The sequence below is a fragment of the Triplophysa rosa genome, linkage group LG13 (assembly GCF_024868665.1).
Source record: "Triplophysa rosa linkage group LG13, Trosa_1v2, whole genome shotgun sequence".
Classification (NCBI taxonomy): Eukaryota; Metazoa; Chordata; class Actinopteri; order Cypriniformes; family Nemacheilidae; genus Triplophysa; species Triplophysa rosa.
The window spans coordinates 5,944,429-6,005,807 of record NC_079902.1 but is presented as its reverse complement, the minus strand read 5'-3'; the positions used below and the strand labels follow the sequence as shown (position 1 = coordinate 6,005,807).

Sequence of the window (61,379 nt, the reverse complement as noted above, 5' to 3'; positions counted from 1 at the left end):
GCAGTTCCATCGAATAATGGAATGCATAGTCGATATAAAAAACTGGATGAGTAACAACTTTTTATTACTGAACTCGGACAAAACGGAAGTGTTACTTATTGGACCGAAAACTGCTATAAGTAACAACCAAGAATACTGTTTAACTATTGACGGATGTTCCATAAAACCCTCGTCGTCAGCAAAGAATCTTGGCGTTCTATTCGATAGTAATCTGTCATTTGAGAGCCACGTCGCCAACACCTGTAAAATTGCGTTTTTCCATCTTAAGAATATATCTAAACTACGTCATATGCTGTCAATCTCAGATGCAGAGAAGTTAATTCATGCATTCATGACATCAAGACTAGATTACTGTAATGCACTGTTAGGTGGTTGCCCTGCAGGCTTATTACAAAAACTCCAATTGGTCCAAAACGCGGCAGCTCGAGTTCTTACACGTACAAAAAAGTATGAACATATTAGCCCGGTTCTGTCAACCTTGCACTGGTTACCTATAAAGCATCGCGTTAACTTTAAAATCTTGCTTATTACCTATAAAGCCCTTACATGGTTTAGCTCCTCAGTACTTGAATGAACTCCTTTTGTATTACAGTCCTTCACGTGCATTACGCTCTCAGGCGTCCTGTCAGTTGGTAATACCTAGAATTTCAAAATCAAGTGCAGGTGGTAGATCCTTTTCCTATCTAGCGCCTAAACTTTGGAATAGTCTTCCCTGCACTGTCCGGGAGGCAGACACACTCTGTCAGTTTAAATCTAGACTAAAGACGCATCTTTTTAATCTTGCATACACTACTCTTCCATAATATAAATCTTCTGAGGGTTTAGGCTGCATTAGTTAGATCAACCGGAACCAAAAACACAACTGATGTACTTGTTGCATCAAAGAGTACAGAACAGTACTCTACTCTCAGCCAGTCTTGTCTCATTGTTCCAAGGTTACCACAGCGAGCAGGATGCAGTTCATGGCCTGACCTGATGGTAGAGTGGAGAATGGGAAGTGGGGACCTGACAAGAGCTGAGATGATAGAGCTGGATAAAGAAGGACGCGGTCTCTTGACATGTCTTCACCACAAAACTTCAAATGCTATTAGATTATTAATGATAATCTTAAACTACAATTTATTTTATTATTAAGTTTATTATTTTATTTAGCCTTGTTGTGCAAGTTCTCTGGAGCTTGTGCAGAGGCAGCAGCTTTTGCCAGAGGGGAACTGGAATCCCCTGGTTGGGCCTGGGTTCTCCTGAGGTTTTTTTTCTCGATTAGAGTTTTGGGTTCCTCGCCACCGTTTGCATACTGTTTTTGCACTATCTGCCTGACCGGGGGGGCTGCTTTAGAATCTTAAAGTTTTACTTAATTAATATTGCATATAGGAATTTATTATCTGTTATATTTGACCTGTGCTTCTCTCTCCTTTATCCTAAATGTGTGCTCTCACTGAGCGTGTGTGTGTGTGCGTACTTGTCTGTGTACGTACGTGTGTGTGTGTGTGTGTGTCTCTGTGTCTGTGTGTGTTGGTGTGTGTGCGTGTTGTGTGTGTGGAGTGTTTTGTGTGTGGGTGTGTCTGTCTTCTGTGTTTTCAACCTTTTCTTGTTTTTGCAGGTACAACTTTGATTGTTTTGCTTGTAGTCAATGTGTCTCATGTACAGCTGCTTTGTAACAATGAAAATTGTAAAAGCGCTATATAAATAAAGTTAGTTGAGTTGAGTTGAGTATGTCTGACATAACTTTATGTACTTTTACTACTTTTTGCTCCTTTGTTTCATTATTTTTCAGATTGTTATTTATCTTTTCAGAATTGTGTATCTGTTACATGTGTGAAGCAGTTGGAAAAGTGTTTCTGTAAAAGGAAACCTTTATGCTTCTGTTATAGATGCAAATCTGATTGTCACCTTCACATGATGTAAAAAGAATGACTCCAAAGGTAATATACAACTTGTCTGCAGATTTTTATTTGTTGTGTGTTTTCTATATTGGGGTGGCCGATGGGGGGCGCCAATACTGATCTCGCATACCCCTCAGAAAATGTGCAGTTGCGCCCCTGTGTATCCAGAGGTGGACAGTAACGAAGTAAATTTGCCTGAGTACTGTACTTAAGTACACTTTTTGAGTATCTGTACTTTACTTGAGTATTATTTTTTCTGAGTACTTGTACTTTAACTTGACTACATTTGAAAGACAAATATCATACTTTTTACTCCACTACATTTATAAAAAGGTCCAAAAGTAGAAAATGGTTTCTATGCAGCGGGGTTTCCTGTGTGCGACAATTTATCTGGCTTGCGATCTGCCAGGACCTTTTACTGTTGCCAAGTATTTCAGTTTTTCTAAGCTCGCGGTTTTCCGGCAAGCTTTGAATGGCCATTTGGCAGATTTTTTTAACGCAAATCTGGCAACTCTGGGATCTTCCCCGCTAAACTAATGTAAACGTAGCGCTGCTACATCATTGATAGCGCTCTAAATAGGCAAATAGAACATTAAAAGAGGAAAAAGGCACATGTTAAAGTGTGGTGTAATCATATGTGGTTACGATCAGTCAAAGATCGTTGAAACATTGTCATGAAAATGATCGGCATAACGGCTAAACGGTAAATAAGCATCACATACACCTTGAGCTACACGGCGTGTTAACTTCTGATCTGCTGTATATCATTAAAGCGATTTGGAAAATGAATGATGTTTTTACTGAAGTAACTATAGTTGAAGTATTCCTGTTGAAATAAAAACAATAGAACCCTGCCCAAAATACAACATAAAATGTAATGGATTTAATGGTTATAAATGGGAATTGTACTATGGATACTTGTTGTCTACTTGTATGTGATGTATTCTATTGATGGGATGGTAAATCCTATTGGGATAAAACCCAAAACACACTACAAAGAGGAATTTAATTTAAAAATCTCATTCTAATTAAAAAATTCATTGTTTTTTTTCAGCAGGGTGGTATTTGCATTAAAACCACAGTATCCACAAATTTACCATTTTCTAAATATAGGAACCATACTCCAATTAATAATCTTTAGTAAAACCACACGCAACTAAACATACCATAGTTTCATTATATTCATTATTATACTAGCTTATAGTTTATGTTTGTAGTTAAATTATGGTAATAAGTCCAACAAACACATGGCTTCTACACTTTACTATTTACAAGAACCTTACTACTTACTGGTAAATTGCTGCTAAAACTGGTAAAGGGAATATACAAAATAAAAGAACACTGCTCATAAATACATATAGGCCTAGGGGGCTAATGAGGATAATAGGCTAAATGATCATACAGGATTATATCTAAACTAAACATATGTGTGCTAAACATATAAAGCTCTTAAAGGAGTTGCTCACTGCAAAATTTGCCCCCATTGACTTTCCATAGTAGGAATAAAAACTACTATGGGAAGTCAATGGGGGCAAATTTTGAAGTGAACTACTCCTTTAATACCACTGATTCTGTGAGCTACTCGGTGTATTCAGTAGGGTGCTTCAGAGGCACTAAGGTATACGACAATAAAACAATGCACAACTGACATAAAGGAAATTTACTTTTAATACTTGAGTACTTTTAAAAGCACGTACTTCTGTACTTTTAATCAAGTAAGAATCTGTCTTTACAACTTTTACTTGTAGTGGAGTAATATTTGACCAGTAGTATCTGTACTTTCACTCAAGTAAGGAAGTTGTGTACTCTCTGCCTACCATGCTAAGAAATCGAAATGCCAAGTGTAACTGTTCATATGATAATATAATGCTACTAGTATCTAATATTAATACTAGTATCTAATGAATAAGTACTAGTATGCTAATGATTAAGTACTAGTATCTATTGAATAAGTACTAGTATCTAATAAATAAGCACTAGTATCTAATATGTTAGTGAGAAACGTACTAGTATCTAATGAATAAGTACTAGTATCTAATATAGATAGTATCTATTTAGGTACTAATGATAATCTAGTATAGAATAAGTACTAGTATCTAATAAATAAGCACTAGTATCTAATATTTAGGTACTAGTATCTAATGAATAAGTACTAGTATCTAATGGAATAGTTACTAGTAACTAAACAGTAAGCACTAGTAGCCTAAAAATAGATACTAGTAAACGTCAAGGATTAAATGACAAAATCGCTTGCCATAACGGAGAACTTTAATCCATGTATTCATGTTGTTTTTAGTTTGTTAGACCATGGTGTGTTTGAATACTGGGTTCTGATTGGCTGAAAGCAGTGGTGGCGCTAGGGGTGGGCTAAGGGGGCTGAAGCCCCGAATGTTTTATTACCATGCCGTGTACGAATCACTTACGGGCCGTTTACATTTTGCCTGTCTACACATGGGCAAATGTGAGTGGGCCCTTCTTCTTGGAAAAAAACACTGACAGTGTAAAAACAACGCAACTCTCCCAGCAGCTTCAGTGGCGTAGTGATTAAGATGTGTGACAAGCAGTACTGACTCTACATATGAGCCAAGATCAAATCCACCTTTTGCCGAACTACATTCACATCACATATCAGATCATACAGGCATTTATTTTCAACAAAATGAAGAAAATACAGGTGTTTATAATAAAGTGTATGGTGAGGTTAAGGGCAGTAGAGAGGTCTTATTAACTGTCATCTATTTAATCATTTTAATACATACAATCATTTACACTCTTATTATTATTGTATAATGTATATTGTACAACATTACTTGTTTAACTTGCTGTGTCGAAACAGAATGAAGTTTCATTTATATGAGCTCGTCAATATCAATCTAATTGAGGTGGCCAAACAAATGAAAGAAGGCGGGATTTGCTACGGACAGAAGCCGAGGTTAAGGTCGGCTTTAACTGTGATGGAGCTGCAGCGCGATGAGAGTAGCTAAATGTTTAATGTTTGATAACTGTTTTATCATAGAAATGTTAGGGCCATTCACATGTTGCGTGTAAAAACACGTGCAAAACGCTGGCTCGCTTTTTCCCTCTTTCCTTTTTTGTTTAAGTTATATGTTAGGGGCGTTTTGCCTTTATTCGATAGGACAGTAGAGAAAAGACAGGAAAGCTTTGGTTAGAGACAGGGGAGTGGGAATCGAACTCGGATCGGGCCGCATGTGCACAGGCACTATATGTCAGCGCACTAACCACACCGCTAAAGGCAGCGACGCTTTCTCCCTCTTTCCAGTGCTTGGGAGTTTGCGCTCCCTTTGGGTCTGACGTTACATTTAAATAACAAACCTGAATAAACAACCGATATCCAGTTATGCGCAAACAGACGGAGGTACCCAAGTTTTTACATATGGGCTCGGACCTGACTTGCTACGCCACTGTATTCCAACACATATGTGGAAGTCTCTGGGCTAAGCCCCGGATATCCACTCGCCTTAGAACCGCCCCTGGCTGGAAGGAGTGCATTAAAACCGTTTAATGCACGGGTAGTTCCAGTCAGTTTGATCAACGTTTGAAATTCACTGAGGAAAATAAGTGTCATTTTCACCTGACTGATCAAAAATGACACTGTAAACATCAATAACAGCTTTAACTTGGCAAATGGCCATGGTATAAGAGGGATAATCCACGGCTAGCCGTTACATTAAAGATTAAAATCCTTTAGTGTACTGTTAGCCGTGGATTATGCCTTACTTATTGGTGTCATTGCTAATGCATTGAAAAATATATATTCTCACACATTTGGGGAAATAGATGAAAGCCCATAGAATAAGAACAATAGCTTTTTACATGTATTTTTTTCAATCGTCCTCAAGTATGAAATCTGCTTGATATTTCTACTAAGTTCACAGACTGCCATTCTTTTTCTGTGGTGTACTTATTATACTTTGTTTGTTACTTATGAACACTATAATTTTCCTATGGTTACTTCTACTTGTACATTATTGCACCATGATATGCAACTGCAGTCATACCAACCGTCCATTTAACTGTCAAATTGATAGTGAAATGTCTGTTTATGATTTGTTAATCGATTGTCTATTAACTGTCCACTTAACTGTTTAACTGATTGTGAAATGATTGTCAATGTGTAACCGGTCCCACTTGCACCACTCTGCACGGGCCTCGAACCGGCGACGGTCCGGATGGGAGACGGGCGCTCTAACGAGGAGGCTAAAGACCGCAGTCTCTAGCGTCTGTCGCTAGAGCGTCTCTGTTGGTCGGGGAGTGAGGTTTACACACTGCACAGCTCTTCACTAGCTGGCCTCCGTTACACTCACCCCCCTAAACCTCACTCCCATCCGGGTCACGGCACCAATGTAACCGGTCCCACTCACCCCGCTCTGTACGGGCCTCAAACCGGCGACGGTCCGGATGGGAGACGGGCGCTCTAACGAGGAGGCTAAAGACCGCAGTCTCTAACGTCTGTCGCTAGAGCGTCTCTGTTGGTCGGGGAGTGAGGTTTACACACTGCACAGCTCTTCACTAGCTGGCCTCCGTTACACTCACCCCCCTAAACCTCACTCCCATCCGGGTCACGGCACCAATGTAACCGGTCCCACTCGCACCGCTCTGCGCGGGCCTCGAACCGGCGACGGTCCGGATGGGAGACGGGCGCTCTAACGAGGAGGCTAAAGACCGCAGTCTCTAGCGTCTGTCGCTAGAGCGTCTCTGTTGGTCGGGGAGTGAGGTTTACACACTGCACAGCTCTTCACTAGCTGGCCTCCGTTACACATGTAAAGCGTCCTTGAGCACTATATCAATTAAACGTAGCATATTTCACAAGGAACAGTGTTTTTATTTCCATAACAGATGATTGCATTTCCCAGTATTTGTTACACATTGTATTATGAAGTGAAGATAAACACAGTCTACATCGTTCATTCACCAATTACACTGCCTGTCAAATTATATTCCGGTTCACAAGTGACCTCATGATCACATTGATTCCCAAAGGTTTTTAGAAAGCTTTCTTAACGTTAGCTTTGTTGTGTGATGGTGTGATCTGAACATGTGATGTAATGTGTCGTGTTTTATGCCATTAAAACGCGGTTTCAGATTGACAAAATGTTGCAAGACGTTATGACATTATATACATTTATTTTGAGACATGGAATGATTTCTTTCTTTTTAAAGTTCGTGACAGTGGAGCTTCTACACAGATGAGATGCTCTCCGCTCCATAATTCTCACATAAGAATAAGCACTAAAAATATGAACATGAAACATAGAGCTGTATCAAACAACATTACCAGTGACATTCAAGCATGTTCAGGTTAACACACAGGAGACGAATAGCTTCAGAAGTTTGGTTTGTGTTTCTTCACCTCCACCATCAGATGATGAAGGTTGATGAGCTCCGAGCGAGCTGCCACACTGCGAAACGTCTGCTGGGAGAGGACCTTATGGAAACCATGATAATACTGAATCAGCTGGGTCAGCGCCCCCTAGTGAACACAAGACAAAACTGTTGAACATCATGAATGAAGAATTGAGAGGTTTCGCATGCACACAGGTCGGTTTTACCTGAATGATGCTGGTTCCATTTTTAAAGTTGGTAAAGGAACGCATGACATCCTGACTCATCACCTCCACAGACTGCTTCCATGTGTTTGAAAATCCCCGAACCAACTGAGTGATACGAGCTGACAGACAAGAGACGTTAAAACAACACTGAGGCATCTGCTGAAATAAACTCCATCCAAGTTCCATAAAGACTCAAGATGAAGGAGAGATGAGTGAGAATATTCATTGTGCTGGCTCATCTCACAGCTTCACATATCTCAACAACAACTGGCATTTCTTCTGGCGTGTGCAGTTTTCTCATTTTCTCGAATGTACTGTTTGGCTTCAGAAGACAGTTGTGCTGTTGTATGGTGTGGCATTGAACAGTCTGTGTGCGGCTACTGGACAGCTCCATCAGCCCTACTGGACCTCAGGACGCACAGCGATCTCTGGGTAGACCACTGGAGAGACCTAACTGGACAATGTTCTAGGTAAAAAAGGCCCAACTGTTTCAAGATCTAAACACTAACAGAAGGATTTTGAAATCTACTTGCACAGGCAACCAATGCAAACCAACCAAACAACGGTGTAATGTAGGCCCGGTTTAGAAGACGACGCTAAAAGAAGCAAGATTACACAACTGTAGTTATCTGTTTGACAAATTTCAAACCATCATCAAGTAACTGAGTGCAGCTGTGACACATCAGAGGAGATCTGGCCCTCCTGGCTGAGACGAGGTTTTTTTCTCCATCTTATCATTGGACTTTGGGTTCCTCGCCACAGGGCCGTGTTGGATGGCTTGCTCACCGGGAGACTGCATTTATTAGATATTGTTAGATATTCTTTACTAGAATGATCTTGATTGTTCTATAAACACCATGCACTGTGCTGTGTTTTACATTTTCTTTGTTTTTCTCCTGTAAAGTTGCTTTGGAACAGAAACGTTTGTTTCTGTCTTTTGAATTTTCAAAATATGGCACCTGAGGACTTGAGGACATTTTATAAATCACCAAACCCCCCACTTCTCCATTCTACACAATTCACAAGAATGGCATATTTTAATTTACACGGCAAATTTCCACCACAAAACGACTAGTTTGCAGGTATGAAGTATATAATCTGCAAAAAACGCTCCCTGTCAGTGTTTTAATATTACACAGCCAGGGGAAAAATGAAGTACCATTATAAATTAAAGCAATAAGCCGTGTGAAGCAGTGGGTTAACAGTGCATTTTATAACAGCACTTTTAAGCAATACAATGGTCATATTTTTACATGTATTTAGGAAAAGTTCAAAAAAGATTTTTTATGTGATAACCTGGATGTTTATTAGGGTTGGGCCGATAGCCGATGGCTGACAGACATGACGATGTTGAGGCGGCATCATGATTCCAACAAATGTTTCACTTTCGTCACGTGACTCTCGCTGCTCTGCTGCGTGCAAATGGTGTTGTAAACAAATATGAACAAGGCTAAGGGGCAAACAACCTCACACTATACAGATCAGACTAGCCTGACTTTATAACTGTGGCGCTAGCGCTGTATGAAGAGAACGCGCAGTTTGCGCAGACCCACCTGACTTTATAACTGTAAAAAGAAGACCGGTGTTTGCGCAGCTCGCGTTGTATAAAGACGAGACTCACTTTATAACTTTTTTAAACTAAAAATAAAAAATGTACTGTGCCACGAGGGCAGGGTCACAAGAGGATTTCCAGAAAGCATAAAAGTTAAACAAACCTACTAATTCCAAACCCTCACTGTTAAATGTGCGGTGTGCTGCTTCAGTGAAGTTATCAGTGAGAAATAACGAGGCAGGCGTGTGTGAATGAAAGAGAGAGACCTTTAAACGGCGCTGTCATTTTTTAAAACCATGAGCGCAGAGCGCTGTGAATACATAGCGAAGAGACACTGCCAACACCGACGACCTTTAGTTTCACTCGCCACCTAGCGGCCATTTTCCAGTATTGATACATGCGCAGTGTTGAGATTTAGATCTCATTAGTTTCAGTTTACCAAGCGAACAATCTTTGCCTTGGAGAAAGATATGCCTGTAAGTTTATTTACTATCTGTAAGCGTTCAGATTATGTGTTAACATAATATTGATTCTTGGAAATTAAACTGTTATCGATACAATATGATAATGAAAGAAAGCCCTATCGCATATGGGCAGCCATTTGCAGATGGCAGGGCAGGCGTTATCAATGTGCAGTGAGTAATTTCATATCTTGTTTATTGTACGTCAGTTTGACAAAAAAACGAGAAAGCATCACAGAAGTAAACATTCTGGAAAGGATAAACTGCTTTGTGTGTGTGTGTGTGTGTGTGTGTGTGTGTGTGTGTGTGTGTGTTTGTTTGCTTGTTAGCTAGCTGTCTAACATCTTCGGTGACGCAGTTGCGAGGACAGCATAGTCCCAGTTAGTTTAGTGGCGGAGTGATACAAACACAGTGAAGCGGTTCAACAGTCTGTTCCCGTTGTGATCCTGGTGGAATATCTCACGGCTATCAGCCAATCAGATTCGAGAAACAGAAAGAACAGTTTTATAATTAAGGGATAATCCACGGCTAGCCGTGCATTAAAGGCGATTAAAGGCGAAGAACCACCCAACGCGAAGCAGAGTAAAATCCTTTAATGCACGGCTAGACGTGGATTATCCCGCTTATACCATGGTTATTTGCCAAGTTAAAAGCAAGTTAAAGCTGTTACTGATGTTTACAGTGCAATTTTTTAAGAAATGGGTTAAAACGACGGTTATTTACTTAAGTTACGGCTCGTTAGTTCTAGAACTCTGTCCGCTTTAAATAAGTAGATAAAGTAGAGCCATCGGATTGCATTAATTTGAATAAATTATCACATTTATTTTAATTCATTATTAAAAGAGAGGGACAGAGAACTGATAGAGAAAGAGAGAAAGATCAGAGAGAGAGAGATGCGTGTGCGAGTTACGCATTGTGTGCGTCTCTTCTTTTTACTAGTCCCCTCGTTGCTGAAGCATATAGCATAACTTAATGATTCTTAATGATTTTTTAAATTATTTATGAATGGCAGGCAACGCTGACAGTGACAAGGCAATCTTTATTTGAATTAATCATATCATGTATTTATTCATTTATTAAATGAATTATGGAGAAAGAGATGGTGTGCGTGAAATAAAACAGGCGTCTCTAGCCACAGTTTACTATAAATAGCCTACAGTACAGGCCTACTTAAAAATAAAGACACATTACATTTATTGAAAGGCATTAAATTAAATGAAAAGGAAAAATATGTTCAAACAGTTGGAAATTTCGTTTAGGGATTGTTTTTTACTCATGTTTACTCATCCTTTAAGACTAATTGATGTTAAACTCAACATTTCCATTTATGGTGAAGTTAGACATGGCAAAGGGTAGGGTTATAGGCTTGGGGGTGAAATCATGTTTCTCTTTGCTTGTTGATGTTCTAGATGTCAGTATGTCACTCATGCACTCCTCTCTGACAAAGATGGTGTCCAAAATGACCGCAAACTCGCCTCGCATCGGTGGCCTGTCACTGACATGATCTGGCGACTTTCTAATCCTGCAACAGAGAGTCGTCCAACGGCAGTGCTCCGCAAACTATGGTTTGTGTACATTTGTGAGATACCTTCTACCTGAACAACAAGATTTGGAAAATAATATAAACACAAACAGTTTAAATTCATGGGCCAAAACTAAATATCTATTATCTACCTCTTCACAAATATTTTTTATCATATTGCCGAGGTAGTTGAGCCCCATCGGCTCCCTGGTGAACCACAGTTCGGTGCTCTCGAGTTTGCGCAGAGGGATGTTTCTCGGATGCAAATAGAATGCTCCGGCATTTTCTGGACACATTGACAGATATTTTTCAAGCTGTCCACGGTACAAAGTGGGTCGCCGGGGCTCGCAAACATAAATGTTCTCTATCCGATGCAGTGGGATCCTTGTGACTTTTAGTCTCTGGGTTATGCGCCAGGGTTAGGCACTCTATCCCGTTCTCGTCTTGCCGAAGAACAAAGGACACTTTTGAGAGGTTACGGGTTCCTTCTCTTTCCCTCCATGCAAAACACAGCTGTATGTCAAACCAAACTTTTCTTACAAGTCCGGTGGATGTGAAAGGGGAGAGTGCAGGTGCATTTCTAACTTTCTCCAAGTCAGACTCAGTAATGCGCGGATGATGAGCGCTGGTGTCTTTTCCATTTTTCCTGTAGCGCTTTAAAACTGATTTAAAGACAGCATTGCTTGACTTGAAGTCTTCATCACTTATGATGTTGTATTTTGTAATGTGACGGTTAATACCTGCTCTGAGACACATCAAACTTGCAACACTATATTCGTGTCCAGCGGTACATTGAACAGAGGCATAAAACTCTCGCAATGTCTCAGAGTAGGTCTCGACATCACCATTTTCCTGTCTTTGGCGCAAAAAGTCACTGAAAGTGTTAACTGCCCATTTAGTTGTCTTTTTCGTATTGACTTCATCTTTGGCATCTTCCATCCTTTCTAGCTCTGCCAGTGTGTTAATTCTTTGTGCCGCTTTTTGTCATTCAACGTCTTCTCCAGGTCTTCTATTTTATCTTGTGCCTGGGCCCACTTCTCAAAATTGCCATATTCACCGTACAAATGAAACGATACACAAAAATCATCCATTTAGCCTACCTAAATAAACGTCTTCAAATATGTCTCTCACTCTGTTTGCAAGTGTAACTGTGTTACTATGGTTACCAATGTTTATAGTGGCGGAATAATTTCGATCTGTAATCAAACTGGCTGGAACTACCTGTGCATTTAACGGTTTTAATGCACACCTTCCAGCCAATCAGAATCCAGTATTCAGACAGGCCATGGTATAAGATGTAATAAATGTCTTGTATAAAACTTATTACATTGAGTGAAAAATATTGATTATATGAGACAAAGCAATGGCACTGATAGATTTTAAGATATGTGTAACGGTTTCAGCACCACCGGCCACGCCCCCCATGTCGTCACCGCCAGCTCGCTTCACCCGTTCCCTCTCCCCGGAGTTTTGAACTCAATTTCCCAGCATGCACCACACATCCACCATTTTTGATTAGTCCACACCTGCATCACATCATCAGGACTCTATTTAAGTTTGCACCTTTTTGTTCTTCCCTGTTCAGTCTTGTTGTCTTCAAAGCAATTCTCAACCCCGATAAGTATACCTACCTGTTTTTGAAAGACTTACCTGTTTTTTGGATATACCTATTTTTGATTACTTACCTGTTTTTGGATATTTACCTGTTTTTGGATACTTACCTGTTTTTGGATATTTACCTGTTTTTGGATACTTACCTGTTTTTGAATACTTACCTGTTTTTGAATACTTACCTGTTTTTGAATACTTACCTGTTTTTGAATACTTACCTGTTTTTGGAGATTTACCTGTTTTTGGAGATTTACCTGTTTTTGGATATTTACCTGTTTTTGGATACTTACCTGTTTTTGGATATTTACCTGTTTTTTTAAATAAACTCCTTTTTCTTATCTACCTCCGTGGTGTGCTCTCCGTCTACCAGAACCCTGACAGTATGCCAGCGCAAGTCCTTTTTGATCAAGACACCTCTAACATTTAAACTGCCTTGGCAACATAAGAGACTGAGCTATAATGTCTCTGCACGGATATTCCGTAGCAAGAACCGTTTGTAACCGTGCCGTGTGGAACTGGCTGTGACCGTTCCAGGCCCAGATTAGAACGGTTCGGCGTGATGGTGGAAAAGCGCTCATTATGTGCAGGTATTACAGTACATTGGGTTCTTTCTTCTACCCAACCGATGGGTTAAGCTGATTGGGTGATTTTCCTCAGCGTTGGCTAGTTTTTGTATAACCCAGTTCGCTGGGTCATTTTCACTGACATTTCGCTGATGCGTACCCGATGTGTGAGTTTTAAATTTCAACAACAACAACAAACTGTTGGATTTATCTGGAGAAACAAGGTTTCTTATTTATAATCTTGTGCTGTACATGAAAAGGTCTGCAACATAGGACAGTTGACACGACATTTCTTATTAAATGGAACACAAGCTTCGTCAGCTTTGGTTTGCTTGTCTGTTCAAAATTCAATGCTTTCGTCTGGAATATGTGACTTATGGGAGTCATTTTTGCTATTTATCATTATAACTATATTATTAATAAGTCAATAAAACCTGACAGGAGCACCGCGTCAAAATTAAGACACATTATATAGAACAGCTGCCTGAAGTCGTTGAAAGTAACCGTGATGTCACATACAGTAAGGGTTATCTTGAAACTTGCTTAAAGAGTAAATATTTTGTGTTTTTTAAAGTCCTACTTTGGTTTATGGAGTGTCCAACTACAAGTTTACATACATACAAGGTGTAAAAACACTTTCATTTTCTAATAATAGGCAGTTATTGTTACCTCACTTCTTGACTGACTCTCAAATGATTCGTTCGGCGATTCATCGGTCTAATCCCTCCTTTCTCTGATCTGATTGGTCAGATGGTCTAGTCTGCTGTCATTGGTCTACCGCGTGCAGCGTCACAAATGGAACATAGGTGGGCATTACACGGAGTGACGCAAATCTGACCCGGAACTGAAATGAGAACGACAGACGACTCGTTCGCGTGATTCAGAGTCGACTCATTTTTCCCCAGGCCAATAACTTTGTTATATATTCACCGACTCACCGACTGCTGACATTCACACACAGCAACATTACACACGGCATGAAATGTCCTTTTAAGGACTCTTTAAAGAGTGTTTGATGTGTTTCTTGTGTGTCTCTTGTCCAGACTTGTGTACATGGATGACCCCTTGAGATTAACTGGGGTTATTAAACACATCTTCATGCAAGTCATCAGCTATCATTCCAATACATCTATTGTTTCCATTTTTCAATGAACTTGATTCATAAGCTGTCTTCTTGGTTCCAGCACTGCTTGTATAGTCCATTTTTGTAATTCAACTTTACAAACTCACCTTCATCATTCTTTAATTTGTCCAGTTGCCCTTTCTCCATGAGTGCCTCGCTCTCCTTCACAAATGCAATCATTCCTCCAAACGGAGGCGACAGAATCTCCTCAATAAACTCCTGTCACACACAAACACATGAGGCATGACCTGAACATACATGTCAATACATCACATTCTTTCATGAACATTTGAAACCATTGGTGATTGTGGCAGCGTTATAAAAGCATTGGCTCGAAATCAAACTTCAAGACTCTTTTCAACTAAACAAACAGAATTCACCAGGGGCTGGTTAGTTACGTACATGTCCATTTGAAATTGTGCAGAGATGATAAGATTAGGATTGAGTGAGTAGATGTATATTGTTATCTGTAAATGTTAAATAAAAGTACATGTGATGAAGCCTGAATCCAGGGGTTTTCCTGCTCTGGTGGAATGTTGATCAATCATATGGCGTCTGGTCTGAGCAGCGCTGAATGAAGTCTCTGACCGCTCTCTCTCCCTCGCACATATTCATCAAAAGGAACTGACATGATGACAAAAGGTCGGAAATCCATGTTTCACACGGTGTATTCAGAGAACATTTCACCTGAATTAGCGCTGGATAAACATGTTGCCTTTTCTTCTCTAACGCAAGCAGCGGACATAAATCACTCTTTTAATAAAGGAAAATAAATCCTATCCCGTGATGAAGTGTTTCACGTGTTAACTTCTATCTTTTGCGATGAGCTGTGATGAACACACAAGCGCGTCTGCTAATGTCCGATTCACGTCCTAATGACTCCCTCGATCCGATTCATTTGAATGAACGGTTGAAATAACTGCCATGTCAAACACTGAACTCACAAGACTCACGGAGTTCATGTCAGTCACTCAAAGCACACAGGCACATCTCAAGACAAGTTCTGTTTCTTTTGCAACTGAACTCCAAAAAGCAAGCTTTCTTTTATTCTAGATTCATTCAGCGATTGCGGCAGCCATATGAACCTGTAGCCCAAGACTGGTGGCCTACTGTTTTTCCCAGGAGGTCTCCAGGCTCGGCCCTGCTTAGCTCCTGGATGGGAGACCTCCTGGGAAAGCTAGGTTGCTGCTGGAGGTGTGAGACCAGTAGGGGGGGGGCTCACCCTGTGCTCTGTGTGGGTCCTAGGCATGGGCCGGTTTGATATTTTGCCGGTATAATAACCTTAATCAAAAATACCTCGGTTTCACGCTATTACGGTGTTGCTATTACAACACTAAAATGTGATTTTTTTTTCAAATGTCTGCGTACACAAGAAACAACATTTCAACTGGACACAGTACATTTCATTTTGAACCAACATATAGAATGTGTGTGTCAGGTAAACATAAAGCCTTAAAATTACAATATTCTTTCAAAAAATATATTGTTGTCATACACATTAGACATAAACATCTAACACTGAATTAAACGATTTAATTATTTATTTTTCTGTAAATACAGCTCATACCTTAGAAACGGTATCACAGAAAATATTAGTGGTTTTGAAACCTTAAGGCCCGATTCACATTTTGCGTCTAAAACTGCACAGCGTTCTCCTTTTTTTCCAAAGCGCCTGGACTTTGCGCTCTCCTGGCGTCTGTCATCGCTAAGCAACCATGGGCCACGATAGCCGTTGAGACGAGGAGGTATAAACAAAGGATATGTGGATTATATGCACTGAAAATACCTTGCAATAACTCTGCTACTAGATTTAGTTATGCTGTGATCATCTGTGTCTCCATCTTCATTGAGCTTGTCTATATTGGCTGGTTGGTTCTTGTCACATGACCTGCGGTGCGTTTGCGGATTTCTGAAAAGTTTTTCAGAAGAGTTTTTCATCTCGCCTGAAAAAAAGAGCGCGGCGCATTTCCGCGCGGCTGCTACATTTAAAATAACGAATATGCGTGCGGAAAAGACGCAAAATGTGAATCGGGCCTAACTCTTTTAAACCTCGGTATACCTTGAAACCGGTATTTGGCCCATGCCTAGTGGGTCCTAATGCCCCAGAACAGTGACGGGGACACTATACTGTGAAAAAGCACCGTCCTTCGGATTAGACGTTAAACTGAGGTCCTGACTCTCTGTGGGCATTACAAATCCTTGACAAAATTCGCCCAATCACCTCTGTCCATCATCATGGCCTCCTAATCACCCCCATGTGTACTAATTGGCTTCATCACGCTCTGTCTCCTCTCCACCAATAAGCTGGTGTGTGGTGGGAATTCTGGCGCAATATGGCTGCCGCCGCATCATCGAGGTGGATGCTGCACATTCCCCCCTTCCATGTAAAGCGCTTAGAGTGCCCAGAAAAGCACTGTATAAATTTAATTAATTATTATTATTATTATATTACACACAAAGTGAAATGATTTTAATTTTGTTTTAATTAGTGGCTACGACTTACAGCTCAAAAAAATAAAAATCCACTGTCTGTGATATCAGAAAGTCTGCGATTATGTTTCATGGGTAGTTTGTCCATGAAGCTCACCTGTGTGATCGGTAGGAAATGCTGCTCGATCTGAAAGTAGTGTGAGTTTGAGTCGCTTATAGCGTGCATCCGTCAAACATCATTATAAATATCATGAAAATACCTGAGGCGGCTTGAAGAACAGCGATAGAAAGATGCTCATAGGCATTTCCTAGAACTACGTGTGTGCTATGGACTTGGTCGGCATAGCTGGGAACGCCCACAACATCACCCGTCATATCCGTTAATGCTGTGGAGAAAACAGTCCATTTGTATTGACGCGTGTAGACCTTGCTACGTGCTTGATCTTAGCTTTTTGTAATGATTATGATTTATTTTTGCTTGGTGCAGTGTGGATAAGATGCTATGCAGTGATAGCTGCCCACTGCTCCGGGGGTACGTGTGTTCACTACTCTCTGGATGGGTTAAATGCAGAGGTCATATTTCGTTGCCTTGTACCTTCGTACATGTGCAATGACAATAAATTGAATCTAAAAAAATCTAAAAAAAAATCTAAATCTAAAAAAAAAATGATGTTCTGAATTTCTAATAAGTCAAAAAACCCTGATCTGAAGTTTTATATACAGTGAAAAAACAGACCGGTGTAGTCCCGTCACCCTGCACCGCAACCTATGAGACTTTCTAAGACGTTTAACGTGAAAACCCCTTTTTATTCATTGATTCTGTGATTTGGTAAATTGTACCCTGAGTTTGGGATAGTTTGTGTGACTGATTATTATCTTACACTCTTTCATAGAGTTAGTTTTGTAGTTATATTCATAAGCTAAGTCCCTAAATCGTAAATGACATCCATTATAAGGAAACACGTCCGTGGCTTAATGTACAGAAACAACGGTCCGTATAACTGAACATCTTTACCACTGATATCAAACATCAACATAATAACAGAGATTTTGGTTTTCATAGTTTATCGCTGCATTGAGCCACGTTAGGCTGTTTATAGTGGATGTGGGGGAAGGTCGCGTGCTACAGTCAAAACTGTGCATGAAATGTATTCATTTAACATGTTAAGACATACTAGTCTTTTATATCAGGGCTTTAATGAACATGGGAAACAAATATAGACTGCTGAATGACCCTGGGATACTGATATTACAGGTTTTTCCTAGCTGGAGACTCAGGGTAACAAAAAAAACGACACCTCTGGTCATTCTGTTGGGTCGTTTGTTCAGTCACAGATATTGAGTCTTCGACCCGATACGGCTCAGTTTTTCTTTATATCTTGCTCTGTGAGCAAAGTGACCAAAGTGATTTTGTGTTGGCCATACTGGCTACCTCCATGCATTTCAAATCAGAGGGAAAGGATTGTTTTCCATCACACCGACTCCGCCCCAGGCCACACCCCCAGCTATGACACGACATCGACCAAGCCTATGGTACTTCTGCTGTGTTATTTGTAGTTTCTGCGTGAGAGACTCGAGGACTTGATAAAGCACAGTGGACCAACACCAGCAGATGACATGACGTCCCAAATCATCACAGACTGTGGAAACTTCACACTGGACTTCAAACTACTTGGATTCTGTGCCTCTCCACTCTTCCTCCCGACTCTGGTACCTTGATTTCCAAATGAAAAATGCTAAATTTACTTTCATCTGAAAAGAGAACTTTGGATCACTAAGCAAGTCCAGTCCAGTTTTTTCTCCTTAGCCCAGATGAGACGCTTCTGACATTGTTTCAGTTCACAAGTAAAGCACTTTTAACCATGTGTGGATGACCATTTTCATCAATCACCATCAAACACCATTTCTGACCCATGAAAACCTGAAATCCTACATTACTGTAACTGTCGCCGACCTGGAGAACCGCTGTCCAGCAGACTTTTGCTTCAACCCTAGTCAATCACACGTTCATGTCATTTTCAAGTAATCCTGAAGAATTAGATTTCTGAGGTAACTCTAACACTAACTTTAGTTGGTGTTGCCCAGAGGTCACTCCTGCCTAAAATGTTCTTTTTTAGGAATTACAATATTCTACTTACCCAAGTGTCTAAATGGAAACTTGTAAATAAACAACTTGAGATTTACATTACTGTAATCCTAGTAAACACACACGCACACACAGAGAAGAGTGTGTGGAGTACCTGTGTTCTGGCCAGCAGCAGCTGCTGAAATCCCTCCACTTCTTTACTGTCATCAGCGGCTCTCTCCTACACCACACAAACACACAAACCTTCACATGCCGAACAGACATCACCAGTGTGTTCATGAAGCATGAGCAGATAGGTGGTATTAAACATCACCATGAGGACGCTGAGCATCATGTCATAGTTGTTGATGAGAAAGATCAGCTGGTCTCGTCTGGATGGAAATTCAGCCGCCATCTTTAGCACAAAGTTCTCCACTTCGATCTGAAATCATGAATCATGTCAGATCTCTACTAAAACTTCTCAGTAAATAAACACACGTGGTGATCTGTTCTGCTCACCTGCAGCTGGCCGAGGAGAGTGTTGGTCCTTTCATTAGGAAACGTTTGATTGATGCTGACAATAGCAGAAGAGAACTCAGCGTAGCGCCGCGTGATCTACAACACACAGGTATGAGTTCAGCTCATTACAACATTTCAGCACAAAATCTAAAGAAAAACAACCTGAATCCAGCAGCATCATCCTGAGAAACAAATCACACGTGAATTTAACAATATATTTCAACTTGAAGAGAATCTTCTGTTTCAAGTTTGATGACTCCCCTGTACTGTAAAGCCACATTAATGTGATGGATGCGCTGCTTTATATTTCAGCATGTTTGTCATGTGTGTTCTTACGTAGTGCGGTCTGGTGTCCAGTACTCCCAGTTTCTGAGGATCAGTGTTTCGAATGCTCTGAATGTTCATCTCCAGAATGAGCTCAAACCTCGGCCACAACAATTCCAGCACGGCCTCCCAGTACCTGCAACACACACACACACACACATGTCTGGTTTACTATCTCCGTGGGGACAGTCCATAGGCGTAATGTTTTTTATACTGTACAAACTGTATATTCTATCCCCTATCCCTAACCCAACCCCTAAACCTAAAGATCATAGAACACTTTTTGCATTTTTAGATTTAAAAAAAAAATATTGTTCTGTACAATTTATAAGCTTTTTTTGCCCATGGGGACCTCAATTTTGGTCCCCACGGTGACACGAGTCCCCATGTGTTGGTGTGTATTCAGGTTTAGGTCCCCACCGGGATATACAAACATGAACACACACACACTTACTTATAGGGATGCACTGAATGTTCGGCAACCGAACATATTCGGCTGAATATCTTGAGAACCTGTCCGAGAGGAATTTAAAAACGCCAATGAACTTGACGAATGGCACGCGCACGCCAGTCTCCGCCCCGTGCATACGAGTATAAAAGGAGATGGCGGCACCCATTCATTCATCTTTGTGTTCTTCGGAACCTGCGTGACTGAATGCCAAGCGAATTTTCTCTCCAAGACATCTACACACTGCTGGAATTAAGATACGTGCAGCAGAGCTCCCCCAGTTGTTCGAGCAGATTTCCCCTGGGCGTTTCGGCAGTGAGCTACAGAGCATCTAAAAGAGCAAATTTCTCACAGTTGCGGGCATGTCTCGCAGCTGTGTTTTTGGGTGTGACAGACTCATCTGGAGTCTGATGGGCACGTCACCTGCATTGCATGTTTGGGGTTCAAGCATGCAGAGACAGGGGTTTGTCGATACGACATGTTCCGTATGCGAGAATGTGTTGATTATGGTGTTGCGGTCAACGCTGGCTACGTTCTTTCTGAATGCTGCCGCAACCACGACTGCTTCCCGAGCGAGTTCGACTGCCGATTCGGCGAGGTCAACCACTTTGACGAGCGGCGGGGGTGATTTGGGGGTTCCCATGGATGTTGCTCCGTCAGCTTCAGCTTTGCGGACCACCATGCCCCAGCACGCTCACATGGCTCGTCCCCGATGGGCGGCGGTGACCCGTCCCATAGCGGGCAGACTGAACAGAAGGATGAGGACGAACTTTCTGTCATTGCATCAGACAGCTACCTCCTGGCATCAGATGCAGAAGACCCCTAGGAGCTGCCGCCCCCCGGGCGGTCGAGCCCAAGACGAGGTCGACGCTGAGATGTCGGTCATGCTTACCTGGGCGCTACGGTGCCCTCCCTGAAATGCTCGTGGCTGGATTCGTGCTTCTATTTTTCCCGGAAATGCATGCAGAGCCGTTCTCGGCACATTCCCGTCCGACAGGCTCAGGAGCTGTTACTTCCCTGGACGGTGGGGTAGCTAAGGGATATGTCTAAGTCCCCCAGGTGGAACGTGCAGTCGCGGTGCATCTTTGCCCACAGACAGCTGCCACATGGAATGGTCGACAAAGGTTAAACTCTGTCAGTTTAAATCTAGACTAAAGAGGCATCTTTTTAATCTTGCATACACTACACTTCCATAATATAAATCCTCTGAGGGTTTAGGCTGCATTAGTTAGATCAACCGGAACCAAAAACACAACTGATGTACTTGTTGCATCAGAGAGTGCAGAACAGTACTCTACTCTCAGCCAGTCTTGTCGAATTGTTCCAAGGTTACCACAGCGAGCAGGATGCAGTTCATGCCCAGACCTGATGGTAGAGCAGAGAATGGGAAGTGTAGACCTGACAAGAGCTGAGATGATAGAGCTGGATAAAGAAGGACGCGGTCACCTGACATGTCTTCACCACAAAATTTCAAATGCTATTAGATTATTAATGATAATCTTAAAACTATAATTTACCTTATTAGTAAGTTTATTTATTTTTATTTAGCCTTGTTGTGCAAGCTCTGTGGAGCTTGTGCAGAGGCAGCAGCTTTTGCCAGAGGGGAACTGGAATCCCCTGGTTGGGCCTGGGTTCTCCTAGGTTTTTTTTTCTCCATTAGAGTTTTGGGTTCCTCGCCACCGTTTGCATACTGTTTTTTGCATTATTTGCCTGGCCGGGGGGGCTGCTTCAGAATTTTTCAGAAAGTTCAGAAAGTTTTAGTTTTATTTAATTAATATTGCATATAGGAATTTATAGTCTGTTATATTTAACCTGTGCTTCTCTCTCCTTATCATAAATGTGTGCTCTCACTGTGCGTGTGTGCGCGTGCGTGTCTGTGTGTGTGTGTACGTGTGTGTGTCCTGCAGGCTAGAGCCCTGCCACAAGGCGTTTATGCGCCTTTAAGTGGCGCTTCTTCTCGTCCTGGTGTTCTTCCCAAGGTGAAGACCCATGGAGCTGCCCGATCGGGTCAGTGTTGTCCTTTCTGAGAAAGACTCAAGAGCAACCTCTCCCCGTCCACTCTGAGAGTGTATGTAGCCGCTATTGCTGCTCATCACGATCTCGTGGAGGGTAAGTCTCTGGAGCAACACGACCTGGTCACCAGGTTCCTCAGGGGCACGAGGAGGATGAATCCACCTCGACCGCGCTTCGTACCCTCTTGGGACCTTAATGTGGTCCTACAGGGCCTTTGTATGGCCCCTTTCGAGCCCCTGAGAGATGCCAGTCTTCCTCATTTAACAATGAAGACGGCGCTCTTAGTGGCGCTTGCCTCCATCAAGAGGGTAGGGGAACTCCAGGCATTCTCAGGGTCTTCCCGTATGTTGACTTCCTCACTCTCGGTTCCCCTGTCGGTGAACCTGTGGCCTCCCTCCCGGTGGGTTAACCCACCTGGGTCGTGTGCTCCTTACTCGGGCTTGCGCATCATATCCCATGTAGTTCTCTCCACTGGTGAGACCATGCTGGTGTCTCCACATGTAACCTCCCCCCTTGTGGTAGGATGTGGTCTCCGTAGCACACTCTTTCAGAAGAGAGAGCAGTGCTTCCCAGTGTTCCCTTACGGTACCGGGCGGCTATCTCGCTAAATAGAAAACAACGCCACCGCCCGTGACGGCCGTCGGTACGAGCCTCTCAAAGTGTGCTACTAGTTACCGATCCCCCTGGAAGATTACGTCTCGCGGTAGCGCTCACTTGTGACTCGCTAGTCCAGTCGGTGTCGCTCCGCTTGAGGTCGTGATACGGCTCAGCGCCGTGGCGTGTCGTATAGGACCCCAGTCTGTCTCTCAACACAACGTCGAGAGACCGACTGAAAGGGAACGTCTCAGTTACGACTGTAACCTTTGTTCCCTGATGGAGGGAACGAGACATTGTGTCTTCAGGCCACAACGCTTCGCCGGCCCGCTGCAGCGATCGGGAGATGTCTCTCAGGTTCCTCAGCCCAAAAAGATGAATGAATGGGCGCCGCCATCTCCTTTTATACCCGTATGCACAGGGCGGAGACTGGCGTGCGCGTGGCCATTCGCCTAGTTCATTGACGTTTTTAAATTCCTCTCGGAGATGATAGGTTCTCAAGATCAAACCCCAGTCTGTCTCTCAACACAACTCTGTACTAAACAACTTGTCAAAGTATGGTCTGTGCATCCCGGCCAGTTTTTGTGGGCGGAGTTTGGAGAGACGTGAACTGAAATGGTTGTCAGTAAGAATTGTTTGAATGGATGTTTTTTGTCTTTAAATCATTTTGCAGTGAAGCCTATAATAATCCAACAGTTTTCCTTTATTCATATTTTTAGCTTATAATGTTGAATGACACTTTTTAATGAAGTGTTTTGTTGTAGGGGTACAGAGTACAGTACATTCTTTCAGCAATCAGTTATAGGCCTAATATAGACTTTTCAAGAAGTGAGAGGGCTCAATTTTTTTGTTTTAATTTAGCATACTTGTTTTACATAATTTTATTTTAAGTTATATTGTATTATATTGAAAAGCAAGACAAAATATAAAAAGCATTTCACTGTTCATTTTGTGCAATAGTGAAAAAAATTGTCTAAATAAATAGAAGAAATACGAGAAGCCGTGTTCGGTGTTCAGTATTCTGCCTTCAGCCAAGTGTTTCATTTTTATTCGGCTTTGGCCAAGAATTTTCATTTCCAACTTACTAAGTTCACTTACTGAGCCCTGGCCTGTTTGGAAGAGGTGGGCTCACATACGGTTTGGTTTGGTTTGGAAAGGGGGCAGTATGAGTGCTAACCAACTGAAACTTTATCTTTATCCTCCCTCAGATTCAACTGTCACGTTAAAAATATCTCAAGCGCATAGTGCTGTTACGTGCAGGCGTGTGTCACCGCAGCTAAAACTACGCCAGATACAGTGCATCTGGAAAGTATTCACAGCGCTTCACATTTTGTTATGCTACAGCCTTATTCTAAAATGGATTAAATTCAAATTCCTCAAAATTCTACAAACAATACCCCATAATGACAACGTGAAAGAAATTTGTTTGAAATCTTTGCAAATTTATTAAAAATAAAAAACGAAAAAAGCACATGTACATAAGTATTCACAGCCTTTGCCATGACACTCAAAATTGAGCTCAGCTGCATCCTGTTTCCACTGATCTTCCTTGAGATGTTTTTACAACTTGATTGGAGTCCACCTGTGGTAAATTCAGTTGATTGGACATGATTTGGAAAGGCACACACCTGTCTATATAAGGTCCCACAGTTAACAGTGCATGTCAGAGCACAAACCAAGCCATGAAGTACAAGGAATTGTCAGGATCGTAACGAGGCACAGATCTGGGGAAGGGTACAGAAAAATTTCTGCAGCATTGAAGGTCCCAATGAGCACAGTGGCCTCTATCATCCGTAAATGGAAGAAGTTTGGAACCACCAGGACTCTTCCTAGAGCTGTCCGCCTGGCCAAACTGAGCCATCGATGAAGAAGTCTTGGTTAGAGCAGTGACCAAGAAGCTGATGATTACTCTGGTTGAGCTCCATGATCATACATGGAGATGGGAGAAAATTACAGAAAGACAAACATCACTGCAACACTCCACAAATCTGGGCTTTATGGCCGAGTGGCCAGACTCAAGCCTTTGCTGAGTGAAGACGCATAAAACTTGAAATATGCAAAAACTTACTTAAAGGAATCTTTCAAACTGTCAGAAACAAGATTATCTGGTCTGATGAATCTCAGTTTCATGCATCATGTCTGGAGAACACCAGACACTGCTCAACACCTGTACAATACCATCTCAACAGTAAAGTGTGGTGGAAACAGCATCATGATGAGGGGGTGTTTTTCAGCTGCAAGGAATGGGGCATTTGTCAAAGTAGAAGAAAAGCTCAACGGCACAAAATACAGAGATAATGATTATGAAAACCCAGCCAATTCAGAACCTCGGACAGGGCAGAAGGTTCATCTTCCAACAGGACAATGACCCTAAGCACACAGCCAAGATAACAAAGGAGTGGCTACAGGACAACTCTGTGAATGTCCTTGAGTGGTCCAGCCAGAGGCCAGACTTGAACCCGATTGAACATCTCTGGAGAGATCTGAAAATGGCTGTGCACTGACGCTCCCCATCCAACCTGATCGAGCTTGAGAGGTCCTGCAAAGAAGAATGGGAGAAACGGCCCAAAAATAGGTGTGACAAGCTTGTAGCATCATACTCAAAAAGACTTGAGGCTGTAATTTGGTGCCAAAGGTGCTTCAACAAAGTATTGAGCAAAGGCTGTGAATACGTATGTGCTTTTTTCGTTTTTTATTTTTAATAAATTTGCAAAGATTTCAAACAAACTTCTTTCACGTTGTCATTATGGGGTATTGTTTGTAGAATTTTGAGGAAAATAATGAATTTAATCCATTTTGGAATAAGGCTGTAACATAACAAAATGTGGAAAAAGTGAAGCGCTGTGAATACCTTCCGGATGCACTGTATTAGGTTTGTCAAACATAATGCAACGCTGTGTGTATGACAATAAAGTACGCGAGGGTGATTTAAAAGCATAATGAGCTGTTTGCTCTCATATGGCTCTCGTATGACAATGATATCATAAGCGGATCGGTCTTTGTTTATGTTTACTTCAAAGCAGTCGCATCGTAATGTTGAAAGAGTGTTGGGGTGCGGGTGGTCAAGTGCAGTGTGAGCACAGACCAGCGGGGCAGTGGGGACAATCGCGGTCGGGCACAGTGGAGGGCAACCGGGCTAAATGTGAGTATACCCTAAATCTGTCAAGAACATCCGTAAAGACACAGAGACACTGACTTGTCGAGCGCAGGAACGTTTCTCTTGGCCGTGACGGCTCTGAAGCGCAGGATGATGTGAATGCAGAGAAACACCGCAATGCTGTCATAACAATCCGACAGGTACGTCGCCAGATTCTTCTGCAGACAGAGGAACATACACCTTTCATTCTCATACGCATACATTACAGTCTCCTGCGGTTTGTTAAACTATGACCCTTCTCTCATGACTGTACCAGAAACATGCTGAGCGTTTTCCCCATGATGCTGTTGAACAGATCCAGCGCAGAGTTTCCCGCCACCATAAAGAAGTCTGACAGGAAGAGGAACTCCCGACAGCCGTTGTCCAGTAGAGCGTAATGCTGACTGCGGAAGAGAGTTTCATACGGATACTGAAACACAGAGAGAGAGAGACAGTAAGACCACACAAAACTGACATAGAGTAAAGAGTCCTGATGATGCTCGATCTGAAGCCATGTCTCACCCTGCAGTCTCCTCTCTGAGCGGCGTGCGGGATCAGTATCGGCCCTTCCAGCTCCACAGGACTCAAAACAGCCTCTCACTGACCCAGAGTAAAGATAGTGTTCCTGCTCTTCAAAGATGGCTTGGAGAAGAAACCTTCACTGCTGTTAAAGAAAAGATCAAGCACATCTCACAGAACAACAGAACTAATGATGGCACTGAAGCACACATGTCCATTCAGAGGTCGTCCTGGAGGGTCAGCACAGTTTAGCTCCTCAAAACACACGTCTGTGAGTTTCTACAGAGCAAAGTGAGATGCTAACTGGGGATGGCACAATTCTCAATATAATATTGAACCGTTCGCTACGACCTCCACGGTTCAATACGTGTAAGTGAATTGCAGTTTTCCGGTTCTGCGTTTAAGTTATTTCCGTGCGCTTAATTACACTCTGAACTGGCTCTGTCCATGTTTGTCTGTATGTCTGTGTGCTGAGATAGATAAACGCATCCCCACGAGTAATATCTAATAGCGAGTGGTGGTCGGGCGGTGAAGCGAGACTGCCTGCAACATGAGAAGCAATGTGCTGTTGAGTATGATGTTGACGAACAGACGCGAACTGGCTTTATTGGATGCCCGTTGCACAAAAGTGATAATGTCCAAATTTGGCATATCAAGAATGTATTTTTACATAGCATACGAAAGCAGCACGCTCGTGTTGCTCTCAGCACATGCAGAAAGAGCATCTACAGCACCATGCCAAAGTCTGTTTAATGAAAATCATGCCACTTGGCAGTCATTTAAATCATAGCAAGAGCGCCTCCAGGCAGGTATTTAGCATTGCCATTCTTCTCATTTATTGCAATGGCAGTGGCGCACCTTGTTAATATATTATCTTTGGCCTTTCCCATTGAGCGCATGTTTATTTCGATTACAGCAATCGCAAGTTTTGCATTACGTCATTTTAATTACTCTGATGCACGAAACCTCTTCAAGAAGCTTATTTTACTGGCACGTTGATGAACAGTAAACTAAAAACTGCTGTGAGCTGCCAGTGTAAATCTTTACATTTATTAAATACACCAGGAATTTGTACAAGTTGATTTTTGCTAGTTGATAGTTGATAGGTGCAGTGAACTAGCTGTTTTTATTGTTTTATACTATTGTCTGATGTCTACTTATGACGTTCGCGTGGTTTTTACATTCGAAGACATCAAAATCAATAAGTAATAGGCTATTTTCTACCCTGGTTTTGAGACCGGCTGGAGAAACGCTAGGTTTTTAAGGGCAGACCGCATAGAAGACTTGGAAGTAAACGCCCACTGCTATGATTGGATAGCAGCTTGCGTAGTTGACTTAGTTGGAGCCTTCTGAATTTGGTTAGACACGTAACTTTACGTAACGTGATTTTACTCAAATTTACGGACTTATTTCCCGGATGTGATGGCAAGGCTTTGCGTATAGTTTGTATAGCCTATAGTTGTATGGTGTTTAGTGATATATGACCGTACATGTCAGCATTTAAGACCCGCAAACCGGACAGAAGATCACCGCGATTCGCAGGTCTCAAATGTTATAGTTTTCGTTTTACCCGCGTGAGCTGGAACGTCTTTAAAAATGAACTTCAACCACGCATTCCTACTGTCGGAATCCGAAGGAAGCGACTGTGTTCTTCCACAACCAGGCACTGCACAATATTTTGCGATCTTTAATGGCATGATGCTTACACTCGCTCTATCTGGTTCCGTGCAGCTTGTGTTCAGTACCGTCATGCGTGAACCAGTGGGCAGGGCTCGAGAAGTAGACGTTGATATTCTTCTGTGGAGGCGGTGTTCAACCTATCTATAGATAGATGCATTCCAGGACCTGCCGTTCGCTGAGCCTCGTGTCAATAACAGTTGTTATTTCAGTAACAAGGGCATTTTCAGGTCTGACAGTCTGCTTGAATATGATTCCCTCTTATATAACAAAAGCTTGGGTTAAAATTTTGGTCCTAGTTCACTGCACCTTTAAAGATAATAAAATAAGTCAAGTTAAATAAAGAGAATTTCAGTAAAATAGTTTTTTTTTTCTTCTTAACTTTTTACTGTTCCTGTCACATAAGCATATAACAATGAAAAAACACTTTAATGTGCCAAGACATCAGAACCGAACCGAAAACCGTCGGTGAAAAGACGAGGTTCGTATTGAACCGTGGGTGAGCTGTATTGTTGCATCTCTAATGCTAACGATCTGTTTCACGTGGTTTTGATGAGACTTGAAGTTTAACTCACTCACTGGACACTCACTGACCCTCCAGGAGCAGTCAAGGGTGCTTTAGAAGGATATCTTTTTTGGCTGTGTCCTCCACCCCCATCAGATCATCTTTGTCTGCTACATCTTCATACTGACAGACAGAAAGAAAGAAAAAAGATGTATGAAATGATCAAAACGCTGAAATGTTTACAGTTGAATAGTGTCATAAGGTCAGAAACCTACACTGGAAGACAAGTTAAGGCTTTGTGCAATCTCAACATACACAAGTGTGCGCGCGGTGTTCCATCATTTGGAGAAGAACCCTTGAAAGCTTTCCTCAAAAGCCACAATTTGTTTTCCACAGAGGAAATAAACACACAGACGGCTTGTATGACATGTGGGTGAGTGAATTATCATGACATTTTTATTTTAAAGTGAACTATTCCTTTAACAAAAATAAGTTTACCTCTTAAAAAGAACACAGGAAATGTAAAACATTTACAGGCAGAATACACACAAATTAAAAGAGGAAAAATAGAATTTGATCAATAAAACGAACGTCATACTAGGGCCTATAACCTCTGGTCTTACTGCTTCAGCTGCTGAAGATGGGCTGTTGGTGAAGGGGCTAATGCTAAAGATTAGAAATGTCTTTACTTACATTTTATGTTACAATCTGTACAAATAAAAAAGCATCTATCACCTGTGTTTATTTAACTTTGACAATGTTTAAAAAACGTATAGATATAAATTAATAAATTCATAGACAAAACATTACAATCTAACGTAAAAAGGAAGAAAAATTCCAAATTGTTTTCCCCAGAAAACATTTTCTATGTCAGTCAATCAGTATGTTACTGAAACGTTTCTAGCATCTCCCTACTGCACAGCACAGCTGATTGTTATTCAAAACTATATTCATTAAAGAGTACATAACATGAGATCATGAAAATTACATTTCATGCAGTGTGTAATGTTGCCGTGTTACCGTGAAAGTAAGCAGTCTGCCAAGTTGTAAATCCGAAGGTGAATGAACAACAAAGTTTTTGGCTGGGAAAAAAGGGCCCCTGCCCCTCCGTTTGGCGCGTTCACGTGAAGGGGTGTCTCAATTCTCTTTTGGTTGGAGGGGTAGGGGTAAGGGGAAGGGCCAGATAGTCCTTCAAACTAAGTTTTTTTGGGACCTCACTTCAAACGAAGGGCTAAGAGAAATTTCCAACATGGCCGCTCACTCAAGCAAGCAGACCCATAAATGTAAGTAATTTTTGCCATTAATAAGGATGTTTATGACAAATTTTCATTTTATGCATGTTACATTCAATCTTGTGTTTGCATTTACCATGATGTTCTTTAACGATTGCAAAAAAAATCGCTAAAGTTTGCTAGCGGACAGCACTGACTGCACGATATTATAAAATATATTTTTGTCATATACCCGGTGCATCGGCGCATGTCCTCTGACATAACGAGTTAGCAACGACGTATATGATGACGTATAACAGTATAGTAGTGGTGTCACATTTCTTAGCGGAAAATTTGTAGCCCTTCCCCTTGCCACTTTGTTTCAAGGGGCAAGGTGATGGGGCGAGGGGTAGGCGAAGGGGTAGAAAATAGAATTGGGATTGGGCCATAGTCCCCGCCTATATTTTGCTAGGACTTCACGTAAAAACTTCACTCTTCTCCCCCAAACACTGTAGCCCGTGAGCCTCATTCGCGGTAGACCAATCACAGCAGACTAGACTATATGACCAATCACAGCAGACTAGGCGAGCGTAAAGGAGGGGATTAGACAGATGAATTGCGGAACGAATCATTTGAGTCAAGAAGTAAGGTAAGAATAACTGCCTATTATTACGAAATAACAGTGTTTTTACACCTTCTATGTACATAAACTTGTTGTTGGACACTCCATAAACCAAAGTAGGACCTTAAAAATCCCTATTAATGTACTCTTTAAGATGTGAATTACTTTTATAAAGTATAAGGTTGCTCTTTCTATAAAGAATCATTAATCACTGTTAATTTTCTCACGATAAATCTGTGTCCTAACACTTTTATAGTGGTTCCAAAAAAATGCCATGTCACGTCAACAACACAAGTATGTTTGTGATAAAGCAAGCTTGCTCGCTTGCTTGAGGACGTGGTAAGTGTCCGTGTGATGAAAAATTAAATGATGGCTCACTCCGCAACCGCACTATTGTGCAGGGTGTTCTTTATTTACAGTGCCAACTGACAGTCCACAGGTGAAGTATTTACAGATGCACCCAAAAAAAAATGTTATCCAAAGTACCAACGAAACAACAAAGAGGGAAATAAAAAGGGAAAAATCCAACCAAACAAATATATAACGGTATCCACAGTATACACGTTTAGAGGGTTTGAGACTGCACCACAACTGCATTCTCACGACTGTTAACAAGCCCCGTCTTGTGAGTCTGACCTCCTCTTTTATAGGCCAGACCCCTCCCCTTCAATGGAATCTACCATATAAAGGTAAGTAATATAAAGTAGGTTACTTTAACATTTGCAACACATTTTTAGTCAATAACAATGTTATTACAATAACAAGTTATTTTAGTCAATAACTAACCCTAACCCTAACAAGAAACAAATTTCCTACATTGAAAATATAAATAAACATAGTCATAACAGATATAATACTTCACAATAGAATTTTATTATGTGCAAACACACAGAGGACCCCTATACCCCTATAGAAATAAAGCAAACACACAGAGGACCCCTATACCCCTATAGAAATAAAGAATGGCCTTTGGGTGCGTGACGTCATCAAGACATCATAACCGGGCGTGAAAGTGACCTATTAGTCAGATATGGTGACCCATACCTGAAATGTGACTCTGCATTTAACCCATCCAGAGAGTAGTGAACACACGCACACAGCAAGTGGTGACCACATGTACACCCGGAGCAGTGGGCAGCTATCACTGCAGCGCCCGGGGAGCAAGTAGGGGTAAGGTGCCTTGCTCAAGGGCACCTCAGTCGTTACCCGCCGGCCCTGGGAATCCAACCGGCAACCTTCTGGTCACGAGTCCGACTCTCTATTAGGCCACGACTCCCCACCCATATAATACTTCACACTATAAAAATAAAGAATGGTTTCGGCCAGTGCGGCGCAGCGCGTGACGTCATCAAGACATCATATCCGGGCGCCGCTTGTTACTCGGGTCGGCCGCTACTCTTCCTGATCCCGGAAGGCCGACTAACAACCAAACCAAACAAACAAAGTAAAAAGTGTGCATATATGAAATGTCCAGGGTTATGGAAACCGGAGGAAGAGTGTAAAATGACAACGTGTGCACCCGTCTTCCGACGGCAGAAATAGCAGCTGAATGAGGTAAGTGTAATGTTAGTGACTGTGGGTGCGTGCCATTGTGCTTGCTCAGCGGGGATGTTTAAGCCAGCTTTGTCACAATGTTTTAAATGTGTGTTTAATGTGATTAATTTCCAAAATACAGTAAAATAATTGAATATAATTCAAGTATAAATTAATTTTAACCATGGACATACTTGATCAAATGAATTGTGTAATTTAAATAATAATTATTTTTTTTAAATATGAAATCAGAAACCGGGAGTAGAAATTAATCTGGATAAATTTTAAGAGTTTAAGTGATTACGATGTAGTAAAATAACTTATTACATTTAGTGAATTTCACTCGTAGGGTTTACAGTGTACTTCAGACATGAACTGAAAATGTATGCTATAAACCTAATACATTTTCTTGCAAAGCTGCTTTAAAACTGTTAAAAAGTGCTATCTAAACTTTAAATGCCGCATCAAAGCAGTCCAAAATACAAACCTGTGAACTGCAAAAAAAAACCTCTCCAAGCATGTGGGACTGTTGTAAAACTAAACACCAATCAATGTCTCTCACCTGAACTTTCAGCAGTCTACCGCTGTATGATTTGAAGTAACTGAAGTAGATCTTGCTCATGGTGTCCACATACTCATCCCGAATCTCCTTAGCAACTGTCCTCTCATTAGCCAACAGAAACTGATAGAAGAACCTGCATATGACCACAACACACATCTATACTTTAAAAATGGGGAGATTTTACAGTTGTTGTATTAACACAAACAATATGAATAACATTATAACACTTGTACTGTGAGCTATAGGTATACCTATAGAGAACTATAGGTAACTTTACGTAAGTAAGGTGTTCCGTAACCACACTTAAGAGATGTGTTTCGAACATGCGCTCAAGAGATGCATTATGTGTACCTATAGTCGAGTTGTGTGTTCTGTACCTGTATTGGAGATCTGTTCCTGTACTCGAGTTGTGTGTTCTGTATCTGTAGTCGAGTTATGTGTTCTGTACATGTAATCAAGTTGTGTTCTTTACCTGTAGTCAAGTTGTGTTCTTTACCTTTAGTCAAGTTATGTTCTGTACCTGTAGTCGAGTTATGTATTCTGTACCTATAGTCGAGTTGTGTGTTCTGTACCTGTACTTGAGTTGTGTGTTCTGTACCTGTAGTCGAGTTGTGTTCTAAACCTGTACTCGAGTTGTGCGTTCTGTACCTGTACTCGAGTTGTGCGTTCTGTACCTGTACTGGAGTTCTGTGTTCTGTACCTGTACTGGAGTTCTGTGTTCTGTACCTGTACTCGAGTTCTGTGTTCTGTACCTGTAGTCGAATTGTCTGTTCTGGACCTGTATTGGAGTTGTGTGTTCTGTGCCTGTAGTCGAGTTGTGTGCTCTGCACCTGTAGTCGAGTTATGCGTTCTGTACCTGTACTCGAGTTGTGTGTTCTGTACCTGTAGTCGAATTGTGTGTTCTGTACCTGTAGTCGAGTTGTGTGTTCTGTACCTGTAGTCGGGTTATGCGTTCTGTACCTGTACTTGAGTAAGGTGTTCTGAGGGATCTGATAGTTGGTCATGGGCTTCCTGAATGAGTAGATTTTCTGCAGAATGAACTCACGGATTTTTGAGACAGCCTGTGGGAAGTATCTGTGCATTAATTACCATAAAAAAAACATAATAAATCTATTAACTGTGTTTTGTCGACTAATTAACAGTTTATTATAAGGCTTCACACAATATTAATTACATTTAATTGAAGTATTCTGCTGTGAAACATGTCTATGTAAGACCAATCTTTGTTGCAGTTTCTTTATGCTGGCATGATAGTTTTTTATGTCTTATAATGACTCATTACCTTCCCCCTAACCACAAACATAAAATTATATCAAAATCAAGCCAATATCTTATAAAAACAGACATTATATGAGCAGTTTTGTTTGAATAAGAAGGACAGAAACAACACACTTCACCTTTAAAGACCCAGTGAAATCAAAATGAAAGTTTTTTTTCTTTTATTAAAAATGAGTGAGCCTTAAGGACGTCAATAAACTGATATGTTATTAAGCGCTGACTAAATTCGCATTTAGGAGATACAACCATTCAAAACTGACAGTCTGGCACGTGCACTCAAACAAATCTAGAAATTCCATGACACCACACTACACTTCACCCTCTTGTCAAAGTTCTTTTCCAATCAAATCCGCTTTACAATCCGAAGAGTCCTGCCCCCTTCACAATGAGAGCTGATGAAGCGGCGCCTCAAATCAGACTTATTTGCACATTTATTATGTCCTAAATGGTGAATGACGCATAATACACAAGATGGGAGATAGGGTCATATCTGTCAATCATACGTGCAAATCTGCTGAGAAAACAAAACGTATCTGACCCGTTTCAAGTCTGCACAGAACATTGAGTGTTAAAGGTTTATGGAAGAGATCAGACATCACATCCTTGATGAGTAAAGGAGAAGACAAGCGCCAGTGTCACTCACCAACGTCAATAACAAGCTTCACATGACACATCACTGGTATCACTGATCTTTCTTTTCTCTTCAATAGCCTTATACCACTGTCACTGTGGCTATCACGCTGTTAAATGCAGCTTTGCCAGGCTGACAAAAGGGGGGGCACTCGATATGTCTCGCACTCTCTGCATATTTCAGTTGATATTACGTCAACACATCAAATAATGCTGCGCGTTCCAAGGCGATTCCGTGCGTGCGAAAGTATAATCTACAAAAGATTTTTCTCACTTTGATTTTGAGACGATCTACTATGTCTTGTATGTCTGAGCAGGCGAGAGTCTCTCTGAAGCTGAGCTCTTTAGCAAAGTTGATCTTGTTATTGAGCTCATGAAGTTGCTCCAGAAACTCTTGCTCCGTGACGGGACTGTCCAAAATCACACTGCAACACAACACACACAGCACTTCTCATCCAACAGAATAGTATTCATTTTGCTGTTTACAAACAGAATACAGACACTGGGTCTCATTCACTAAGCATGCGTGTGCACAAATCTGTGCATGAACATACAAATGTTTTCACAAACAAATCACGAGACACTAAAACTTTCGTATTAAAATTTATTCTAAATATAAGAAAAAAGATATGAACAGCTTAAAGCACACGTACGCAAAAATCACCAGTCTCTCTCTCTCTCTGAGACAAAATGAAAAAATGTATGTTTGATAAGTGATGACAGGCAGTAAAGGAAAGATTAGGCGGAAAGCCCTAATATGGAGATGGACTGGGTGTGTTTTATGCAAATGACTAAACTCGTGCACGCGGCCGCTCATTTAGAATACTCTAGATTCACTAACATTAGGACGAAGTTAAGAACAAATTCATGTGCGTACGCACGTGTTGCGAATTAGGCGGAAAGTTTTCGTGAGAAGTTCAAATGTGCGTATAAATATGAAAAATCTACGCAATTATTAGTGAATGAGACCCAGTGTCTGGTAACAATCAACTCATTTCAGTCTTACGATATCATTGTGCTGGGAACGACCAGTTCATCCACCAGCTGGCTGAGCTGACTGCGGACAGCCTGTCTGTTCTTCAGTCTCATGTTCATACTGACGGACTGCTGTTGTAGTGTCTGAATCTCACTGCTGATGGACGACAGGTCGCTCTGAAAACTGCTCAACATGCCCTCCATTCGCTAGAGAGACAGACATAACAAGCTCATACATTAGTACCACAGTCTCACAGGATTACACATACATCAAATACATCTAAAACATCAAAGAAATCTACTCTCATATGCTTGGTAAACTACAATACTACTACTACAGAATGTCCAATTCTCTCTCATTTCTAAGTCGCTTTAGATAAAAAAATAAATGTAAGGGTAAATCTGTCCCAAAGCACACTCTACAAGAGGAATATATTATGCTAGTGTACTCCTCCAACTTGACAAATATATGCAGTAAATATTTAAAAGGGTGTACCCAAGTTTTGTCAAACCCTAAACTCAAGGTAGAAAACAAATCTTTGACATGTCAGACTAAATCAAGTGTCCATGAAGCTTTCTCAAGAGATAAGAGTGTAAACTCACCTCTAGGATTGAGTCACAAGCTGTGATCTGGTTGTGTAAAGAGGCAATGTTCTGACTCTCTTTAATATCTACATCAGCTGATGTCAAGGCTTCTCAATAAACAAGAGAATGTTTCTTAAGTCCTCATTCTTACTCCCGGTGGCACTGAGTTTGACAGTGTGTGTGTAACACAATGTAATAGTAAATAATAGAAGGAAAATACACAGGGTTTAGCTCACTCGATCTATGAAAAGCACTGAAAATGCTTTTCATAATACAGTCCTACCAGCTATAGGAATCAGGTGAATCTCCAGATATATGTCACACAAATCAAGAGAGAAATAAGAAATGATACTACGCTTAAGAAATAATAAATGATAATAAAGCTTCAACTGATCTCAAATGCTCACAAACATATTATTTACATTGTAAGTGATGTCTTTCATTTGTGCTGATAGTAGTTTTAAGTAGCAGCGCTTCATTTAACTGATAAGGAAAATTATTTATCGTTTTTTCTTGAGATTTGGAAGTGAAATGTTTTACAGTGTGGATACAGTCTTTGATCGACGCTTGTTCAATCCGCTGAAGTTCTGTCTCCACCTGTTTCGAGTACTGTCGCAGGTCAACACCCTGTGCCAAAAGAAACGCGTTATACACCAGTGATGACATCACACGCACACACACACGGCATGCTTTACATGCATCTCACCGTCTTCAGAGCCTCCTTCACCAGATCATCCTCAAGATTTGCTTGAATGTGAACTGAGTAAAGAAAAATAAGAGATTGCTTACATCGCTCATTTCATAATTAAATTGTGATTAGAATTAAATCTGGCCCATCTTGCATGTCCTTCTTGTCCAGTTTGTGACCGCCTTTGGACATTGGGACAGAACACAGCTTGCGCTGAACAGATGACAAGCGCCAGGATTTATAACTGCCCAGTTCGCGCGGTATAAAGAAGATGTGTGTCTGCGCAGCTCGTGCCTAGACGTGCGCCTCACTTTATAACCCTAGTTCAAATTATTGCAAGAACCGATCGATTCACTGACTCTATATTAAAATGGCGGCGCGCATAGACGCAGCGGCTCAGAGCTCTCCCTTTCGGTGCTTTTTTTCCAGTTATTTTTGTGTATGGTTACTCGTCTGGATAACATCTTGGTGCGGCAAGCAACGTTTACAGCCGGCAAGATCTGCTACAAATAGGATTTACTCAGCAAGCGGGCTATTACAGCCGAGTTTCTTCGCTCCTATGACATTCCGGCGGATATAGCCAGAAGCCCCGACTCTCCGTGGATTATCATCCCCGCAGGAAGGATGGGTAGGCGAAGTCGGCAGAGGAAGCAGAAGCGAGGCTGTAGGGCTGGTGCGCTAGCCAGGCTAAGGAAGCAGCCACACAAGCCGCCGCTTCCGAGCATTTTTCTTAAGAATGCAAGATCTCTTGCTAATAAAATGGATGAACTGAGACTATTGGTGGCTACGAACAACGTTGTGAAGAACAGCTGTGTTCTGCTCGTCACAGAAACCTGGCTCAATTCATCCATTCCAGACACGGCTATCGAGCTAGAAGGCCGCACTGTATACCGGCACGACAGAACTACAGACTCCGGTAAGAACAAAGGAGGGGTTTATGCATTTACCTAGACAACAAATGGGTTACTAATACCAAGATAGTAAGCAGTCACTGTTCCCAAGATTTGGAGTATGTGACTGTTAAATGCAGGCCCATATACATAGCTAGAGAACATACTGTCGTCATGTTAACAGCTGTGTATATCGCACCAGATGCTAATGCTAGCTCGGCCATTGGATATTTACATGACACCATCAGTAATCAGCAGAGCATGTATCCTGATGCAGTTCACATCATTGCAGGGGATTTTAACCATGTGAATTTGAAGGCAGTGCTCCTTAAATTTCACCGGCACGTTAAGTGTGCTACCAGGGGAGCAAATACACTGGACAAGGTCTATTCTAACATCAGGTTGGGCTTTAGGGCCAAACCACTACCACATCTGGGCCTGTCAGACCATATGTCCGTGCACTTAATTCCAGCATATACCCCCCTCAGGAAAAGAGCTCCTACCATAACCAAAATTGTAAAAACCTGGCCTGAAGGTGCTTCCCAATGCTGCAGGACGGCTTTGAGTCAACAGACTGGAAGGTTTTTGAACACCAGAACCTGGAACAGTACACAGCAGCGGTTCTGGGATACATCAAGCACTGCACAGACACTGTCACTGTGGACAAATACTGTATATCCGGGTCTATCCCAACACAAAGCCCTGGATGACAAAAAAGCTGCTGCGCCTGCTTAGGGAAAGGGACGTAGCCTTCAGGTCTGACGATCGGGCGCTATATAGTGCTGCTAGAGCTGACCTGAAGAGAGGGATCAGGAATGCCAAGGCTGCCCAGAGGAGGAGGATCGAGGACTGCTTCCAGAGTAACAATCCCAGGCAGGTGTGGGGGTCCAGCACATGACCAACTACAGACCCAGCAACCACTCGGCCATCGACGGTGACACCTCACTAGCAGAGGAGCTGAACCACTTCTTCGCCCGTTTCGAGGTGGAGCCAACGGGGACCGCCAAAACACATCCACCAGCCCACAGCAGCCACATCCTCATGGTGGAGAAGCACGATGTGAGGCGCACGATGAGGGCTGTGAACCCGAGGAAAGCTACGGGTCCTGATGGTGTCTCGGGACAGGTGCTGAGGGACTGTGCGGGCCAGCTGGCAGGGGTCTTCACCAAGATCTTTAACCAGTGCCTCTCTCAGGCTGTCGTTCCATCCTGCCTAAAGACCTCCACAATTATCCCAATCCCAAAGAAGAACACCATCAGCTGTCTGAATGACTACCGTCCAGTTGCACTCACACCTATCATTATGAAGTGCTTTGAGAAGCTGGTCCGGACATACATAGTCTCAACCCTCGCACCCAGTTTCGATCCTTACCAGTTCGCCTACAGAGCCAACAGGTCCACGGAGGACGCCATCGCCACAGCTCTCCACTCAGCTCTATGTCACCTGGAGCAGCGGGGAGCTATGCGCGCCTGCTTTTTGTGGACTTTAGCTCGGCATTTAACACCATCCTCCCTGACAGACTGGTGACCAAAATGTTAGACCTGGGAATATCTCACACTATCTGCCTGTGGATTAAGGACTTTCTGTCCGATCGCTCGCAGAAAGTGAAGGTATGCCGCCACTATTCCTCATGCCTTAGCCTCAGCACCGGCTCACCCCAGGGCTGTGTGCTGAGTCCCCTTCTTTACACCCTCTACACCCATGACTGCACCCCCACCCACTCCAGCAACACCATCATCAAGTTTTCTGATGATACCACTGGGTTGGGGCTCATCTCTGGGGGAGACGAGTCTGCATACTGGGACGAGGTGGAGCAGTTGTCAGTGTGGTGTATAGAAAACAACCTGACTCTGAACATTACCAAGACCAAGGAACTGATTACTGACTGCAGGAGAAAGAAAACGGATATTCAGCCCCTGTTCATCAATGGGGACTGTGTGGAGAGGACCTCTAACTTCCGATTCCTGGGCGTTCACCTCGATGATGACCTGACCTGGAGCACCAACACCACTGCTACCATCAAGGCGGCACATCAGAGACTGTACTTTTTGAGAATTCTTGGGAACAATCAACTTGCACAGGAACTGTTGGTGTCCTTCTACCGCTACTCCATAGAGAGCATCCTCACATACTGCGTGTGTGTGGTCTTCCAGCTGCACAGTCGCAGAGAGGAAGGCGCTCCAGAGGGTCGTTAACACGGCCCAAAAGATTATCGGATTTACCCTCCCCTCCCTGGAAGATCGGTATACAGTAGTTCCCACTGTCTCAGGAAGGCAAATACTATTCTCTGAGATCCATCTCACCCCGGACACACTCACTTTGAACTGCTGCCCTCAGGCAGACGTTACAGATTAATGAAAACTCGGACTAATAGACTAAAAAACAGTTTCTATTCCAGAGCCATAACTGCACTGAACACAACAAAGATTTAAATATTTAGTAATTATCTACAGTACACTTACTGTGCAATAAAATGGGAATATGTAATGATCGGCAGAAATATGAATGTAATTGTGAATTATTAGTGTTATTATTATTTATTTATTTTATTTTCCTCACCTTAAGGGTTTTGCTTTTCTTCAATTCCGTTGTACTCGTACAATGACAATAAATATATCCATTCATTCATTCATTCATTCATTCATTCATTCATTCACAGGACCTCAATATGTCACCAGGAGCTGCAGGGATTACGTTTGTGTTGAATATGTGTGCTTTTTCAACACCAGCACAAAAGTTTGTTTTTGCGGCACAAATCAGCTCAAATGAATGGTATAGTATAGGGCTGGGTGATATGTAAAAAAAAAGATTGATAATCGACTTTAAAATCATCGCGATATTCAATCATATCGGGTATGTTTGCCTTCATGCAACGTTGCGCAGACGATCAATCTGAGGATACGGACCGGGAGGGAATTCGTTCTGGACCCGCCAAGTGCCAAACAAACACACACACGCACCGGCTATCCACGCGCACAAGCCATTGTTGCACTGACTTCGTTCATCAGGTAAAGTGCATTGATAAACATTAAAGCTTTTATGCAGTAGAAAAATGTTGCAGGTTTCCTGAAATTTCATCCTACCCGTCAGATTATCCTACCAGGCATGCGCACATCAATGTTACATCATTTTTTTTGCGCTATAAAATCATTCTACCTGTTTATTTTATACTGCTACGGGAATATGATAGTATATTTTTGTTGTTAAACCATTACACATATTATTTAATACCTATAGTACAATTTGATGGGGTGTTGCGCTGTAAATGAATCCTACATGTTTCTTTTATGCTGGTAGGATAATCTGACCGGGTATTTACACTGTAAATTAAATGTATGTGTTTATTTTAAGATGGTAGGACTATCTGACAGGGTATTTTGCATTGTAAAATCATCCTACCTGTTTATTTTGTCAATGTGGTTTAGATTAAGTTTTGCCCTGCGGTAGGAAAATCTGACAGGGTAGGACAATTCGAACACTGGTACAGCCCCGCGAGCGTGAGGTTTTGCTTTGCCGACGCAGCTCGTCTTTCTCTTGGTCTATCTGTGCAGCGACCAGCAGAAAACAGCAGCCTGACCGATCAAAACAGCGTTTCCAAAATTCTGCCACTGTTACTGACTGACTGGGCATATGAACATGAACGTTCACGCTAAAGCCTACATCGCATGATAATGTTATAAAGCGTATTTTCCATTATTATCAATTATCGTCTGCTATCTGCAAGACATCGTCGATATACAATAACATCGTCACATCGCCCAGCCCTAAATAGTATAGTGTAATTTATTTTGGTTAAACGGCTGCCAAAAATGATTTTCAGTAAGGGAACATAGGGAGCATCTATGCTCCCTGATTTTTGCGTTGCATCATGGGAATTTTTAGGGAACGAACGTTTCAGTGCACTGGAAGAATTTTGCGAATGAGACAGCACTTAAAATGGACGACTGAACAGTACCCTGACTACTGAACAGGGGAGCTGATTGAGACACACCCATTGTCACAATTACCCCAGGCACATCGTTTTACAATTTTTGTAGCATTAGCACAATACATTCTTACCATGTTTCTCTGTGGTGCTGAAACCTTAAAGCTACAATTTGTAACTATTTGTGGTTGAAATAAACCGAAATCAATTATTAAGCAAATACATACCAGTGTTCAAAACGATTGCCTTATCTTACCCCGATCGGGGCTGTACAGTGTACAGACATATATGTCGCACATGCTACGAAAAAATTGATCTGCGCTACAAATAAATCTCATAGTGTAGCACGCGTACAATACAGTTTGGCAGGGGCATTAGACAGAGCTGCTTGTTTGTGTGAAGTGCGTTTGTCTTGTGCTTGTTCGTGTGTGAGGCTAAGTAATGGAGCACCACTATCTATTTATGTTTTGCGATTAAAACTTGTTTTCCGGCTGCATCGAGTCTATTGATCTAGAGCCCTTCGATCTGCGCGACATTTGAAAAACATGGAAACAATAGAATGTCCTCTGCTTGTTCTGCGTGTCTGTGAGTGAATGAGCTGCACTTTAACATGTTACAAGCGTGACACTCGTGAATTTGTCAGTATCTTACTATACAAGGACATGAACACATGAACTTCATCCACAGAGTTGTTCTAAGTTTATTTTACGAGCATTTCACTGTTTGTGTGAAGCTACTGTCAAACAAGCACATGAATATAGTACAAAAAAATTTTACTGCAGTTTAATGTAGTTAATACTATAGTATACAGTGTTTTTATGGACAAATGTATTTATAGCATTGAAAATACAAAACTCAGAAAATTTTTAAAGGAAAAACGAATTTGGTTAAAACTAAAAATGATATGGCCCTAATTTATCCATTTGTATAACTTTAAATGTCCTTTTGCAGTTGCCTGTCTATTTATTTGATGACCTGAACTTGTGTTTTTTAAAAGATGATAACAGATGTATACTTGTGCTACAACTGTTTGGCCTGTGCTACAAAACTTTAAAACTGTAGCACTCGTGCTATGTGCAAAAAAAGTGAACATACATCCCTGCCGATTCACAACGGTAAGCTTATATTAATCATTTATAATTTGCATGCCCGGGTCGGGCAGTTCCTGTTTGCGTCATTACATAACATCTGTAAACACAAAAAAGGCTAGTTTATCACGTGTGTGGATGCTGCAGTGCTGCGAGTGGCGGACACTGTTCATTCTGTTCATTCTTATAACAGATATTAATAGTATTTAAATTGTCATGTAGATGGCTGCTTTTAATCTGGAATGTTTTAAAAGTGATCATCTGGGGGAATGTCATGTCATGTAAATCACAGTTTATTAAGTTTAGACAATTAAGTGAATAACAAAGTAACTTCGAGCTCCGGGGGCACTGCAGCCAAAAAAGTGACAGCTCTGTGCTAAAGCAAAAGTTGATATCGACAGGGATTTTGAGAGTTGGCTCCGAAACCTAAAAGGATTGCAGTAATGGCTTAGAAAACAAATATTAATTTACATTATCAATATTTATATAATATAAAATAGCATAAGAGAGATTTATTTTGATTGTTCATTTTATTCTAATACTTAACTGCCACACCATAGGGCACATTTTTATTTGTCGACTACCCGTTTGTACTTGATTTATTTATTTTACCCGCCGGCCCTGGGAATCCAACCGGCAACCTTCTGGTCACGAATCCGACTCTCTAACCATTAGGCCACGACTGCCCCTAGTATAAATGTCTTAAAGGGGAGTCGATGGGGGGCAAAATCTGTCTGGTATAAGCATTCTCCCAAATATCTTTCTCTGTGTTCATCAGAACAAAGACATTTATACAGATTTGGAACAACTCGAAGGTGAGTAAATGACAGAATTTTCATTTTTGGGTGAAGTATCACTTTAAAAACAACTGCGTTACCCTACAATGTCCCTAAGAAAAGGATTTGTGAAGATACTGGAGAACTTACTGTCCACCTCATCCAGAATGAACTCATCTGTTGTGAGATCCAGATCACCCAGATTCAGAGGATCAGCTGATTTCTACCAACACATAAAACACACACACGAGATAAACCTGCTTCGCATTCACATCTGATGACAGCCGTGGGCAACACAACACAACACAACCTCCTGAATGAACACACACACACACAACATCAGTACTGCTGACTGACAAACAAACAAACACACACACACACACACACACACACACACACACACACACACACACACAGTCAGTTATCACTGTACTCCAGAGTTTATCACTTCACACAAATGTATTATTTTCAGGTTTGGTAACACTCAAGAGTGTTTTTTTTTTCAAGCGGAGACAGCTGAAAGGGTTTTTTAACAAAAGTGTGTGCGCGTGTGTTTTCAGTCAGGGGTTGTGTGTGATATTTGTGACGCTTCATTCAAAACACAAACAGCCGGAGTGTCAGCCCCCCGTGTTTATCAAGATTTAAATGTGTAAAAAATGTACAGTTGAACACGTTACTGATGCTGATATAAAATATATGAAAACTCTTTACCCCATTCTGTAAATAAGCCATCGCACCAGACACGGAATCAACAGAAGCAGCACCACCTTCAGTCACTGCTTCCGCCATTGCGTCCGTAGCACATAAAAACTACAAATCCCATCTGCATTTAGTCTTTAAACTACACATCCCGTTCGTATTGACGTCCCATAAATATTTAGTTCCGCGGAAATTCGGACCGCTGTTATGTTCTTTAATTTAACGCTATAAAACACTAAGGCACATATTTTAAAAATGAGTAAATGTTCTGCAATATTTATTAAAGTGTACAAAATAACAATAACTGCATCATATTTATATTTAAACATCATGCTTCAGTTGACTGAATCGCTTCCGGTATAAGTTCTCGAGCTTGGTGGTAAAAATTCTCGCGAGAACGTGAAAACTTCCTCTTTGCGCGGAACCAGCGTCCAAGATGGTGAGTGCCAAACGAAATCCTCAAAAAACTGAACGATATCTTTCAACATCGTCTTGTTTTGGCTTAGAGTGTTTGTACCGATGTAACGCCTGTCACAGTTTAGTCGTGTTTGTTATATGTTGGTTAATATTTGTGTGATGTGAAGTATAGATTGATCATGTGAGCGAATAAAAGTCCGATCTTACAGTCGCGCTGGTGCCGATGAATGTAGCAGCAGCATAGAATGTCCTTTTCTGTTTGTTGATTATCTGTAGATATTGAATGGCTTGTACATTGAAGTAGTTTGTCTAACAACCGTTACGTAAAGTATATATCAACGTGCCTGCTTCTTATGGATAACACGGCAGCCATAATACCGGTTTTTGATTAAACTTGAATTTTATTTTCGTGTCGTGAATGAATGAAGTTTCAGTGATAAGTTCTACTGGGATGTACGTTAAGGCTGAAATACACTACAAGACTTGCTCAGATTTTCAGTCTGGACTTGTTGCAGAAAGTCTGTGTCAGTCTGCAGATTTGATCAGTTGGTGTGTTTCTATCTGAAATTTAAAAAGTCTGGAAGTGTGTGTGATGTGTATTTAAAAAAAATATGTTCAAATTTTAAAAGTCTTGTAGTGTATTCCAGCCATTAGTTGTAGAAACTAGTTAAGCTGAAACTGTATTAATAGAATAGAATAAAGAGAAATGTTTGTCGACGGGCTTTAATTGTATCCAAGAATGGGAACCAAACTTTATAAGTCGTGTATAACGTCTACATGAATATAAATGTCTGTAGTGAATGTAAGTGTACAGCGTTTTGAGCATCATCCAACGGTGACTCTGTTTGTTCTCGCAGTCGCTTGTCATTCCAGAGAAGTTCCAGCACATTCTGCGTGTTCTTAACACGAACATCGACGGAAGACGTAAAATCGCCTTCGCCATCACCGCCATCAAGGTGAGTAAAGTTGCTAAGGGAACACACTGACGTCCGTTCATAACTCTGGAGTGACGTGCCAACGTTTCTCTTGAAGGGTGTTGGACGGCGATATGCTCACGTGGTGTTGAGGAAGGCGGATATTGACCTGAGTAAGAGGGCCGGAGAACTCACTGAAGATGAGGTAGGTGTGTAGCTCCGTGATGAACAGTTGATGGTCAAATCAAATGAGGGTTATTCATGTTTTAATTGATGCAGGTAGAGAGAGTCGTGACCATTATGCAGAACCCTCGCCAGTACAAAATCCCAGACTGGTTCCTCAACAGACAGAAGGACGTTAAAGATGGAAAGTACAGTCAGGTACGGATAGACAAGTGTTTGTTTGCATTTTGCAAAGGTTCTTTTACTTCTAGAGCTCACAACCCTTCACGTGGTTTATGTCACTGTTATTAGTGCTTGTACTTGTTTTGACCTTACCAAGGTTATTTTCCTAAATGAAAACGACTCCTCAAAAAACGTTTACTGATATAAAATAACGTCAAAATAAATGAGAAACAAAACTAACAATGGTTATTGAAAAATGAACTGAAATAAAATAATTATCGAAAATAAAGAATTGTTTTTGTAGCCGTATGAGCTGTGTGGCGGTTGAGGGAAATGTATGTAAATGCGCATCATGCACGTGAGGTTATCTGAGGGAGTCCTGCACGGGTCCTGTATGATAAACCCGCACCCACAGTGCTTAGTGATCCCAAAAATACAAAATTCTGTCATCATTTACTCACACTCTTGTCATATTAAACCTTTCACAGAACACAAAAGAAAAAGGTTAACTGCACCCCCTTCACTTGCATTGGTTTTGTGTCCACAATAGAAGTGAATGGGGTCCAGTGCTGTGCTGTGTGCAAAAAGAGTTAACGTACAGCCTTGTTAGGCATTTTAAGTTGGTGCTTTAAAGAAAAATAGACATGCAGCTCAACAAACAGGAAAACAAACAGGAAAAAAGTGTGCGTCCTTTATGTAAAACATACAAAACATTCACATCTTGTGCACATTCTGCCAGTCTATTTTGAACAAATGTGCAAAACACCAGGTTAAATTAAGTCTCTCTGCTCTGTGCTTTGGAAGTGATGAGTTTATTTAACTAAACATGTAACAATATTATGGATGTCGTGTTATCACAAGAGCAAAATTGTCTCAATATAATCGCGGTCACATGACTGTGAAACAATAGGTCTTCCGGGTCTAACATAGAGAATGTTAGAAAAAGATAATAGCTGTTACCTGTGGCGGGGGCCATCTGGTGCCGCCATTAATGCAATATTGCTGGAGTAGGAGTGTATATTGTGCTCTTATATAGGGTCAGAAGCACGAGTACAGGATGCAGTCACAGCCGCTGATGTAAGAGCACTATATACACGACTACGAGAGCGATATTGCATTTAATACAACAGTTCGACGGCACGCGTGTGTAGATAAATCCGAAACAATATAGGAGTGTCGTTAAAACCAAGTAACTTGAAATGAAATAAGTGCTATGAAAAACATCGGTCTGTGCTAAGAAAAAGAATTTGTGCATTAGACAGAGCTGTGTGTTTTTAGGAATTGTGTTTGTGTGTGACAATAATCAATAGCGTAGCGCATTGAATCCATATAACTAGATGGTCGAATCTAGGGCTGCACGATATTGAGAAAATATGCGATTTTTAAAAGTGAAGTGTGAAAGTCAGATATTAGTCAGATATGGTGACCCATACCCGAAATGTGAAATTCATCTCTCGCTGCTCCGTCTACATGGGGTATGTATGCTAACAGTGATGCTATTAGCGTCATGCTAAACTCTGACACATGCTAAACTCATGTTGAAGTCGTTCACTCTGTGCAAATACATATACATCTTTAGAGTAGAATTCACTCATAAGATTTTTAACTTTTTTATTGAAGTTGCAGCAAAAATCAACCCACTTCTTTTAATCCTACAGACACAAGATAAAGACAATTTATTTTACATTTCAGAAAAAATGAAATAAAGCAATGTTAGTTTCATAAACGGAAACAGACAAGAATAAAGTTGAAGTATTTTATTGTTATCTTAGACTTTTGTAAATTAAGGTAAATTAAGTGACATGTTTAGTTAGGGCCTGAGCACAGAGGAGCAAGCGCAGTGCAGAGCCCTATTGTTTCTGTGTTCTTCTCCCTCTTTAATCACTAATTTGAAGGCCTGAACATACTCAAAAACTCACAATAACTTTCACACGCATCAGACGTGGTGAAAATTTACGTCTGATATGGGTTTCAAAATTAGGCGTGGCAAAATGGCTCGCTAGCGCCACCTAGAACTGCCCAGACCGCTTCGCAAAACGTACATGCACCAAATTTGGTGGGCTCATAGAACACCCCGAATCGTTAAGAAAAGCCTCTTGGAGCATATCTCTAAACCCAAGAGGAAGTCTGTTATTTTTAATTTCCTGTGCAATTTTGTAATTTGTTTCAATTTCCAGTCGTCGTACTTTAACGAACTCCTCCTAGAGTTTTAATCCGATCAACATCATCATGTCATTCTCATCTTAAGGCCTTTGCGAAGCTAAATTGCGGAGATCTTGACTTTTCGTGGGGGAACGTGACCCTGGCGGCCTGCCAAAGTTTGGCGTTTCGCCATGAACAGGAAGTTGTTGTAACTCAGGCATACAATGTCCAACAGGCCCCAGACTTCACACATTTGATAAAAGTCCTGGCCTGAAGACATCTACATGGTAATATTCAGATACAGTTATAGCGCCACCTGCAGGACACAGGAAGTGACATGTTTTAAACTGTGATTAACTCCTCATAGAGATTTGAACAGATCAGCATCATATTTGAAGAGTACAGCCAGTATGATCTTCACACCTTTGTGAAGATGCATTGAAAGATCCTAAATTTTCGCTGAGGGGCATGTCCGTGGCGGCCTGACAAAGTTTGATGTTTTGCCATGAAACAGGAACCTATAGTAACTCAGGTACACAATGTCTGACCAGCCCCAAACTTCACATGTTTGATAAGAGTCCTGGCCTGAAGACATCTACATGGTAATATTCAGATACAGTTATAGCGCCACCTGCAGGACCAACATTATGGAGATGCAGATTTCATTTTCCAACAGGACTTGGCACCTGCACACAGTGCCAAAGCTACCAGTACCTGGTTTAAGGACCATGGTATCCCTGTTCTTAATTGGTCAGCAAACTCGCCTGACCTTAACCCCATAGAAAATCTATGGGGTATTGTGAAGAGGAAGATGCGATATGCCAGACCCAACAATGCAGAAGAGCTGAAGGCCACTATCAGAGCAACCTGGCCTCTCATAACACCTGAGCAGTGCCACAGACTGATCCACTCCATGCCACGCCGCATTGCTGCAGTAATTCAGGCAAAAGGAGCCCCAACTAAGTATTGAGTGCTGTACATGCTCATACTTTTCATCTTCATACTTTTCAGTTGGCCAAGATTTCTAAAAATCCTTTCTTTATATTGGTATTAAGTAATATTCTAATTTTCTGAGATACTGAATTTGGGATTTTCATTAGTTGTCAGTTATAATCATCAAATTAAAAGAAATAAACATTATAAATATCAGTCTGTGTGTAATGAATGAATATAATATACAAGTTTCACTTTTTGAATGGAATTAGTGAAATAAATCAACTTTTTGATGATATTCAAATTATATGACCAGCACCTGTATACTGTCAATTATAGTTTGTGGATAGAAAATCGGAATCAGCAAGAATCGGCAGGTTTTACTTGTAATAAAATCGGAATCGGCAAAGAAAATTGCAATCGGTACATCTCTAAGTGTAATACATTATAGACATCACTAATAACACATTTACATATGCTAAAAACAGACACATTTAATCAAATCTAACTTGCCTTCCAATCAGGTCACGATCCAAGCCACTCCAATGCAAGATGGCGAAAAGAATGTTACTTTTTTGCCGTTGAACTATCATAGACTTGTGTGCAGTATCGCCACCTACCATCTGGAGTATGGATTGGCTTTATTTCCGCTTAAATTTTATGCAAAAAACTCATACAGTTTAACTAATTGGATCTGGCTTGTTGTGCAGCTAGTAATATTTAAACCATATACATATTATTTATTTGAATAAATCTAACAGAAAATGCCACATAACAAAACGTATGTGTGTGTTCCTTAGCATACCACTTACGGCACTTAGCATGTGCATAGGAGCACATCATATGTAATTCTACATATTTACTTTACATCACTATGGTTATTTGGCTGGTAGACCGTATTTCTTTTTTCCTTTCTGGTTTTATTATACTAATAGTACTTAAATTTATGTAGACCTAAAGTAATATTTTTTTAATTATATGTAGTATTTTTTATAATTTTACTAGCACATTCACTTCAATTTACTAAAGTAAGTAAATATACTCCGTGGCCGAATTATTAAAAACAATGTTATAACTTGTTCTCAAATAAAGGACTTTTATTTTGACGGGTTGCCGCAAAGGGGTGTTTGACGGAAGCTTCATTGTTGTGAAACGCGGACGCTGAAAGCTCCACAAGCGCAACCATGCCACTCTTTCACTCATAAACACGCAAAACAAGCAGATTACAAATACATCGCGGAAATCATATGGCCCTAGACATCACACATACGTCGAGCAAACTTCGGCCATTCGGACATCATTCAGGGATTGAAAATGACAGGCAGCAGCAGCCTCTAATTCGCAATTTAACACCCGAATACACAGAGATAAAACAACGCAAGTATCGATAACAGTATTGTTTGTCATGAAGCTTAACGATACTCTGGTATCGACCCAATTATGTACCGGTCCAAAAAAGTACCGGTTCTCGGTACCCATCCCTAAATCTGAATACATACATTTTGAAAAGGTTATTATTTAAATAAAATCAAAAGGATACAAATACTTAAAAAAAATTGAATCATGGCAGAGTTTGTAATTGAGTGTATAGTAAGGCTCAAAGGCACTGTAGTTAGGGCTGGGTATCTATTCTGATGTTCCTGAAGCATTTGATTCGAGTTAATGATTATAGATTTAATACAAATCCTATAGATTTTCCTAAAAAAAGATCTGTTAATATCAGATTACAATGGTGAAGTCAAAAATAAGATGAAGATTCACAAATCTGTATATTTAACTTTAAACACACTTAAGTATATTGAAACGGAACTAACCCTAATCAAACAGGATCAGGTTATTTTACTTTTAAGATGCAGTAAAACAAACAAAATTTCACACAATTAACTGTAAAGAGAGGCTGCAATCATATGTGAAGGTGATGTTAAATTCAACGACATACCTGCATCTGCCATGTTAATTAAGCAGTGAATGAAGGCTACTCCCTGTTGTCACATCCACCCGCTGTAAAAAGAAAAGTGATATCTAGTGGATAGTAGTAGCAATAACATTCACATTAATGAATGTTCAGTGATTGCGGAAATATGAAAGAAAAAACATTTATTCGCTGCTTTTGAGAATCTATTGAATCGACCGCATTAAAATAAAACTATTAATTAAGCCCTAACTGTAGTATTTAGGAATTTCTCTGCACTTTACTATAGTAAATAACACAATAGTATACTACAGACATTTATGTGGACAGATAGACCTCTATTGTATAGTAATAAAAATGAAACGCACAGAACTTAAACAAATTTAGGTAAAGTGAAAATATGGCCCTAATTTATCCATCTGTCTGTAACATTAATGTCATTTGTCAGTTATCTGCGGACACTAGGTAAAACACTTAAAAGCAAACTTTACCGATCAGGATACAAAAACATTACATTGACACTTCAAATGAAATACAAAAAATGTATCTTCGAGCAAGTAATATTTGTTCTTTGGACAAGGGAATGACAAATGTACTTTGTTAATGTCAAGCCCTGGGTAATCGTCCCTCTGTGTGTTTTGTTATTGTTGAAGGTCGATGTTTTCATCATGCTAAATGTGAAAATTTGGTCTTAAGTTCTAAAATTAAGGTTCTAATGTTTTTGTTTTACTCAAGATGACTCAATACAATGGCAATGAAATGGTTAAATGCGAAATGTGTTGTTTCTCAAGGTCCTTGCCAACGGTCTGGACAACAAACTGAGAGAAGATCTGGAGAGACTGAAGAAGATCCGGGCTCACCGCGGTCTCCGTCACTTCTGGGGGTGAGTGTCACTGCTCAACTCCACAGAAAAAAAGCCACTGGACATCAATCATTCACTTATGAATCATGTCCACAGATGAACTGGCAGTCTGACTCGAAGCTAGGTTTAGTCTTTTCCAGCAGGGTCACGTGTTCTTGGATCAGCATCTCTTTACCTTCTCCTCCCATTTTTAAATCTCACTTGAAAACATACTTGTTGGATCTGGCCTACCAATAACCCACTTTTATTCCAGTTTATGTATTCTTCTGCTTACTTCTGCGTTCTCTGAATGATGATCTGTTTTCCTCTGGTTTTTATGTCTGTTTGTGTTTTTGGTTATTCTTTCTAATGTACAGCACTTGTGGCTGTTTTTAAATGTGCTCTATGAATAAATGAACTTGAACTTGTTTAGGACAGAGGTTCTCGACGCTGTCCTGTGAGGTCTTTCCTGCAGAGTTTAGCTCTATCCCTGATCAGTCACCTGTCTAGTAATGGGATTGTTCCACTTGATGCAGACTTCTCAATGTGCTTTAGAATCGCTCTTGCTGTACTTCGATGTCATGCCCCGATCGGTCTGTGCCACCTATTCCTAGAAAGTTACAGACCGGTGAGTTTGATCGGGGTGGACCTCGCGGGTCAGAGTCGAGAACCTCTGGTTAAGAAGGTTTGAAATGAAAATTCCCTGCATTAGCAGCACAGTCTGGCCTCATTTTCATTGTATTCAAGTCATTTTGTCATTTCAGACTTCATGTAACCAGTTTTTCTTTTTTCTCTAGTCTGCGTGTACGCGGTCAGCACACCAAGACCACTGGACGTCGCGGTCGTACTGTGGGTGTGTCCAAGAAGAAGTAAACGTTCAATAAAAGTCAAGAGTACAGCCACTCTGTCTCCTTTTGTCTTTTGTGAAATACTGTCACCTGAGTCACAGAGCTCTAGTGATGACTGTGAAAATCTTTTTGGTCCTGTAACATTAACATTCAATGGTAAAAAGGCACAATAGCTTCACTTCCACTATCTAGTCAAAAGCGGGTGTGCTAGTGCGGTGCCAGTTGCTTTTCCACAGGGGGGTGAACATGCCTTGCCGGGGCTTAAAGGAGTAGTTCACCTTCAAAATGAAAATTCTGTCATTTACTTGTCCTTTCAAACTTGTATGAACACAGAGAAAATGAATAGATCACTCCAATTTTGCCTTTAAAAAGCTGTGATTAAAATGTGACCCGGGCTGTGAAAACCCATCTAAAGTATTTTTTTGTGATTTGCCGTTTTCTACATAAAATCATCGTATGTAATGTAAAGAACATTCTGTAAAAATATAACCTTTGTATCTTTAATATTGACTGAGTAAGGCCATGTCAAAGTGAAATGAATGCTTGAAATCAAATTTGATGCTCTTTTCTCATAATTAGATTCAGAGACTTTAGCCTGGTTTTCTCAGACTGGGTCACATACATTTATTTTTACAATATTTAAGTGTTCTTAAAACCAGTTTTCCCTTTTTAATTTTGTGCAAATATAAAGCAATATTTTGAATTTGGGTGAAATTCTGTCAGTAGTTCACAGAAAAAAACAGTATGCAGAAAAACAAAGTATTTGAGTGGTCTCTAAATTTTCAGAGGCTGTGTATATGACATATATATGTATTAGAATGTGTATGTCCAGCGCAGGTTTGGTCTTAAATTTCATATAAAGTGACATTAAAATGGTCTTTAAAAGTCTTCAATTTAACTTTCTTATATCCGTAGTCACCCTGCTTTATAGTCATTTCTCATCCTCCATAGAAAACTAGCATTTGTGAAAACTAGTAAGGGAAAGAATCTGCTCTGATGTAATAAACGTACGATGGCAGACGTTATTGATGTAAGGATGGAGGATGTGTTTTGATAGATCTACTTCACCGTAAAGAAAAATGTTACAGTTTTAATAAAAATGCACAGGGAAATGACAAAATCGGGTCCTAAATTCCTCTTCTGAAATCAAAGTACATCCCTATGAATGAGTGCAGCCTCTTCACATACAGGATCCTCTATAAAAGCACGTATGACATTAGTCACTGAGATGGTCTCTGCATGATCAAAATGTGTGCCATGAATGACTGATGGACACCATTTGCAATTTAAAAGGGGAGGGGATGGAAAGAAACTCTGGGTTAGTAAACCTGCTCCCGACCAGGTTAGTTTCACAGAGTAAGTTACTATGGTTACTGACTCGGAGTAGTGACCTCTGTTTTAGAAACGGGCTTGAGTTACCCCGCTTTCTCGGGTTTGACATACCTCACATTCTGAAGCGGAAAACCAAGAGTTTCCCTCATTCCGGGGTTAATATACTCCGAATTTTCACTACACGTCCTTTCTGAAACGGCCCCAGCTTTCCTGTTTAATAATTATGAAAAACCAACAGAATAAAACAAACACGTGCAAACTTTCGGGAATGCAGGAATGAATGCCCTGATAGTTCCATGTGTCCGCATTTGTGATGATTGACACACTAGTAACCAAAGCAACGTTCTGGCGTCTCGCAGCTGTAAGGGTGCGTTTCCACTTTTCAGTTCATTTCTACGAGAGCTGGGCTTGACGCTCACGTGTTGCATTATGGGACCGACAGCGGGGCGGAGAAGGCATTGGGAGCGTCAAAAAGTTAGGCTCTTCTTAACTTTATGCAAATATCAAGCAACAAACGCCTGGCGACAGCCAATCGCTGTAAACAGTAGGCAAACCAAGATTATGACGTATGTTTCCGACTGCTTGCCGATGGTGGATTCATTTCGGAGGTGTGTTAGCGTAAAATTAATGAGACGCCTTGAAGCGAACGCGTTGCAAGCGGCACATTCCGCTGTAGTGGAAACGCACCCTATACAACCCGTTTGTTGGCTGTTATTTTCCAGAGATTCGCTTTGTCCATCAATTAAACTAAAGTACCTCTGACTGATGCCCTGTGTTTTGTTGGAGAGCGCTCTTTTGCAGTGTTGCCATGGTCATTTATTTTTACCCACTTTATGTTTGTTAATTTTAGATTATAAAGATCGACGCTTAAGGTGTTAAAAATGGTCAGTTGTGGATATAAGAGATTGTTGGGTCTTATAAAATATAAATATTTGTATTTTTAAGGTTTATTTTGGGCTTGCCTTTGTATGCTGTATTTTTGCTATGAAGATCTGGCAACAGTGTCACTTTAGCGAAGGGCTCGTGAGAGCGGCTGACGTTAGTCACGTGTCAAATCTGCGAAAGCAAAGACTTCTTTCACTGCTGTTTTCTAGCACCTCACATACAGACGAAAACACCTGATGGGCGTTTAGATACATCATGAACACATATAGTAATTGAGTTCGGTTCCGTACACACTGCGCATAGTTTTGGTACATGCTGTTGTCACTATTTGCATTTTTCGGGGGTTAATTCGATAGTAGAATGCAGTTATCACTGTAGTAAACCAAACTGATCTGCAGTGTGTACGTGTATCAGTTTACTTCAGACTGCAACCTAAAGCTAATAGGGGTCTCTGCAGGTCGGAGAAATGGGCGTACCGAAAGGTAGGAGGCGTGCCGAAAGGTTTCTCATTGGTCAAAGGTGCTTTTTCTTGCCTGCGGAGTTGACCAATTAGCGTTAAACACACACATACGTCATTTCTTTTAAACAGGAAAATCGCGATAAGGTGTATAATGCAAAGGTTTCAAACTTGTGAATTTGTGATCATAAGCCCTTAAAAACTAAATAAAAATGTATCAGACAAGTCTGTATTTTTGCTTAATTGATTAATAATAAATGACAGAAGGTAGGCCTAACTAAATAGCTCATCTAGAAGCAGCTGTCCTTATGTTTTATGAGTATTTCAGTCTTTTTCTGCATGTTTTTGTTTAACTTACATATACTAAATCATACTAAATCATGGTTGTACTAAAATGGTAGAAATGCCTTTTACAGTATGACATGTTGTTATTCTATCATGACACCAAGGAAATAATTATTTTGAACTTTTGAACTAAAATGCTAGTGCAGTTGTACGTGTTATTTTAGAGACATTTGTACCACCCTTTAAATGATAATTGTAATTCACTTTTGATTGTGACACTTATCAGCTGTTCATTAAATATCAGTTATTTCTAAATAGCTCAAATCCAATATGTGCACCCCACGTACCTTCATTTTACATTTACAATAAAACGCAATATGATATTAACACCTGCTTCTTTTCGTTTTCATTTTAAATATATGTATATGGTTTAGGTCATCTGGTGTGATTATTTTCATTTTTAATCAAATAAAATGTGATACAAAACACATTTTATTGTAAAGTATAAGAAGTACTTTGCACAATAGTGAAAAACAATTCAGTCAAAAGTACACAGGCAGTGCTCCAAGACTACGTTTAACTAATGGTTAGTCTCGAAACAAATAGATTCATCAGACACACGATTGCCCATTATGAAATGTAACCAAAAGTAGGCTATTAATCCTATTACCACTTAAGTGATATTAGAGGCAGAGGCCTGGCATCAAGCTGTTCTTTGCGATGCTAACAGCCCGGTGATGACGGGGAACTCACACATTAGATTCACGTCGAGGCCAATTTTAAAATAGGCACTAGTATCTTTATAAATCAACTGCAAATTCTTGGTTTCATATTTAAAATCTTCGATACAAAAACACCACAATGAAAAAGTGGCTTTAGATGTAGGCCAATAGCGTTTAAGCTGATGTGGAACAGGCAGTTTTCACAACCAATTGAAAAGACCTTCCGGCACTCCCTTACCTTTCGGCACACCTCCACCTTTCGGCACGCCCCCACATTTAGGCACTCCCATTTCTCCGACCTGCAGATACCCCTGTCCTGAAATGTCAACAAATCACCATTATAGTGATCAGTTTTTGATTTAGCTCTTAGTTTTCTTTAACTGGTCATGTTTAAATGTCAACTTTTCAAAAAATCTCTTTCTTTATCAATGTATAAGAGTTTTTATTAAAGCACTACTGTAAACATTGAAAGTGGTAAAAGAGTTGCCTGATCACAATAATGGTGATTTGTTGAAATTTCAAAAAAATGTTTACATTGAATCAATATCACTTTAGCACTTGCAATTAGTGCAATTAACATTGACAAATCAACTATTTTTTAACATTGATTCAATGGTTGCTTGCTATCTGGGTAATCATTGAGTCGAATCGAATCGAACCGAGAACTTGTGAATCGGAATCGAATCGGAACATCAGAATCGATAACCAGCCCTAATGGAAACTGTGAAAAAGGAGGTCAAAATGGTTTCAATAACTTACTTTTATTAGCTAAGAATTTCATGCCCAAATGTATTTTTTTAAATCACCCTGTCTATACACTATAAAACTTTGCTTTAGTTTTGCCAGTAACTTACTGTATATTTAATTACTTTCCTATTAGTGCTGTTTTCAATTTGAGTTAAACTTTACTTGTACCAAAATTAAAACATTTTGACTTTTGACATTCAAAATGAGCAAGAGGAGACTGACATTAGCACTGCAACACTGCAAAAAATGATTTTGTTCCCTAGCATTTTTGTCTTGTTTTAAATATTTTTATATTTATAACCGCTTAAATTACGATACATTTACATAACAAGAAAAGTGACCTAAGATATTCAGCCTTGTTTTATGAAAGAACATATAAGAACTATGTACAGTGCCTTGCAAAAGTATTCATCCCCCTTCATTTTATTTGCATTTTGTTTCGTTGCTGCCTTATCTTAAACTACTTTAAATGAAAAAAATATACAAAGTATTAATCTACACTCCATGCACAATAATGACAGAACAAAAAACAGATTTGTGACAACTTTGCAAATTTATTAAAAATTAAACACTGAAATAAGTAGATTGCATAAGTATTCATATCCTTTTCTGGGACACTTGAAATTTAGCTCAGAAGCATTAGTTTTGCTTGATGATGTTTCTACACTTCGAGTGGAGTTAACCTGTGGAAAATTCAATTGAATAAGTATGATTTGGAGCGGCACATACCTCGCTATAAAGGGTGCAACAGCTGAAAATACATATCAGAGTAAAAACCAAGACATGAGGTCAAAAGCCAGTAGAGCCAGTAGAGCTTTGAGACAGGATTGTATCAAACACAGATCTGGGGAAGACTTCTGAAAAGCAATCTGCTGTATTAAAGGTTCACAGAAGCATGTAGCCTCCATTTATCCTCAATGAAAGAGGTTTGGAACCACCAGATCTCTTACTTGAGCTGACCTCCTGTCCAAACTGAGCCATCGATGGATAAGGGTCTTGGTTAGAGCGGTGAGCGAGAAGCTGATGATCACTCTGGTTGAGCTCCATGATCATATATGGAGATGGGAGAAACTTACAGAAGGACAAACATCACTGCAACACTCCACCAATCTGGGCTTTATGGCTTAGTGGCCAGACTCAAACCTTTGTTCAGTGAAGACACATGAAAACTTGAAATAGTCAAAAACATACTTCAAGGAATCTTTCAAACTGTCCTAAACAAGATTCCCTGGTCTGATGAATCTCAGATTCATGCATCATGTCTGGAGAACACCAGGCACTGCTCAACACCTGTAGAATACCGTCTCAACAGTAAAGTGTGGTGGAAACAGCATCATGATGTGGGGTAAAATAAATCGTCAGTGACTTCTGATCCTGTATATCAGCATAGCAGTGATGAATTTATTAACTACTTCACATATAAAATCCAAGATATTAGAGAAAAAATTATAACAATGCAATCAGTAGTGAAACCCGCTGAACAAACTAACTACAGTGCCCCTAAGGAGATAATGCAATTATTTTATACCGTAGATCAAGATGAGCTGTCTAAAATTATTAGATCATCTAAATCAACAACATGCATACTAGACCCTATACCTACAAATCTACTGAAAGAGATGCTCCCAGAAATTATAGATCCTCTTCTTGGTATTATTAACTCATCTCTGACATTAGGACATGTGCCTAAAGCATATAAGGTGGCTGTTATAAGGCCCCTTGTCAAAAAACCCCAACTCGACCCTAGAGAACTAAGGAACTACAGGCCTATATCGAATCTACCTTTCATATCTAAAGTTCTGGAAAAAGTAGTTTCAACTCAATTATGCTCCTTCCTCCAAAGGAATGACATCAATGAAGAATTCCAGTCTGGATTTAGAGCATGTCACAGTACAGAGACTGCTTTGATCAGAGTTACAAATGATCTGCTATTGGCGTCTGACCGAGGTTGTATCTCGTTATTGGTGCTGCTAGACCTTAGTGCTGCATTCGATACCATTGACCACAGCACACTCCTACATAGACTCGAAAATTATGTCGGCATTAAGGGAATAGCTTTGAAATGGTTTAAATCTTATTTATCCGACCGTTTTCAATTTGTAGCAATAAACAATGAGGTGTCACGCAAATCGCAAGTCCAGTACGGTGTACCACAGGGCTCAGTCTTAGGGCCTCTGCTCTTCGCATTATACATGCTACCTCTAGGAGATATAATAAAGCGACACAGAGTTAGCTTTCACTGTTATGCTGATGATACTCAACTTTATATTTCCTCGAAGCCTCATGAAACACAGCAGTTCCATCGAATAATGGAATGCATAGTCGATATAAAAAACTGGATGAGTAACAACTTTTTATTACTGAACTCGGACAAAACGGAAGTGTTACTTATTGGACCGAAAACTGCTATAAGTAACAACCAAGAATACTGTTTAACTATTGACGGATGTTCCATAAAACCCTCGTCGTCAGCAAAGAATCTTGGCGTTCTATTCGATAGTAATCTGTCATTTGAGAGCCACGTCGCCAACACCTGTAAAATTGCGTTTTTCCATTTTAAGAATATATCTAAACTACGTCATATGCTGTCAATCTCAGATGCAGAGAAGTTAATTCATGCATTCATGACATCAAGACTAGATTACTGTAATGCACTGTTAGGTGGTTGCCCTGCAGGCTTATTACAAAAACTCCAATTGGTCCAAAACGCGGCAGCTCGAGTTCTTACACGTACAAAAAAGTATGAACATATTAGCCCGGTTCTGTCAACCTTGCACTGGTTACCTATAAAGCATCGCGTTAACTTTAAAATCTTGTTTATTACCTATAAAGCCCTACATGGTTTAGCTCCACAGTACATGAGTGAACTCCTCTTGTATTACAGTCCTTCACGTGCATTACGCTCTCAGGCGTCCTGTCAGTTGGTAATACCTAGAATTTCAAAATAAAGTGCAGGTGGTAGATCCTTCTCCTATCTAGCGCCTACACTTTGGAATAGTCTTCCCTGCACTGTCCGGGAGGCAGACACACTCTGTGAGTTTAAATCTAGACTAAAGACGCATCTTTTTAATCTTGCATACACTAGACTTCCATAATATAAATCTTCTGAGGGTTTAGGCTGCACTAGTTAGATCAACCGGAACCAAAAACACAACTGATGTACTTGTTGCATCAAAGAGTGCAGAACAGTACTCTACTCTCAGACAGTCTTGTCTCATTGTTCCAAGGTTACCACAGCGAGCAGGATGCAGTTCATGGCCTGACCTGATGGTAGAGCGGAGAATGGGAAGCGGCGACCTGACAAGAGCTGAGATGATAGAGCTGGATAAAGAAGGACGCGGTCACCTGACACGTCTTCACCACAAATTTTCAAATGCTATTAGATTATTAATGATAATCGTAAACTATAATTTACCTTATTAGTAAGTTTATTTATTTTATTTAGCCTTGTTGTGCAAGCTCTCTGGAGCTTGTGCAGAGGCAGCAGCTTTTGCCAGAGGGGAACTGGAATCCCCTGGTTGGGCCTGGGTTCTCCTGAGTTTTTTTTCTCGATTAGAGTTTTGGGTTCCTCGCCACCGTTTGCATACTGTTTTGCATCTGCCTGGCCGGGGGGGCTGCTTTAGAATTTTAAAGTTTAACTTAATTAATATTGCATATAGGAATTTATAGTCTGTTATATTTGACCTGTGCCTCTCTCTCCTTTATCTTAAATGTGTGCGCTCACTGTGTGCGTGTGTGTCTGTGTGTGCAATACGCCTATGGACTGTCCCCACGGAGATAGTAAACCATACATGTGCGTGCGTGTGTGTCTTTGTGTGTGCACGTACTTGTCTGTGTACGTGTGTTTGCGTGCACGTCCGTGTGTGTGTGTATGTCTATGTGTGTTAGTACGTGTGCATATTGTGTGTGTGGAGTGTTTTGTATGTGGGTATGTCTGTCTTCTTTGTTTTCACCTTTTTCTTGTTTTTGCAGGTACAACTTTAATTGGTTTGCTTATAGTCAATATGTATTATGTACAGCTGCTTTGTAACAATGAAAACTGTAAAAAGCGCTATATAAATAAAGTTGAGTTGAGTTGTTTCTCAGCTGCAGGGACTGGGACATTTGTCAGAGTAGAAAATACAGAGATAATGATGATGGAAACCTAGCCCAGAACATTCAGAACCTCGGACAGGGCAGAAGGTTCATTCTCCAACATGACAATGATCCTAAGCACACAACTAAAACAATGCAAGAGTGGCTTATGGACAACTCTGTCTATGTCCTTGAGTGGCCCAGCTAGTGCTTGAACCCAACTGAACATCTCTGTAGAAACCTGAACATGTCTGTCTACTGATGATCTCCATCCAACCTGACAGAGTTTGAGAGGATCTGAGGAGAAGAACGGCAGAAAATGGCCAAATGCAGATGTGTAAAGCTTTTCACATCATACCCAGAAAGATTTGAGTCTGTAAAGGTGCTTTAACCAACTACTCAGTTAAGGATATGAATACTTATACAATGTACTTAATTTAGTTTTTTATTTTCAATACATTTGCAAACTTATAAGTCACAAATCTGTTTTTTAATTAATGTAATTTTTTATTTAAAGTAGTTTAAGATAAGGCAGCAACATAACAAAA

General features: G+C 40.7%; 2 protein-coding genes across 2 annotated transcripts; one reads left to right on the top strand and one right to left on the bottom strand.

The window, feature by feature from the left end:
* Positions 1-4,082: 4,082 nt before the first annotated feature.
* On the bottom strand, positions 4,083-44,099 carry vps52 (VPS52 subunit of GARP complex). Its single transcript, XM_057349352.1, is given in 20 exon segments — positions 4,083-7,374; positions 7,454-7,572; positions 14,393-14,504; positions 18,956-19,021; positions 19,115-19,222; positions 19,300-19,395; positions 19,636-19,759; positions 25,875-25,993; positions 26,089-26,244; positions 26,337-26,473; positions 28,644-28,698; positions 32,444-32,576; positions 33,404-33,504; positions 34,626-34,776; positions 35,358-35,533; positions 35,930-35,997; positions 36,463-36,538; positions 36,618-36,670; positions 43,429-43,501; positions 43,990-44,099. Coding segments are annotated over 20 exon segments (2,148 nt in total). The 5' UTR covers positions 44,068-44,099; the 3' UTR covers positions 4,083-7,227.
* A 274-nt stretch (positions 44,100-44,373) lies between these two features.
* On the top strand, positions 44,374-52,383 carry rps18 (ribosomal protein S18). Its single transcript, XM_057350022.1, has 6 exons — positions 44,374-44,416; positions 45,252-45,350; positions 45,427-45,517; positions 45,592-45,689; positions 51,432-51,523; positions 52,279-52,383. Exons 1-6 carry the CDS (start codon positions 44,414-44,416, stop codon positions 52,352-52,354), a joined length of 459 nt encoding a protein of 152 aa, XP_057206005.1. The 5' UTR covers positions 44,374-44,413; the 3' UTR covers positions 52,355-52,383.
* Positions 52,384-61,379: the final 8,996 nt, after the last annotated feature.

Excerpts from the sequence above, each read along its gene's own strand:
- rps18 (XM_057350022.1), top strand. Across the intron at positions 45,351-45,426 it reads TCGCCATCACCGCCATCAAG|GGTGTTGGACGGCGATATGC; the intron begins GTGAGTAAAGTT and ends TTTCTCTTGAAG. Across the intron at positions 45,518-45,591 it reads ACTCACTGAAGATGAGGTAG|AGAGAGTCGTGACCATTATG; the intron begins GTGTGTAGCTCC and ends TGATGCAGGTAG.